The sequence below is a fragment of the Lotus japonicus genome, chromosome 3 (assembly GCF_012489685.1).
Source record: "Lotus japonicus ecotype B-129 chromosome 3, LjGifu_v1.2".
NCBI lineage: Eukaryota > Viridiplantae > Streptophyta > Magnoliopsida > Fabales > Fabaceae > Lotus > Lotus japonicus.
Genome location: NC_080043.1, coordinates 23244266 through 23316354, shown reverse-complemented (window position 1 = coordinate 23316354; position 72089 = coordinate 23244266). Strand labels below are relative to the sequence as shown.

The 72089-nt window shown below is 34.7% G+C and overlaps 2 protein-coding genes and 1 long non-coding RNA gene across 5 annotated transcripts; 2 read left to right on the top strand and 1 right to left on the bottom strand.

Annotated features, from left to right (window-relative positions):
- Positions 1-14366: 14366 nt before the first annotated feature.
- LOC130747579 (uncharacterized) lies at positions 14367-19209 on the top strand. 3 transcript variants are annotated; one of them, XR_009022428.1, is made up of 5 exons: positions 14367-14580; positions 14663-14808; positions 15693-15811; positions 16403-17028; positions 17479-19209. It is a non-coding gene; the product is annotated as an uncharacterized LOC130747579 (long non-coding RNA). The 3 variants fall into 3 exon arrangements; XR_009022427.1 differs by having other exon boundaries at positions 14378-14580; positions 16403-16612; positions 16983-19209; XR_009022426.1 differs by having other exon boundaries at positions 14380-14580; positions 16403-19209.
- A 23239-nt stretch (positions 19210-42448) lies between these two features.
- On the top strand, positions 42449-49016 carry LOC130742622 (uncharacterized). Its single transcript, XM_057594723.1, has 9 exons — positions 42449-42863; positions 43010-43196; positions 43439-43572; positions 43685-43797; positions 43889-44132; positions 44798-44950; positions 45053-45132; positions 45243-45292; positions 48103-49016. Exons 1-9 carry the CDS (start codon positions 42468-42470, stop codon positions 48231-48233), a joined length of 1488 nt encoding a protein of 495 aa, XP_057450706.1. The 5' UTR covers positions 42449-42467; the 3' UTR covers positions 48234-49016.
- Positions 49017-56229: 7213 nt separating this feature from the next.
- Positions 56230-67199, bottom strand: LOC130747575 (vacuolar protein sorting-associated protein 41 homolog). The gene is made up of 19 exons (XM_057600546.1): positions 66751-67199; positions 66092-66361; positions 65809-65988; positions 65368-65628; positions 63491-63623; positions 63297-63387; positions 62501-62603; positions 61813-61916; positions 61627-61720; positions 61369-61524; positions 61229-61291; positions 60873-60938; positions 59890-60090; positions 59389-59466; positions 59174-59293; positions 58985-59065; positions 57387-57472; positions 57022-57103; positions 56230-56925 (listed from the first exon to the last, which is right to left on the bottom strand). The coding sequence occupies exons 1-19, from the start codon at positions 67012-67014 to the stop codon at positions 56497-56499; spliced, it is 2862 nt and encodes a 953-aa protein (XP_057456529.1). The 5' UTR covers positions 67015-67199; the 3' UTR covers positions 56230-56496.
- Positions 67200-72089: the final 4890 nt, after the last annotated feature.

Below are 72089 nucleotides of genomic sequence, written 5' to 3'. Positions count from 1 at the left end.
ATCAATGATAGGTACATAAGCCACTTGACAGCCGCACCCTTATTATATCTCTTTTTTCATGTCAAATGAGATATACTAGGTAGTATCCCGTGCTATGCACGGACACGGTCTAAAGATTTAATGTATTTCTTTAATCATGTTACTTTAATAAATAAAATTGCTGCAACTTCAGTTCTTGGCGGTCCAACCCCAACTTTGCATGAACCGTGAAGATGCTTGGATTTGGAAGGATGGCAGTTATGGGTGTTACTCTGTACGTGATGCTTATGAGTGGATTAATGACTTAGCTCACAATCCTATTGAGGACCGCAAGTTAAACTGGACCTGTAAGCTCTGTGTGCCGGAAAAAATTCGTATGTTCACTTGGCAGGTCTTGCATAATGCTATCCCTGTGAATGAACTCCGGGTCCGTTGTCACCTAGCCTCGGATGCAACTTGCGGGAGGTGTAGGAATGCACTCGAAGACGGGCTCCACTGTCTCCGAGACTGCTCTTTCTCTTGGGACCTTTGGCGCCGAATGGGTGCTACTAATTGGAGGAATTTTCGCAGTAACAATATTATTTCTTGGTTCTCTTCCATGGCCCGAGGGGCTCATGGGATTCAATTTTTGGCAGGGGTTTGGGGCGCCTGGAAGTGGCGTTGTAATTGGATTTTGGATCCGCAGTGTTGGACTCTTGAGGTGGCATGGAGGAGGATTGCTCATGATCACGATGACTGGGCTCGTTGTGCCCCAAAATTGCAATTTTTGAACGTAATTCAAATAAGAATTAAATGTGTGACTCTTCAAATAATTTGGAGAATAAAAGGAATATAAAGTCAGTGATTAAATCATCAATATCCGATATAAAAACAAACTATTATTTCGTTGCTATAATATTCGTTCATTTGTAAAAATAAATTTTATGAAGAATATGTGATTTATACTTAAAAATTGTTGTACCAGGACAAATCACTTAAAAATGTTCGATAGCATGGACGTGATTAGGTTTGGCCAATGTTTTTTTTTTCTATGAGTGGATTATATCATATAGAAAACACTTGGTTTTATGGAAAGAAAATTATAAAGTGGTTTGAAAGAGTAAAAACAAAATGTAATTTATAACATTAAAGTACTAATTGCATTTCTTTTTCACTATATGTCAGCTAAACTATATTATTTTTTATTTTCTCGATGAATCTAATGCTGAGTTTGGATGTAAAGTGAAAATAAGAGAAATTAATAAAAGAGGAAAGAAGATGAAAGGAGGAAAAACGAAGAGCAAATGATTTTTTTTAGTTGTTTGGTTCAGTAGAAAATAAGACAAAAATAGAATGGAATATGAGAGAAAAATTTAATTATATGTTATTACTATTTTATTAATTTATTACGTAATTAAAAGAGTTTAAATATTATGTCTTGATACTATAAATAATTTACATAGTAATTCAATTAGAGTTCATCAATTTTTTATATCACAACTACATTTAAAATTCATTTCAAAAAAAAACTACGTTTAAAATTAAAAATATTTATATAACATTTTTGACTGATGATTTATGCATATGCATAAATTTTTACACTACAATGCATATAATACATTATAGCACATGGGCATGTCCAGGAACCATTGAAATTCTTGATGAATGAGGAGAGTATCTAATTCTAACAATACTATTCAATAATACATAACCATATTTATATGAGAAAGTGAGAAACTATTAGTTGTATCATCAATCTTCCATACACCATATATATTGTGATTATCCAAGCCAGGAGCTGCAAAAACAAAAATATTTCTACCTCGGTTTTTAATTTTGCATATAACAAAAAGTTTATCTTACAATCTTCATTTGTAGAAAATCATATATGAAACACAATGTAAAAGAGAGAAATTACACAGCAGTATTCAAAGTAACAGAAGAAACTCACATTATCAAGCATATCGTTAAAACCCCTTTAGTTTAACTTGCACTATATGAGGTACATCTCCCAAAACTAATGCTCATGCACAAAAATGAAATTTCCTAGAAATAATGAGCAAAAGGAATTAGTTCTTCAAAACCTGGTACACTATAACTGCATCAAACAAATTCCACCAAATGATTCAAAAGTAAGCACAATAATGCTACCTATACATCAGGCATGTAGACTCAAATAATATATTTTTAGGAAGACATCAAATAAATAATGTACTATGACTAACGATAGCACGTGATAATCCAAGGCTAATATAATATGCATATAATTTTTTTTCCTGATATAGCATTCAAGGTAAGAAAAAGGGCATAAGGCAGATGTTGAAGGATATCACCTTGATAAATAGAAATAAAACGACATATATATATATATATATATATAAGGCATATGAAACACCCATGCAACCTTGTTAAACAGAGATACACACTTTTAATGGACCTTGCAGCAATGGCAGGTATCCCTGGCGCGTCTTTAATTTCCGGGAGAAAGATCTTAATGATAAATATATAAACACATAACGTATCATTTTTCTGCATAGCTTTCTCAAAGAACCATTAACCATATACTCTGTTAATGTTTCCACAGAGCCTCGTGGGCCATCCAGCATAACACCATAGAAAGCTACCATATTTGGATGGTGCAAGTCTGTCAGCTTGATTGCCTCATTCCAAAAGTCATCCCTCATCTTGATGCATAGACCAAAAACAACGTAATAGATTCCTAATTACCAAAGAAAGTAGGGGATTATAGAAATCAAAACAAATCAATAATAATGAGATACATACCAAGTGGTCCTGCTCTTAGGCTTTACAGCAAAACACCTATCATTAATTTGCTCAATTTCTACATTAGTACCTTTCCATTTTCCGTGATATGCAGTCCCAAAGGTCCAATAACCCAATTCTATCAGTTCTTTAAGGCCAACATTCTTCATAACCTAACCACATTCCCACAGCAAGGTTTGAGCTTAGTTGAGCTAGCAATATTTTCATAGAAGAGAAAACATACATGATAAACATGAACCAGCCTAAGTATGAATAAATAAAAAGCTTCCTTTCGAAGGACCAAACATTAAAGTATGTGTTTTCTTTGTTTGTCTGCATCAAATTAACAAAAATGTATGGTGATGAAATTAAGAAACTCATTGTTTCAAAATGATAAGAAAAGAAGAAAAAAACAATATGGACGGTAACAAATATGAAATTTCGTAAGCTTTAAACAAAGGTGTTACAAAATATTTTTGCTAGCTAGAAAATCAAAGCGTTAAATGAGCTACAAGAATAGCTCCTAGAAACAAAATCACAATAAAACAATATTCTAAAAATAAGGAGTATAGGACACCCATATTATATCATATACCCAATTCAAAAACAACTCCAACGGAAAAAGAAAGCAGTAACAGTTAAAACTGAAATAAGCATAACCTTTTCATTTGGCACTAACCTTCAAAACTCTTTCATTTTATTCATGAAGCCTCTTGCTTCATATGGGGTCCTTCCAAAGAAAGAGCATTCTAATTGTTTCTCCATAATAGTACTGCAAAACCAACGGTTGACACTTCTCTGAGCAGGATTATAGTTATACCTCTTAGTTTTCTTCATTATCTTCTTGTATCTAGGGGTCCAAAAAGAAATTAAATTAATCATTCATGATGGATACATGTATTAATAGAAGTTAACTGATAACAAAAACCAACAATATAGAAAGCTACAAGTCAAATGTTATCTTACAAAGCAGTTTGAGGGGTTGATGAAAACGTGGATCCAAGAAATTTTCAATATCACAAAAAGTGAAGCAAGTTGAGGCAACTTCGAAGTAGCATTCATTTCTGCCACTGTTTACATGTAAAATAAGAAGGTAGACTGTTAGTTTATCTTTAAAAGACCCACAAATGAAATCAGATTTGGAACAAAAAAAATTAAGCAAAAGAACATGATCAATTCTTCCATCGAATTGATCACTTGTAAGAGATAATTCCCATATAGTGTGAGCTCCACAACCTAGGTACTCAGTTATTATTCTTTATCAGTTGTAACATAACACTTCCATTGATTTTCCAATGTCAAGTGCCTATGATTGACAAAAAAGACTGATGCTATCATCCACTAAAACACTAACAACTGTGCACTATTTGAAGAAATCAGAACCACAAGTAAGACCAAGGGACAAGCAAGTATTACCCAGTCAAGTCTTTTTAAGAATAAAAATATTCACAAGCTAACATAACTATTCAATGAATATGAATCCAATCTTTTGTCTAAAATGCAAGATAAGGATAATAACATATTTGCAACTTGGCCTATTCCATATTATATAACTTTAACTATATATAATATTTGCTGACTATTTCATTATCTCACTTAAAAAGACCTCAAGTCCTACCAAGTAACAACTAATTAATAGATACTATGAATCTTTCTGGTGCGTGAAACCCTGCCAAACCTGATTATGAAAATAAAGGAAACGGTGGCAAGAACATTTTGACAAGTTTCAAAACAGCCCCTTTATGGCAAGCCCAATATCAAGTGACAACAATTTTCAAAAGCCATATGCACCTTTCACAAGTTACAAACAATTTTCATTCATGTCATTGGTTCCAACAACTCCAGTTGCATCAATTTTACTAAAAAGAATCCAAAACCATCATTTATGTTATCCACCAAGCACATGGGGTGCAAGACTTGGTTCCTCAATTGCAGTTTCCTATTTGCAAAATGAGAAACGTCAAAACACACAATATCACAGAAAGCCCAAAGAAAATACATATAGGAAATTTCTTTGGAATAGTTGAGTCCACTAACTTATACACAACCCCAATAGATTCCTCGGTTGCAGTTTCCTATTTGCAAAGTGAGAAACTTGAGAAATCATCACATGTTCAACACTAAAGTATATGCAGCCAAAGAGGAAAATGTTTCATACACATAGATAAAAGAGTCATAAAAATAAGATTAGAATAGGAAAATAAGTGAACTTTACCTGAGGTAGAAGTGGATAGAGTTTGCTGCACTGAAATTCTGATACAACAACACAACAAAGAAGATGTAGAAACTCTATCACTCTTTATATAATTTAAAAAAGAACTAAAGAAAATTTCAAGGGTATTAGTATCACCACTTACAAAAGTGGTAGCATCTTCAACAAACTATGGCTTGGCTGCATAATGCATTCAAAAATTAATCCAAATAACAAAATTTAATTTTAGTAGCATCAAAATTGCAGCAACTCTCAGTTTAAACTGCATAACAGACTTCACAAAATTGTGGCATCAAGAGCACACAAGAGGTGTGTTGCTTCAGAACAGAATTAGGCTCTTGAAGGAATCTCCGGTCCCAATGACATCCTCAACAACTACTCACCAGTCCCAGCAACACAATCATCAATGAAATCTTCTGAGTTAAGAACTTGAAACCTTGTACAGAAAAAACCAAAATGATGATGTCTCTCATGTCTCCCATATAGTTCTTGTGTAGAAACCTTGTATAGAAAAACCAAAATGATGATGGTCCTTATGACACCTGCTCCGGCCTCATGACTTGCCAAATTTGAAGTTTGCAGCAAAATCTAAGGCCAATTTTGATAGCAGATCTCTTATTGAGGTTGAGATTCAAAAGGGTTAGTCTAATCTATCGGACCAAAAATGCTTCATTCCTTGGTAGAGACACAATCAGTTCGTAAACCAATCCAAATCCATGCTTCACTGGAATATGAAGAGAATTAGCATACATGTTGATCTAGTAAAATCAACTCCATTGAAGCAGGTCTGTTTTCCCTAGCAAACCCATCAGCAATCCATAGTCGAACAACTCTCACTTTGATCCTCCAATTGTAATCTGGAGGGTACAAAGTCACAACAGGATCAATTGCAACAAAGGACGCCATCAAAATTCAGAAACGCTTCAGATATTCAACCCACAAATTTTGGTTCTCAAAAATAAATTTCAGCTTCTTTCTGATATGAATCCAAATCAACTCCCTTTAAATATCGATATCAAAGGGCAGACCAAGCCCGTAAAGGTTTTTTATAACGAAACATGTAAAAAGGTCTCCAAAAAGTATACTGCCAACAAAAAGCTAATTCCCATCAACTTCCTAAAAAAGGTTCCCCAAAAGGTATTAAATATAACCAGGGCAAAATAACCTATGAATCAGTTTTCTTAATGAAAAAAACCTTTTTGGCCCATTCATGAGAGAGTCCAAAATAAAAAACCTAAGTAATAAAAACAGGGTTCAACCATTTTACGAATTTAAATTTTAAACCACTATTTTCCAAATAAATTTAGTTCAAGTAATTCATCAACCAATCCCCAGAGTTTATTTAAATATCAAATAGTTTCAAAATTTAACAAATTAATTCATATATACTATCACAAATACAAAATTCAAACATGATTAACTCAAACTAATTTAACAATATACTAATTTCAAACAAAATAGTTTCAAAAAAAAAAAAATAAAATAATTTCAAACAAATAGTAATCTTCTTTATTACAAAATAAATCCAATTAAAAATAAGGGATTTTCCGAAATATTAATCCATATCATATATCTAATTATTATTAATCCTAATATTTAATTTCAAATTTCTATTTCTAATATTTTCGCCTACAATTATCTATACTACCAATATAAATATCCACATAATAAATATTAACGAATATCTACTATTGAAACAATAATTAAAGGAGCTATAAATATATATAATATATATTTTCTGTCAAAAAAAAATATATAATATATATTTATTTCCAACAAACTCAGCAAAAGAAAATAACATAGATAAATTACTACCATGTCCTTAACTATTTAATTCTTTAAGTGAAACCAAATAGAAAAACCAAAAAGTAAAAAGCAAAGTTCCTTATGGTGCACCTCCACCACATTGAATACAAACCCTTATGTGAATAGTAGCAAAATGCTATCCCTTTGTAGTAGTTATAGATGTGACGTCTTTCATTTTTAAACCTTATATCTCTTTCATTCGCATATGAGGTGGTGTTATAAGTAAATTTCTCCTAAGTTGTAGATGTTAACTTGGTAAAAATGAACCTCATGTTATTGAATGATAATACTAAGGCTTATCTTGCTATTATGATTCCTCTCCATGACTAACTACATGAAACCGTTAACATAATTCATTACTACTAACAGATCTATCAATCTAACTAAAAAACTAACAAAATATATACATCACTTCTTGTTATGGACCTAGGACTGACTAGGACCAGAGAAGAATTAAAAAACCCTAGCAGAGCATAAATAAGAAAATATGATTATTTCTCTTGCAGTGGCGGAACTAGAAAAAATAATATGAGGGGCCAAAATAATATTTTAAACATAAACTTAACTTTTTAATTAACAATAAATTCATATATACACATAAAATAATGATTATATTAATTTATATACTCATTAAAATTTTATTATAAGATATATCAATGATGTTTAATTTTTTTTTTCATTTTTTAAAATTTTTATGGTCGGGTTATTGATTACATTATTTACATTTAATTAGTTTTTTAATATTTATCATTCTCAAACGTTTTTCTGTTGAAAAAAAAAAGAAAATGTTCTTTTACTCTCAATTATTAGTTTTTGCCTTTTCTACACTTATATATAAATAAAGTATTATCTACTAAAAAAAACCTTCAACCTTTAAAACTTAAAAGTTATAAAAAAGAGGGCTGAGCACACACGGTACAAATGCATTTATTTTTTTTCAACAAAAATAGAACTTTTGTGAAAGTGGGCAGGGATCGAATCCGTACCATGCCAGCAATGACAATGAGACTCAACCACTGGCCTAACAAATTTTATTTGATGGAATGTGAACTATTATGTATATACAATCTCCATAGAACCTTTGGGAGGGCCTGCCCCAACGTAGTTCCGCCCCTGCTCTCTTGTGCAATCCCTTCACTGTAGGTATTATATTCTATCTCTATGTTCTTGGATGGAACAATCATCGATCATGCTGAAATTCAGAAACTACAATAAGTATGTTTGATTTCTCATAGGGAAATTTCATAATTAATTTTGGATGAAAAATTTAATTTTTACAAGTCATTTTAAAGAATTGATTTTAAAAGTGATTTTTAATCCAAAATCAATTTTGAAGAAGCTAGAGATGGTAGTTTTTGCACTGAACCTGATCAATTGTAATATTACACAACAAAACTCACTTTTTCATGAAAAAACATAAATCATTCACTCAACACGCATAGAGGAAGCTTCTCCCAAAAATTGATTCTGATTTAAAATTAGTAAAAAGATCACACAGTGAGCTTATGTTACACTTTTACCTCGATATATATTTACAATAAAAAAATTAAATAGAGAAGCTTTATCCCTGAGAAATCCAATATTGTATATATCTTTATCCAACGGTGATTCAGCACCAAGGAATGCAAAAGCTGGTGAACTTGATTTAGCTTCACCCCAATACTTGAAATCCATCACATACCTTTATTGGAAAGTGGTGTAGCTGTCAAGCCTGTAATTGAAGCGATCAAGTCTTTGGGTGTAATATAATATTTTGAGGTCTACAGGCAATAGATCAATTGATCAGAGGAAGACATGGTTTGTGGTTTGCGCTCTTTGGTTCATCGCAGAGTTCCTAACCTTGGAATGTTGAAAGCAGAGGGACAAACTGAGGTTATTAGAAACAAAAGAGAAATACTTTGAAGTGAGTTCAAAATGGAACCCATGGTTGAATTAAGTTTAGAGCATGTGTGTCTCCTACAGGCAAGGGCGTATCTAGGTGGGGGCAGGCAGGGGCTATCGCCCCCCAAGAATTTTGAAATGTTCATCGACTTTAACTATTTTTATATAAAAGATGTTATAACATTTTGTGATACTCATCAAGTTGAAGTTCCTGACATGAAAGCCTCTTATTTTATGGGTAATGATCTTCATAAAAACAAGATGGAGATATATGGAACATCATTATATGATATATGTATTTTATTCTGCAATTGATTTGCAACTATATGAATTAAATAGAAGATTTAATGTAGAGGTTGTGGAACTTCTCATACTTAGTTCAGCTTTAGTTCCTAAGAAAAATTTTAAATCATTTGGCAATGAGAAAATTTGTAAGCTTGTTGAGAAGTTTTATGCAAATGATTTTTCCGAGCTAGAAAAGAGAAATTTTTCGTTCCAACTAAGACATTATCATTCAGATGTTTACCGAGATCCTAATTTAGGAAATATTTCCATTTTATCCGAGTTTTACCAGAAGTTAGTTGAAACTGGAAAAACAACAATATTTCCACTTGTTGTTAGATTGTTACGTCTTGTTTTGACATTCTCTCTTTCAACAGCATTTAGAGAGCAATCTGTTTATGCAATGAAAGTTGACAAGACTTCGGCTTTGCAACAAAATTGAAGATGATCTTCTCAGAAATTTATTAGTTATATAGATCGAGAGAGAAATTGCTGAAGAAATTTATATTGATACAATAATAGGTCAATTTAGTACTATAAAACAATGAAGAGTTGTATTTAAATAATATTTTATAATTTAAAGTTTATATAATATTCAATGAAGATATTTTTAGTCTTATATTTCGCCCCCCAACAAGAAAATCCTGGATACGCCTTAGGGCCCGTTTGGTGGTCAGGATAGGATATGATATGATATGATATGTGAACAGGATATCAACAGGATAGGATAAGAGCAGGATAGACTCTTATCATATCCTGTGTTTAAGGTGCACATGATAAGGACAGGATATGATAAGGAAAAATGTATCAGATTTATATTTGAATAAAAAATACATTTAAAATTGATCATTCTATTAAATTTAATTTCTATACATTTTCATGAATGAGTCTATATTTTAAAATAATTTAAATTAATTTAAATTTTATTAATTAGCCTATTTTATTGTTTTGAAGATACATATGTTTTAAATAAAATTATGCAGTTAACCGATTGGTTTTCACTTAGTTGTGACACGTGATAATTAACAATAAAAGTTAACTAAATTAAGAATATTATTATTTCAAAAGTAATTTATATTTGAATTATAAATTATTATATAAGTAGATAAGTAGTTTTAAATAATAGGAGATGAAAATAAAAAATTAATCTATTACTATTAAAAAATCAATATTTGTAATCAATGTTTTTCACTTAGTTGTGACACGTGATAACCAATAAAAATTAACTAAATTAAAAATATTATTATTTCAAAAATACTTTATATTTAAATTATTATATAAGTAGATAAATAATTTTTAAATAATAGGAGATGAAAATATTAAATTAGTCTATTATTATTAATAAATCAATATTTGTAAAAGAGTAGTCTATTTTACTATTTATGAATAATAATTTTATTTATTTTTTATTTTAGTTAAATTAATATTTTTATATTTATTAATTAATATTATTGTAAATTATAAATTATATAATATTGAAATAAATTAATTTAGAGTTAGGATACTGAAAGAAAATATATAACTGGTATCATATCCTGCTCTATCCTAGCTCCCCCCACAAGATAACTTTTACACATGATTGACAGGATAGGATAGGAGACAGGATAGTGTTATCATATCCTGCTGGTGCAACAAACAACAGATGACAACAGGATATGATTATTATCCTGTCCTATCCTATCCTGTCCTGGTCACCAAACGGGCCCTAAACTTCTAATATATATAAGCACATGTATATACAAATCAAATAGACACTTAACCTAAGCCTTGTATGTGTTGGGCCATACATGGCCCCAATGGGATGCAAATACATTGAATAGAGTCATAGACAATCTAAATGCTTTTCAAATCAATTACTCTCTAGTGGAGGCTTATATGCTGTTAAAAGTTCAACTTATAGTAAACGAATTATATTTGGTAACTGACTTTTTCCATTTCATTAAGAACACGAATCAATCACATTTGATGCTTTTTTTTTTCTTTATTGAAATGATGCAACACATTTTGGGTAGTAATTCATTGAAACAAGTGGGCTGAACAGCCAAGGCCCAATGGGCAAAACAAACTGGCAAAAATGCCTAGAGAGATGGTGCAACAGTTCCACCGAGAATCATGCACATACAAAAATGGAAGGGGACAATGTTTAATAATGCAGGTGCACATTGATTCCCTATCACTGCACCTCCACTAGGGGTGGAAATAGGCCAGGCGGCTCGTCAGGGGTCAGGGGTCTATGGTCTAACCAAAGGTCGGGCCTAGGTCAGGCTTATTTACTAAAAAATTTAGGCTTATTTGCTAAAAATATCAGGCTTAGGCTTTTTAAAAAGTTTGATAAGCTAAAAATGTTAGACCTAGGCTGACAAAAAAGCTTATTAGGCCTGATCGGCCGGCCTATTTACATAATTGTTTTTATAATTTAATAAATATATTATACTAATATATTAATAAATTTATTTGTAACAAAAAACATATTAATAAATTTAATATATCATGTCTAAAAAGTACAAAAATACAAAAAAAAATAAAAGAGAAGAAATAATAAGATGAAAACCTAAACTAAAAAACGTTCTCTCCTAAGAAGAAATCCTTTGGTATTGTTGAGGATGAGTTTTTTAATTGGATTCTCCAATATTCAAAATAGAAATTCAATGATAGTTGTGAAGGCTTATAAGTCTGTTGACTTATTACCTCGCGACGTAGTAGTCTCAAGGTCTAATGGCCTCTTTAAGAGGTTATTTTTAGGTAAGTAGGCTTTCGAACAGGCTCGTAGACCAGGCCAGGCCTCCTAGAAGGCCAGACCGAGCCTTAAAATTTGGCCTATAAAAGACCACATGTCAAGGCTTGGGCTGCGAGTTTCAAATGTAGGCCAAGCCTAAGCCTCGCAAAGCCTAGCCCAGCCCAGCCCAGCTCATTTCCACCCCTAACCTCCACCATCACCAATAAAGACAAGGCGTGGGCTACTAGCTAAGGTAGTTTTTGAATTTACCCAAGACAGACTTGCTTCCTCTCTCTGCACTGCATCTTCATCTTCTCAAGACCCTTGATGAAACATGCGATTCCCATGTAAGCTGTGATCATGGCCACGGCGGACCCATGGTCTATCCAAAAAGCCTTGGAGACGATTTCAAAATGATCAAGTATAGTGGATGGTGACATTCATTTGGAAAAGTAGCCCAAAGAATAATGTATGAATCCCCACAAGAATTTTTCTTCTCATATCCACCATACATTTTGAAATGTGAAACAAATTAAAATTAAAATTTTGATCATTATAACAAATTAAAATTTTATAAAATATATATGTGGGACGAGCCGGGTGGCCAAAGTGTCAACCCGAACACAACCCGAAGCCGGATAACTCAATATTCAACCCGAACCCGATATCTTTTAATGATCGGGTTGGGTTCAACCCGACCTTAAAGGCTTGGGCCGGGACGGGTTGGCGGGTAGGGCGGGGTCTTGTACACCCCTAAGTACAATTGACTTGAAGTATGCACTAATAACAATATTAATAGTTATTCACTTCTATTTATATTATTTATTACTTTTATGATGTTAAATATATTGAATTATATTAATGAATTTTAAATTTTTTATATATAAATAATATTGACTTCAATTATGCATTAATAACCTGCGAATTTTGTTACCAATTTATTTCACCAATATTTTCCTCCGAATTTCTTTTCAAGTTTGAGTAGAATTATATTTGTAGGTAATTCCACAAATAATTAGTGAAATTTTCTCCAATTTTTCCTTTTCTTCTTTTAATCTTTCCTTTTTCTCTCTTTTAAAATGATCTTTTAAATAAAAATTCAAGTGTTTTAAGAATTGAAGTTTAGTTTGCTTTAGATTAGTTTTGTGAAGACTAAAAATTATAAATTGCTATGATTCCGAATTGATTTTATTGTGTTATTCTCAAAATGTTTCTACTTTGTTTCAATGAATTTGAATGACTAATTTTAATTTAAAGGCGCGAGGATTCGTTCAAGTTGCCAACTTAAAAATCTAAGCAATCAATAATTCGGCCACCTTGAAAATGAGTTACAACTACTAAACCATTAAAATGAGAAGTTAAGTAAATATCATGCATTCGTTGATTGAAAAACATAATTATCTAACTTATTTATCATAGGTGGCTTCACATAAAGTTTTTTTAAGGATCATGTTAAAAGAATATAAGAAGAAGGAAAGACTAAAAAAAATAGAAGCAAAAAATGGAATTGCACTAATTATTTGTGGAATTACTTGCAGGTATAGTTTTGCAAAAACATTTACTCAAATTTGAAGAAAAATTCGCAAGAAAATATTGGTGAAATGAATTGGTAAATAAATTTGCAGGTAGTTAATAGTGGGTGAGGTGGAGTGTAATATTTAAGTAAGTTTGGAGTTTAGTGTCATATAAGGAAACCTCAAGATAGTGGAGTGTAATTTACTCTAATTTTTTTTTGAGAGCTACAATGAGTTTTATTGATAAAAAGCAAAGGAACGAAATACAAAGAAATCGATCCAAAAAAACCTCAAACTGAAAAGACTTGAAAACCAACCCAACAACATAACCCAGCTACCCAAAACCCATACCAAAGAGGTCAAAAAGCCTAAACAACCAGCAACAAAGGCCGAAAAGAGAACCAGCAATCACTGACAACCAAAACGGATCCAACCCAACAGTCGTATCCCCTTGCACAATCCCCAAAATTCTTTACATATGCATGATTAAAATCATCTTCAGAACAATGAGAAACCACCCCAGCTCTTTGCCCCACGATTGAAGCTCTCCTTGCTCTTGTCATAATGCCCTCAGAATCATTAGCCTCAGGTAAAATCAAAGGATTAACCCTTAACGACGTAATCTCCATTGGCTTCCACGGGCCTGAATCTTCAAATATCACAACGGAGAGGTCCTTCTTCTTCCTACCACTCCTAGAAACCTTTCGCGGACGACCACGCTTTCAAGGGAAACAAAACCCATAATCATGGACTCCTACAGTATATGGTGCATCCACTTGCTCCACTTCACCCCCAATACCAGAAAACTCCCTCCTTAGATGAACCTGATCACATGCAACAACAGCTCACCGCTCTTCAAAACCCGAACGATGCAGCCAAGCAAGAGAGGAAGGAATCCTAGGTCCATCGACACCTTCCTTATTTGAAGCAAATAAGCGTGAATTCAAAAAAGGACGTGCCACCTTGAAAAGAACAGCCAATCAGGAGCATATCAAGGAAAGTAGAATTCAAATTCAAAAAATCTTTGCATTTAAAACAGTATATACATTCAGGAAAAGATCTCAGCCCAATCATCGCCTGCGTGGCACCTCCTGATTGGTTAATATATGAAAAAATCCTACCTGGCATGCATTCCTTCATTCCTATTATCCTACACATTTCTTCTTAACCTACACCCACCTCTCTTTAATGCCAATTATTATCAAAAACGCGTTTCTCCCTCTCTCATTTCTTTTCCTTCTCTACGTTTCAATTCTTAATCCACCTCTTCCAGTTTTTCCTCACTGACCCCCTCCCTTCCCTTCCGCGATCGTCTTTCTCTCAACCCACCGTCCCTGACTGCCATCGCCGCTTCTCCATTTCGTGAGTGACCTCCTTTCAGTCTGCGCCCCTGGAAGATCAAAGGCTACGGGTTTCTTTTTTGCCGATACCACTCCATCCATGCTCTGGTGAGATGAACACGTTCTCTCTTTACGAGTTTATTTTTTCTCTGTTAATAATCTATTTGAACTCCTCCCCGTTTTCTCTTAGTGGCTACCGATGTCGATAGCATCGCTGATTTGAACGCCTCCAAGGAGGATTTCTAACAGCAGGTTCAGTTCTCTCGGAAGCGTTACTTCGTCATCGACGACCACCTCCTCAGCAGCTCCAAATCCGTTCCTGGTTCTGGCGACCAGGTTCATTTCCTTCTTCCTTTTTTCTATTTTATTGACTGTTCTCTCAACCTTTTTTATTGTTACAAATTACTATGTTTGTGAATTCAAATTACATAGATTTGGTGACTGGTGAAAGATGGAAATGAATATTTGCTACATTAGGCGTTGGGTTTCCCCTATTATTACGTTTTGCTCTTGATCAAGTTTAAAGGATGTGATTTTTCTCTGAAGTGTTATTGGGAGGGTTGACTAGAAATCCTTACCTTTGATTTCTCCCCGATCAAGCTTCTACTTAGTGTAATTATTGTCATCTCAAAGATATTATGTTCAAAATTATACCCTCGCACATTTATTCCTCACTTAAAAATTAGTGTTTTTGAATTTGAATTTTTGCTTGACCATAAATTACTCTCCCTATCAAGCTTCAAAATTATACACCCTTAAATAACCTCATGGTAAGTCCTGGTTAGTGTTTTTGAATTCAAATTTTTGCTAGACCTTCAATTACTTCCCCTATCAAGCTTCAAAATTATACTCCCTAAATAACCTCCTGGCCTTAGTAATTAGTGTTTTTGAATTCAAATTTGTGCTTGACCTTAAATTACTCCCCCTATCAAGATTTAAATTATTGACTAATAATTTTGTTTCCTTTCCTCTATTGAATTTCGAACCTTAATTATCGGAATCAATTAATACTAATTGATGTTAACTTTATTTTTCAAATTTATTTAATAATAATTCTCTCACTTCTTTTAATATTTAGTTTTTTAGTCCCTCCAAATTGTTCTCCTAAATCCCTAAGTTTCATATGCAATTTAAGGAAATGAATGTGTGATTTTCTCTCACCTTGATTTGGTATTTTGTAATTTTGATTGATGAAAACTATGGTTTTTTGCTTCATTAAGGTTTTACAATGACTAGAAGAAGAAGGAGTAAGATGCAGCACATGAGAGACATTGTGAATGCCGTCGACACCATATTCTTCAATCTAGCTGATGCTTCTTCCAGTATTTATTAAATTCAGGTTTCCTCATATTTCTTCTCCTCTTTCTTCTCAATTGTTTTCTTTATTCTTGAAATTATATGAAGAGTGATTCATTTTGTCATCTCTTTTTGGTTATGATTTTTAAAATTTCATTTTGAAAGGACATACTCTTACATTTTCAATAATGATACTTGGCAGAAAGCTAAGGTAATCCGGTGGTTATAACTTATAATCATACTTGCCAAGAAGCTAATGATGCAAGCTAAATACGTTCAGATTTTAAATGCATGAACATATGTAATCAGCTAAAGTAATGTATGTTATATGTAATGAAATTCAAGTTGCATCTTCATGTTATACTTTCTGTCTGATATTTCAGTTAGAGTTTGTTATAGGCTATATGAAGGGAGAGTATCCCATGGTCTACAAAAAGAAATAACTTTTTTTTGATTTTAAAGTAGTATCATATCTATAATCAAGGTACTTACCTGTTTCATTAATTATTATTTTTGTTTTTGAAGCTTTAGCTTTCAAGATGCATGATTTCATTTCATATAATCACGCTACACTGAGATTATGAGCCTCTAAGTTTCATGTTATTCAGTCTCACTGTGTGATAATATGTTGCAGCAAGAGAGGTTGGGGAAGGAAGCCGATTTCTGAAGCGTGTGTTCTCTCGCCTGCAATATTTCACACATATACCAGGAACCATTTTTGTTTTCATGGTGCAGCCTCAGATTACAACAACTGCTATGAAGTTCACATCCAACCCTACTATTGCTTATTGCAGGACCTTGCCTAAAGTTCATTTGCTATGAATTCTCGAACTATAATATTGAGGTGAGTTATGAAGAACTATATCTAGAACTAAATCCTATTCTGTTCTTGTGCCAATTTTTAAGTACTTTTGACCTGTGATGTTTTTTCTCTATTTAATTCTCTGTTTGTTTGCTGATCAAAATCTAACTCTCAATGTTTGTCAATAATGCATGCTTAGTCTATCATAACATCATATCTGATGCTACAGATAGAGTTTTGCACGAGATTTCAAAGAGCTTTTGATAAGATGTATTTGTTGTCTCTCCAGATAATTTATCCTAATAATTGTTTTTAAGTATGAGTAGTTAAAGTGAATCAGTAGAGATTCTTTTTTCCTAAGATTGATATTTGTGATGGAAACTACCTTTATTCTCATAGTTGATTGTATCAGTTTGAGGTCCTTGGGAGGAGACGATAGTTGTTGCAGGTTCATCAAGGTTCATGCTTTCCCTGTTAACTTTCTTACCCTTTTGCAATCCTTTTCATCTCACTTTATTTCTGCATTGGTTCTTTTTAGTTCTAAATCAATATAAGTCTTTGAGAATGTCAACGAGAGATTGAAGTGAGCGAATATTTGACATGTCACATTTTGGTTCTATTCTACAATCACTATGCCAGCGGAGTAAGAAAACTATAGGGAATGTTGTTTGGAATCTGTTTTGGGTGGTTTAAAGGGCACTGAGCCAATACTTATTGTGATTGCTTTTAACATTGAACAAGCAACTATCCCTTAACTTTTCATTTACCTAAAGAAATTTAAATAATCTCTTCAGTTTGCGATATAGTGAGAGAAAGCATTACCCTTCTCAAAAACTAATTTATAAACCACCAAAATTCAAAATGAGCAAAACTCATCTCTTAATGCTCCTACCTTGTGTACATTTCAGATTAGCTTCCTCTGGAAAATCAATCAAAATTCAAATGCTTCAAGCTTCTGAAGCTTGCTACCAAACTATGTCCATAAGTAACTATGGTACAAAATCTACATCATGTTATCCTTGCTAAATATAGGACTTTAGCGGTCACAACATCAACCAAATTGATCGTAGAAACTCTGTATACGATATAATGTTGAATTGTATCCAAACTCACAGAAGGTTTTCCAGTAGAAGTCACTTGAATGTAACACGCTCAACCTAATAATTTACAATACCTTGGTAATGGAAATTGGTAATCTTCTGTATAATGAAGACATTCTCTTTGCCATTACGCTTAACGACATTCTTTTTTCTTTTTCATATGCCAGTTGTTTATAACTTCTCTCCACATTTCTATTGATGGTATCTCATATATTGCATTCAGTGTGTGTGTTGATAGTCGTTTTGAGGAACTTGGGTGGCATGTCTTTGGGCAATAAATGGTTACACTAGCTATGATGATAGTCATGCTACCATTAAGGAGCAAAAGCTGTCAGAGACAAACCCACACCATTTAATTTTTGGCATCCAATCAGAACTAGCAGAATCTGTCATTCTTGTGGCACTGATGTGTTTAGAGACTCTTCTTTCCTTCAAAAACTAAAATTTGATCTTTTAAACATCAAGATGCATCTTCCTAAATTTATAGAATGCAGCTTTGTGAGATGAATAAGGTCTGAGGAATGAGGGATTGGGATTGAGCAGGCTTCTAAGTGGAAGTGTGCTATTTTTTATCAGCATGTAAGTAATTAAAAAAGAAATTAAGAAACCCAAAGACTACTAAACTATCAAGTGATGGCTCAATGGTCTCACCTGGTGTATTAAAGTTGTTCAATTTTATCTTTAATTCAATGCTATGATGAGTTCTAATTGTTTTGAAGCTCTTGACCATTGATTCAATGAATAATGGATTAGTGACCTTTTTCAATGTACATGCTCAGTTGCTCTATGACTGTACTCTGTAGAAGAAAATTGATTGTTGTCATGAGGGTCCAAATTAACATTAAGTTTATTTAAGTTTCTCACAGCCATTTTTTCAACCACTGTGCCACAAGAAAGAAGACACACTTCTCTATTTTTTTACTTTTATTTTGCTTCACATAATTGCTAAAGGGGATCCATCAGATTCTATTTATATGGAAGTAGAGCTGGAAAGGTTGTCATATAATAACCAAACTTTCTCACAATGCAATGAGTCTGGAAGGTGGACAAACCTTGACCCCTGAGTCTAGGGAACATCTCATATATATTGAGGTTTTATGATTAAACTTTCTATTTATACTCATTGTTATGAATAAAATTTACATTTGTTTGTTGAAAACATGAGATAGCTTAAAAGAGAGGCAGATATTGAGCACACAAATGCAGAAGAGGAAATCGAAATCTGGTAGAATGAACCTATATTCGAGATGGTGCCTTCCTTTGAGCTTGAAGCAAAGGAGTTTACAACTCAACTGGCTCATCGCCTATGGACTGACATAGAGGACATGGAACACTTTACAAAGAGTGGAACTTTTAAGGAGATATTTGGACTCAACTTTGCCCTACAATTTTCAAGTAGGAAATCATTTTGTTGACAGCCAGCGCGTGGCATCTTTTATGAGTTTTAATGTAGTTTGATATGGCCATGTAAAAATTTCCCAGCTCTATGTATAACATAGTGAATTCTTTTTTCTGAAACTATAGAAACAATTTGATTTATGTTGTATGTTTTTTACTCTTATTGTTAGAGATTTGTTTATCTGTTGTAGATTTCGTCTAAGTTGAACATCATGAATGGTTTTATACAAACATAGCAACTTGGATCTTGGTAACATGAACCCGTCAGATGAAAATTCATTAAGGGTTATCATGGTTGTATGAAAATAAATTATAGAAACTCATATTGAATTTTCATTAAACGTGGTTTAAAGTATAGTGTAGTTTAACTATGACTTACAAAATGTCTTCTTCAGCAGCATTACCAATGGCCCAGTTTGGAAGAGCTTATTTGAGCTTATCTGACAGCATAAGCTCTTATGCCAGTGTTTGGAAGAGCTTATGCAAACAGCTTATGACCTGTCATAAGCTATTTTCAGCGTATTTTCATAAGCTACTCAGGATAGCTTATGAAAAACAGCTTATGCTTATATACAGCTTATTTTTAATTTATTTCAATAAATTTTCAAAAATAGCTTATGAATAAGCGCTTATGTCATAAGCGCTTATGATCATAAGTGCTTAATTAAGCTGTTTTTCCAAACGGGGTCATTGTGCATTATATTCTTCCTATAAACAACCAATGCTAATAACATGGATTTGGCTCCTCTGAGAAGGTAAAAGAAGCATCATAATTATTATGAATAATGCTAGAAACATTAATGCAGCGTCCACTAAAAACGTGGGTCATTTTTTCAAATTAATGGGACTCACATTTGTAAGTTAATAAGCATGGTTATAATAACACGGGAGTGAACATTAATTTTTTTTTTTTGAAAAGCGGGAGTGAACATTATAATGAAAATGCTTTCATATATAAGCTAATAAAACATTTATGTTTATAGAACTAAAGTGCTCATTTATATTTTTTAATAATTTTAGGAGTTGATATGTTTATCTATTTCAATGAAATTCTATCGTTGATTAGTTTATTGAGTTATTATTTTTTAAACATAAAATATAATTATTTATATATATCATACTTCCCCGTATCAGAATTCACAAGGGTATAAATTTTGATAGTGAATGTCATTGGATTAGAAAATCAGGATAGATATCATCACATTTATTCATGTTATAGCTACATTGTAAAATGTTCACACAGGATGAAAATCATTCATTAAAATATTTTTATGTTTAGAATAAATAAATAAATAACTTTTAAAATAATTTAAGTAATTTTTTCATAATGTTTAAGAAAGTTAGAAGTTCCAGGTATAATAAAATGCAACTTTGATGCTTCTTTTCATGAGAATGGTATTGCTGGCTTAGGGATGATAGCACGGGATAGTCAAGGTAAAGTTATGGTCGCGGCGTGCTCCTTTCCTCATCCTATTATCTCCCCTCTCTTGGCGGAGGCAATGAGCATGAGATGGACTTTGCATTTGGCCAAGGATTTAGGCTTCCGTCGGATTTGCTTGGAAACAGATTGCTTACAACTCTTCAAAGCTTGGAAGGCAAAGGAGGATGGGAGATCTTATTTGAGCTCTATTATTAAGGATTGTTGTTTAATAGTTTTTGCTTTTGATTATGTGACTCTTTCTTTTGTTAGGCGCACAAGTAATACTGTTGCGGACTTTTGGACAAGGAACGCCGAAACCTATGCCAATTCGGTATGGGTTGAGGAGGTTCCTGATGCCCGCTATTCCTTTGGTTATTTCTGATGTAATGACTTTATTTCCGGTTGGCATTTAACGGATTTGTGGTTTACTTTCAAAAAAAGAAAATTAGAAGTAAGTATATATATGAAAAAAATTGATTATGAAAATTACGAGAATTAAAAAATATTCGTGTAAAAAATATAATTTCCATTTATTTATATTTAAATTGCAGGAAAAGAAATGGGGGAGGGACATCTCACATGAAATTTCTCTTTATCTTTCAAAAAAAAAAAGAAATGGGGGAGGAACATCTCACATGAAATAGTTTCATGTTAAAACTAATAGAAAAATAAATTTTAACATAACTAAACACCATTTACATAACTTTTAAAATAATTCTAGACATATAATATGAAAGTTTAAAAGTAAAAATATCTCTATGAGAATTAGAATACATATATATACAAAATATGACATATGAGAATTACAATACATTATTATATGTAGTTATAATCATTTATGTTAAAATTACATGGTATAAAAATTAAAAATATATATTGTACAATATAAAAATTAAAGATTAAAACTAATTTAAAAATAATTACTTATATAATTTCAATATTTTTTTCATATATTTTCAGAATAATTTTAGAATTATATATATATATATATATATATATATATATATGTGTGTGTGTGTGTGTGTAAAAGTATATATTGTAGTTAGGGATTAATATGTGACGGGAAGATTAGAGTCTAATCATTAATACATATGTAGTATATATTTATTTATCTTTAAATTAGAGGATTGAAACCTCTCACGAAGGGGAGCATTTTTTTTGGTACACTGAAAAGATAAATTACATCCTCCAGGATTTGATCCCTCGACCTTCTTACACAACTCATATATCTCTTTGCTCTTATCACTTGAGCTATCATTCGGGGACATGGAAGGAGCATTTAACATGGAAATACTTGCATGTTAAAAATGAATTTTTAAATAATTTAAAAATATGAGAAAAAAACTACTTACTTATGATAAATAACAACAATACATATGTAGTATGTTTAAATTATAGGATAAAAATGAGAGAGGAAAAAAAATTAAAAAAATTATAGGGTAAAAATCTCCCATGGGGAGGAACATTTCACATAAAATAATTTTGGCTTAAAATAATATTTGAGTTTAATGGATATGCACTGTCAGTGTAAAATAATTTTACACAGTCATCAAATCAATGTTTGCCACGTAGGAGAAAGAGTTACATTAATTTTTAATTTTAATTAAAACAAAATCATATTTGCTTATTTGACGGAATTCAATTGGATGTCAGTGTAAAACTATTTTACACTGACAGTGCATATCCATTAAATTCATAATATTTTACTTTAGAAAAATAAATTATTCAATTTTATACCAAAATAAAAAACCAAGAACTTATATTGAAACTTAAAATATTTTAAAACAGTAGAGAAATTCTAGGAAATTAAAATGAATTATTTTAGATCAAATAAAAAAGAAACAACTTATCTTAAAACTTAGAAAGTATTTTCAAACAGTAGTATAGTTCTAGGAATTTAAAACGAATTAAATTTAAATTATGTGATACATTAATTTAGGGTTCAAATTAAAAAAAAAAAAAAAATTCTAGCTCCCTTTGAATTTTAAATAATTTAGCGTGACATGAGACTTTTTGAATGATTCATTATTTTCTTTCAAAAAAAAAGATTCATTATTTCAAAATATCCATTATAATTCTTCTTGCTTAGTTATTCAATATTTTTTTTGAAAGTAAAATATATTGATAGATAGTGTTGAGAAATATCCCCTCTCAACATGGGTAAAGTAAACTAAACAACAAAGCAAGCCGGCAAAAAATCCCAACCAGACATGAAAAACCCAAAAACATCTCGACTACAAACCCACAAGCATTACCACATGCTTTAACACCTAACATTATAGACAGAAACAACCCCTAAGGGTGACAAATCGATCAAATTAGGAATCATCATTCATCTTCAAAGACACGAACCACGGTGACAGGAGTAGCTAAAAATCCAAGAGAAGAAATATCAACCAAAGAGTAGCTTCAAAAAGCGTAGAAGCAAGAGAGGCAGAAAAGAGTGGTATCGAATCAAAACAAGCAAGAAGCACATCGATCAAGAGAGAACACCGAAGAGAGATAAAGACTCAATTATTTATTCAATCTATAAAACACATATTCTATTGTTTACACAAGAACTTAATATGACACCACCGACAAATTGATCTTAAAACGTCGTGCTTTGCAACATCGACTACGCCTAACAAAAAAAATAGTTTACACAAGAACTTAATATGACACCGCCGACAAATTAACCTTAAAACGCTGTGCTTTGAAACATCAACTACGCCTAACAAAAAAAATTATATTTTAAGATTTAAACTACCATATTAAGATTATTCATTGCAACCAAAACGAAATAAACACAAATGTGCCATAATACATAAAATTTCCACTACGTTAACAAAATAAAATTAACAATTTTTTATAAAAATTTGAAACTTACATATAATTTTTAATTCCCCGTGCAAGGCACGGGTCATATACTAGTAGTTATACATTAGAAACAAATCCCCATCCCTAAAAAATAGCCTCCTAGAAAGCATCCCCCGTTATTACCCATAAATGCATTTAAAATTCTAATTTTAATGTATTTAAAATTCTTACCAATTTAAATTTGATATGAATTGTTTGTCAATGAAGGCATGACCAAAATTAAATTAGGAAAAATAGAAAATATTATTTATTTAAATTCTTAATTATTTCATTTATTAGTGCATTTATATGTTCTCTTATTAAGAATTATTTTCTTACATGTTGCGAAATAAATAGTATAAAATGAAATAATGTTCATCACTAGTTTCACAAAACAAAATAGAGTTCAACCTTGAAATTCTCACAAAATGTCTTTTCAAACTCGTCAACATTTTCTCCTCGGGATTTTATTCATTGTTTTAGTTCTATCTCCAGGTAAGAAGAATAAAGTATTTTTCATATCGTAAGTTCTATTTAAAATATATAATCAAGAAGTGAATTGAAGAATGAAATTTATAATCTTACTTCAAAGTTAATCCATGAGTTTTATGTAAGTGATATTTGAAACAATTTTTAAGAATTCGCAATACTATATTTTTATTTTTTCATAGTATCTTGATAGTTACTCCCTCCGTTCTTTTTTAAGTGTCGTTTTAGCATAAAGCTCTCCAACCAAGATAGTAGATTATTAGAGTTGTTTTTCCCATTCTACCCTCTCACATCTCAATCATAAAGTTATAAAGCTCTCCAACCAAGATAGTGGATTGTTAGTTTTTTTTTTCACTCTCTCATATCATTAAACCATCTACCACTCTCACCCAATCATAAAGTCATAAAGGACTTCATAGTTATTAAGAAAGAAGAATTTTATGAAAAATGTGAAGTAGAGTTATTGAAAAAGTAAGGGTATAATTGACAAAATAGAACCTAAAACATCAAAACGACAGTTAAATAAGAACAAAAAAATTATTCTAAAACGACACTTAAAAAGGAACGGAGGGAGTACTATGGAAATTCACCATATTATAACTAACTTTAAATTTAACGTATAAAATTAGGAAATCATGTGCAGATTATTGTGATATTTGTTTTTTTGTTGTAGGTCCCGTAACAAAAGCAGAACAGAAAACTTGCTTGGACGCTTGCACATACCCCGCAGAATGCAACAAAAATTGTATTTCTAAAGGATATATTCACGGCGATTGTGTTTTTTCTGTACCATCGCTACCACCGCCATGTTGTTGTGTTAAATGATAATTCAAAGTGTTGATAGAAATGATTAATAAAATTATATGAATAAAGTTTTGGTTATAATCGAGTTTATAAGATTTTTAATTTTTTTATTTAAGGGTTAATTGTCAAATATTGTTATCTATTTATAAGTTGGTTTAATTTCCGTTCATTGTCGAAAAACTATTTAATTATTATCGAGTTTAAGGAAATGTTGGAAAATTAGAACTCACTTGAGGATGGAGCTCTGGAAATGTTACCTGATGGTAGACCAAGGATGACGTGGCACACCACAATGTTGCCTGATTAGGGAGCAAAGTTAATTAATAATTAAACCCTTTTGCCCATGATAAAACTTTGATTGAATAATTAGACAATATGATGATAAAGTTATATACGATGTACGCATTAACTAAGGGGATTCTATCATACATCCTTAAAATGGATAAAGATATTCTAATATTCTATCACCATTTGGTGTCCCTCTTCAGTCCCCCAGAACACAAATTTCTAATCTCTAATCTTCATCCTTTAATCCCTCATCTGAAATCTCTTTCTCATTCTTTCTGTAACGAAGAAAACATGCAGATATCAAAACCTAATTAGCTCTGTCACCTAAAGAACCTCACCCAAGCGTGATTATAATAACTTTTCAATAATTCATAAATTTGAAACTTATAAAAGTGGGGAAAGTAGATAGTGTTTCCTTGTTCCTATTGGTTGTTGGTTCAACTTCAACTTCAAATCTCAATCTAATTTAAACAGTGCAAATTTCAAATCGGAAGCTAGCCTACATCTGGATACACAATTCTCGATCCCAATTTCAAAATTAGGGTTTTCTTGAGTTGATTTTTTATTATAAATTAAAATTGATGGTTTGATGTTGGGGGAATTTGTGGACGAGTACAACGTTTGTGTTGATGTCTTTGCAATGCCACAGAGTGCACCGGTGTTGAAGCAGTCAATCATGTCTTCCAAACTATTATGCTTGACATGCTCAAACAAAAGGTATTTCACATGAGGAATTAAACGGTAAAGATTAGAGATTAGAAAAATTTCATAATTTATTTTTAAATTAAAAAATAGTTATTTTCTGGGTAAGATGATGGAGATGATAATGAAGATGTTTGAAGGCATGAATATGGTGAACGATTCTGAGTTTTTGGTTTTTTTTTATAAATTTTTTAATTGTTCTTTTTAATTTTATTAAGGTCCCTGACCTTTTAACTATTTTGTCCAAAAATCCCTTTGCATTTTTCAGTAAAACACAAAAATTATAACTTAAATTGCCACGTGTCAATATTCTTTTGGGTCTCCTACTCCAGGCATCACACCCAAAAATGGCTTAATAGAACATTTGGTCCCCACGAATGCGATATGTGCAAACATGGTCCCTAAACTTTAAAAATAGCATTCTTAGTCCCCGACGTTAATCTACGTTAACATTTTTGGTCCCTTTTCCCTTTTCCGCTAAAAGACTAACGTTTTCTGGAAAACTCAGTCACCACCTTCTTCTTCATTCTCTCCATTCTTCAACCACACAAACCAAATCAGATCCGTCCTCACTCAGCCACCACCACGACCAGAGGAACATATCTTTTGGGTTACGCCTACGAAACAGAGGAAAATAGTAGAAGCTTGCGAAATAGAGGAAGCCATGAAGCCAGTGAATCAGAGAAAGCCAACACAGATCTTTTGTGGTAAGCATAGACATGGGAGGTATCGATACATCTTCATCATCATTTGCAATTTCTATTTCACTCCTCACTTCCTCACAATTTCTCTGGTTCTTCAAATCAGGAAATTTCAACCTTTGAAGCTCTATCCTCATCTTCCCCAAGAATACCCTAGCTTTATCTTTCGATCTACTTTGTTCTCGGTGAAAGGTGTGAGGAGGGAGTAGGGTGAAAGTGATATGCTTTAATTGGTGAAAGGGGTGAAAGAAATGAAGAGGGAAGGTGGGGGTGAAAAGGATTGTTTTGGCGTGAGTTCATGCTAGAAAAATTATTTGTATAAAAAAAGCGGTTGTATCAAAATAAAGTGATTCGTACTTTTTTATGTATTGATTTCGGTTTAGATATGCCTTATTCTGGTTATTACACATATTTAATGCAAAGATTTGTAATAAGGCTTAATTGCACTTTTGGTCCCCCAAATTTGGTCTTCCTGCGAAAATCGTCCCCAAACTTCAAAATTAGCAAAGAACGACCCTGAAGTTTACACCCGGATGCAAAATTAGTCTTCCGTTAAATTCCGTCTAAAATCCTACAGAATATTCCGTCTAATTTTAAAGTTTGGGACGATTTTGCAGGAAGGCCAAAGTTGGGGACCAAAAGTGCAATTAAGCCTTTTTTAATTCATTTTTTAACAGAATATTCTGTTAGATTTTAGACGAAATTTAACGGAAGAACAATTTTGCAACCGGGTGTAAACTTCAGGGTCGTTTTTTGCTAATTTTGAAGTTTGGGAATGATTTTCGCAAGAAGACCAAAGTTGGAGGACCAAAAGTACAATTAGTTCTTGCAATAATTATTGTAATTAAATGATTATAATTAATGCAGTAAATGTAATTTGTATCATGATTTTTAACAAATCAGTTAACGATATTAATGCATATCATTTTCGGTTATATTTTTAAAAGTTATATATATGATAATTGTTTTTCCTTTGACCGCATTATAATTACTTTAATGCATTAATTACATTCATATTTAAAATTATTTGAAAACAGTTCTCTTTTTTAAAAAAGGAAATTAAATACAACAGTTACTAATCCATAAATCAAAATTTTCACCGGTCATAACATTGTTTTGAATTAGGAATGGAATATAGGATTTAATGCTTAATTACATTTATGTTTAAACTTATTTGAAAACGGTTTTCTTTTTTAAAAATGGAAATTAAATACGACAACTACTGATACATAAATCAAAATTTTCTCCATAGAAAAATTTCTTTAAATGCATTGACCACCATCATGGATAATTCGAATATGTTGTACTAAAGCCTATATCATTTAGGTAAGGAATATAGCATTTAATGCATTATTTACATTCAATAAGAACATAAGATTAAATATTTTCATAAACAACCTTAATATCAATAATCTTATTTTCTATTATTTCAAAACTAAAACAAACTATGTGAGGTGCTTGAATTTTCATGTCGGTGCCGAATTTTCGCCACCTAGATCCTACACGCGCCTCAGATGATTTTGAAGACAATACAATACATCAACTGTCAATTGATATGAAAAGTTCCATTAAAAAAACACCTTTAGTTGTCAATTCATCAACTGCAATTGAAAAAGGCAAAACCTAAGTATTAGTTAACGGAAAAAATTTAGATGTAACAGGTCAATTGAATAGAAAGTGGGAAAAAATCCTTTTGATATGAGAAAGTTGATTGATAAAAATTTGCAGAATAAGGATGGTAAAAGATCGATTGATATGAAAAGGTCGATGAAAAAAATATTTTTTGTTGGTAATCATCAACTACAGTTGAAAAAACCAAGAACTCAGTACTAGTTAAAGGAAAAAATTCAGATCTAACATGTCAATTGAATGGAAAGTGAGAAAAAACATATTAAATTCAGATCTAACAGGTCAATTGAATAGAAAGTCGGAAAAAATACATTTTGAAATGAGAAGGTTGAAACTAAAAACTTTCAAAATAAGGATGGTAAAAGATCGATTGATATGAAAAGGTCGATAGAAAATTACCTTTTGTAGGTAATCATCAACTGCAATGGAAAAAGCCAAGAACTCAAAATTTGTTAGCGGAAAAAATTCAGATCTAACATGTCAATTGAATAGAAAGTCGGAAAAAATACCCTTTGATATGAGAAGGTTGATTGATATAAGAAGGTTGATTCAAATGGTTAGAATTCTTGGTTAGAATTCAAATGGGAAAAAAACATTTTGAATATATGAGAAGATTGATTGATATATGAAGGTTGATAAAAAGGAACATAATCATTTATAGTAAATGATTTTGTAAATTTAATTAATGGGGGGCAACAAAACCAAATTATAGGACAAATCATTGCTATTAATAAATTTCTTTAAATTGCTGTGGGTGTGATACTTGTCAGCTAATGAGGAGGGTGGGAGGAGAATGAACCTTAGAATGTCATGTGTCTAATACTTTATAATAAGGTTGTTCTTTTATAAAGTATATAGATATAGATTTTCAAAGTGATTTTAAATCCAAAATCAATTTTGAAGATGCTAGAGAGATGATAGTTTTTGCATTGAACATGATAAATTGTAATATTACACAACACTCACTTTTTCATGAAAAAAACATAAAACACTCACTCTAAACACGCTCAGAAGAAGCTTCTCCCAAAAAAATGATTTTTATTTTAAAATTAGTATAAAGATTTCCAATCACACAGTGAACTTATCTTACACTGTTACCATATACAATAAAAGCATTAAATAGGGGGAGCTTTATCCCTGAGAAATCTAACATTGTATATATCTTCATCCAACGGTGATTCAGCACCGAGGAATGCAAAAGTTGGTGAACTTGATTTAGCTCCACCCCAATACTTGAAATTCATCACATACCATTGTTGGAAAGTGGTGTAGCTGTCAGACCCGTAATTGAAATGATCAAGTCTTTGGGTGTAATAGAATGTTTGGAGCTCTTAAGGCAATTGATCAGAGGAAGACATGGTTTGTGGTTTGCGTTCTTTGATTCTTCGCAAAGTTCTAAGTTATTTATGTTTTAATCTTTTCTATCTAGATATCATTATCTTGTGTTTTCGAAAACAATATTATTTAACAATGTAGTATATTATAGTATTTTATATTATATTATATTTTAATATGTTATGATATAATATATTATATAGTATTCTAACTTATTATAAAATATACTATATTATAACATATCATAGTATATTATAATATACTATATTATAACATATCATAGTATATTATAATATAATATATTATAACATATTATAGTATATTATAATATAATATAATATTTTATAACATAATATAATATCTAATAATATATTATACTATTTAATAATATATTATATTATATAATAGCGTTATTATGTATTATAAATTAAAATTGTTAATTATTTCATTTATTAGTGATATTTTCGCTTATTTAGAACTACTTTCTTATATTTTTTGAAATGAATACTATATAATGAGATAATGTTCCCCTTTGGTTTCACAAAATAAAATATAGTTTAAAAGTGAAATCTCACAAAATGTCTTTTCAAGCCCATCAACAATTTATCCTCGGAATTTTATTCATTGTTTTAGTTCTATCTTCATGTAAGAAGAATAAAGTGCTTTTCATATCATACGTTCTATTTTAAATATATCATCAACATGTAAATTGAAGAATGAAATTTATAATTCTACTTTATAGTTAATCCATGAGTTTTATGTAAGTGAGATTTGTGTCAACTATTAAGAATTCACAATACTATATTTTTTATTTTTTCATAGTATCTTGGTAGTTACTATGGAAATTCACCATATTATAATTAACTTTAAATTTTACGTACATAATTATTAAATCATGAGCATATAATTGTAAAATATTTTTTGTTGTAGGTCCTGTAACAGAAGCAGAAGAGGGTGTTTGCATAGGCCTTTGCTATTTCCCCGCGGACTGCCAAATATCCTGTATTTCTAAAGGATTTACTCAAAGCGTTTGTGGTGGTCAAACTATACATATAATACCAAACTTACCACCTCCATGTTGTTGTTTTAAATGATAACTCAAAGTAGTTGTTAGAGCTGATTAATGAAAATATTTGAATAAAGTTTTGGTTATGATCGAATTGATAAGGTTTTTTTGTTATTGTTTGTTATTGGTTAAATGTCAAATTGGTATGCTTTTGTAAGTTGGTTTAATTTTTGTTTGTTATCGAAAAAAGTTTATTTATTGTTCCTATGTTTAAGCAAGTGTTGGAATTAGTCTTCAATTGAGGATGGAGCTTTGACAATGTTTGCTTGATGGTAAATCGTAGATAACATGGCACGCCACATGTTATTTTTTAATGAATTTTTATTTTACCCGTGTATAATTGTTAATTAAATTAAAATGACTAGTGAAAAATAAAATTATAAAAAAACATTTAATAAGCTAAACTCATGAGTGTTCTTCATCTTTGTGAATGTAGTTCACCTTCATGAGTGTTCTTCATATCTTTCTAAATCAAACCAAGCACCCTAACCCAAAAACTCAACACCCAAGATGTAACATTTTTTTCTCATAAACTCATAATATTGACCTATACCCTTCTGATTTTGAAACTAAAACAAAGCAGAGCTAAAAGAAATCATATCCACATCTTTCCAATGATAAATCAGAAAACGGAAAACCCATGGCAATGCATCTTATTATTTTATGATCAATTGACTGTGATCTACTTCATTTTCTGAGTGTGTTTGAGAGAGAGAGAGAGAGAGAGAGAGAGAGAGAGAGAGAGAGAGAGAGAGAGAGAGAGAGAGAGAGAGAGAGAGAGAGAGAGAGAGAGAGAGAGAGAGAGAGAGAGAGAGAGAGAGAGAGAGAGAGAGAGAGAGAGAGAGAGAGGACGACCAAGGTTTTGTGAGGTTGGTTGCGATGAAGGTTGGGTTAATGGAGGTGGATGAACTCCAAATTACAACAGTTCTGTCACGGGTTAAGGGTTACACCAAAATTCATGTTGGTTTAGACAAGGAGAATAATATTTTAGATCATCTCGTGATAAAGGAGGAGATGTGTAAGGCTCTTTAGATCCATGGAATCAGGTCACAATTCCTAGTTTAGATGGCTTCCAACCTTTCTTTTCCAAGGAATATTGGGATCTAGTTGGATAGGGTCTTCGAAAAGTTTGTGCGACGCGTTTTCTTTGGGGATATTGGATATAAGCTAGTGGGAAACCTTCATGTTCCTATTCCAAAGGTGCACAATCCCTCCTCTATTAATAAATTTCGACCGATAAACTTGTCAAGTTAACTCATTATTCCCCACATTAAAAGATACTAATTAATAAAAACTCATAATAATTAGAGGGTTGTTCTCATGAAACTTTTCTTATTAATAATATTCCTTTTGTTGTAAAAAAAAACTCATAATAGTTAGAGGAAATTATAATAAGAAATCATAATAGTCAATCCTTCAGACTTCGAGTTCAATGGTTCCATCCGCCAACTTGCCCGCTCGATGGTTCCGTCAACCATCTGAATTGTCTGGTGGTTCTGTCCACCACTGTGGTTAATCGATGGTTCCCTCCACCTCCATCCACCAATCTTGTTTTTCTGATGGTTCCATCCACCATCTTTATCTAACTGATGGTTCCAAGATTGATCTTATTGCTATACCTCTCTTCTTGCCGGCTAAGCTTAGTAAGAATTCTATTAAAAACCAATTTTCAAGAAGACATGAGCTCTAGGGGTAAAATTTTCTAAAATATTATATATAATTGATAATTATATGCTTTTCGTGGTAGTGTTTGTTAAAATATTATACAAGAAATAGAAAAACTACACTCTGCTCCAGTTCAGAAAATTTTAGGAGTTTAATCTCACATTTATAAAGGCTTAATTACATTCTTATCCTCTCTACAATAGGTGATGTGTGATTTTGGACCTATTAGATTTTTGGCTTAATTTTTGAAGTCTCTGACTTTGTAAGACTTCTAACTTTTGGTTTAATGTGTCTTTATTTATGTTGAATTTGAGAAATGACCGAATTTTTTTAATAGATAAAATTGACATATTCGTCAGTAAATTACACAAGTCTAATGTAACAAAAAAAATTAATATAAGTTTCGGTTTCTATATGACATTGAATAATCTTGTTTCAAAAGAAAAAAGAAGAATAATGATCCTCATTAGTTATTTCAGATAAATCGATAACCAGTAATTTTCCAAAAACAAAAACATAATCATGTATTTAGTCCATCAAGAATAGGGTTCTTCTATCATGATAAGAAACACCCATTTCTCACGTGCGTTAAGAAAAGAGATAAAATGGCTTCTCTCACATCACCATCTCTTGTTTTTAGGGCAGTCTCAACCAATATTGAGGCCTAAAATGAACTCTAAGAATGAGGCATTTATAAAATTATTCTTTATATAAATAATTTAAATGATTTTTTTTTCGGGCTTTTTGAGATGCAAAATCGTTAATGAAATTATCATAATTGATTTCTTTTATAAAAAATTCAATAGATAATAAAACCAACCCATTTAATCTTTGTTGAGACATTTTTTATCTTATATATGATTTTATTAATTTTAATTTTGAAAAATTATGTTCCGCAGAAGAAACACTTACAAGAATTGTTAACATTATTCTATAAGCAATATATGCATTTGAGAAAGAATCAATTCTTTTTACATAATTAAGTAGTCAATTAGTGTATCATTTCTACATGTATAATTTCTTTTAAGATGTTTAATTCTGTAAATAAATCCAATCCATCAATATCTGAGTTTTCATTATGTTTTAATGAAAGATCAAGATTAAGACAATATTCTTTTAACTTTTAATTATCAAATGACCTTATTTTCGAGTTCATAAAAAAAAAGACCTTATTTTCTCAATGTTGAAAAGAAATCCAAAAATATCATTATACAAGAGGTAGAGGAAGAATTGGAGAGAGTAGAAGAAGAAGAATTCAAAGAGATCAAATGAAAAGTCACACTCCTCCTTTGCTTTTTATCAATTCAAAATATACAATAAATTGAATTTCATTAAAAATAAATGTTGCACTTAATAGATCCATTCTTTTAGGCACTCCATATGCTATTTAATTGGTCTATTCTTGGATAATTTCCTTTGAAATATATACTAGTTTTTTAATAAAAAAATTGAGGCCTAAAAAATATTGGGGCCTAAAGCAAGGGCTTTACTGGCCTAAGGGTTGAGACGACCCTGCTTGTTTTCTATCTACAATGTAATTAAATGGCAAAGTTAGCAGAAATGTTATGTTACAACAAGAGAAAAGTTATTTTGTGAACTAGCGACAAAAATTACGTCACTAGTTTGATTTGGAGAGGGTGTCTAAATGACGTTGCTAAAGACACAAAAACCTCTCATTCACCAGAAGTTGTAAGCCTAACTATTAGAATTAGAGAGACCTAACTCAACCCAAACGAGCCTTGTATCTCTCAATAGAGCCATCTTGCTCATGCTTGATCTTATAAACCCATTTGCAGCCAATGGGGATCTACCTCATTTGTTTTGCATAATGTGTTGTTCTTGTTTAGTTTCTAATTCAATTCAGTTTTTCAGTTTCAATTGCTCTCTTCTTCTTCTACCTTCCGCATCAATATTTGTTATGGTATCAGAGCTTTCTTAGAGAGCTCTGCTGCGCACTCCCGTGGCGGTTCCAACCCCAACCCCTTACCCTTTCACCATGCAAGATGAACAGGTAGCATCACATGCTCTCTACATTCACCCCAACGAAAGCCCTTCAACTGTTCTCATTTCTCCACCATTATCAGAGGGGAACTATCACAACTGGGCTCGTGCAATGAAGATGAGTTTGATGACCAAGAACAAGCTAGGGTTCGTCGATGGCTCAATCGGAGAACCACCGCAAGATCACCCTGTTCTTCCCTTCTGGCAGCGATGCAATATAATGGTGTTATTGTTCCTGCCACTGTCAAAGGAACCATCAAAATCACACCCTCATTTGTTTTGCATAATGTGCTGTTCTTGCCTAGTTTCTAATTCAATTCAGTTTTCAGTTTCAATATGCTGGGCATAAAAAAAAAAGGGCAGTTTGGATTGAAACAAAAGAGATCTAGCAGTGTTCACAATATGCTGGTGTTTACAACACCATTATGTTGTGGTGTTTCAGGACAGGACAGCAGCTGATGAATGATACCCTTAGAAGCATAAAATGAAGGCATGGAAAACTCAAGCCCATTGTCAGATCATACCACTTTAAGGACCTTATGATAGTGTTTGAGCAAGTGAAATGAAGGCCATAAGATGGTTTTTGCTTCTGAATTAGTTTTCATTAATTTGATCCAAGTAAAACGAGACATATATCATCTACTATAGTAAGAATACCTAAAGCCTTGCAAGGAATGGGGTAGAATATGGCCCCGATATGTCAACGTGAACTAGTTCAAAGGGAGATGCAGAAATTGTTTTACCAGAAGTAAATGACAACCATGTTTAGAGCATATCTCTAATGCTAGTTCTTAACACTATTTATGTAGGCATGTACGACCACATATGCTTTAAGCAACTCTCAAGCAACTTTTACATATTTCGATCCAATTACAAGTGAACTCTGAGTTTTTAGCACTATTTATCTGGTCCCACCACACCACATTATTTATACATTTTATTTTCATAAAGTAAAAAAACAAAACTCATATAGTAATAAAACAATTTGAATGAGAGAAAAAAATATTTCTTAATGATAATAACTCATAAAGCAAAGTTGCTTATAAGAACTGTTTTTTTATAAGATTTAAGAATTCCACGTCAGTCATCTCCAATGCTTAGAAATCTGGTTCTTAGTTTAAGAACTAACCTCTAAGAACTAGCATTAGAGATGCTCTTAGAGAGATGACCTACATCACAAGCATTTGTTTGGGTGAGAGGTAAAAATGGAAAAAAAGTTCTTAGTTCTTACCCTCTAAAAACAATGAGATGAAAGATTGCCTAACCTATAATACCACAAGTCAATTGATGAGGGTACATTGGAAGTAAAAACAGAACTATTTACCGACTTTATGCTTGGAAGTGGTTGGATAGTGTGCAAGGGTTGTAACTTGTAACACCATGAAATAGCCCATTTTGCACCATAGTTTTGAAAATCATCTTCTTGGAGGAAAGATCATGTATAATACAAAAATCTGTATGCGAACTTACTTGACAATTAAGAGACAATTTTGGTGACAAAGATTAAGTAGAATTATTTTCAAAAAAACAAAGATTAGTAGAATTAAAAAAAGGCAAATTGATCAGTTAGGTAAATTGATCCAGAATAAATGGCGCCACCGCCTAGCATCCCTTCCCTTTTTGCTTGACCAGCCGCCGCCTCCTCTTCTCTTCTACTCACAGAACTGGTCCCTCACGCTGCCTGTCTTCTGTTTGTTACTCCTCAACCCGCGAGCATCCAGCCGTCACGCTCGCCACCACTTGACCGCCCAGCCGCACTCTTACGTGCCGTGCTCGCCGTCAACGCCGCCGTGACCAGCATCACCTTGCACAATCAAAACAGTACCTTCTCTCTTTGTTACGTGACTCTTGCATCATGTCTTCCCAAGGCACCCCTCCCGGATCTCCTACTCCTAAGGTGGATAACCCGCCGCCCGAATCCTCTTCAGCGAGACCAGATTTTCATCCCGCCCTCGCTGTTACCAACATCAAAAGTAGAATTCCCTTTAAGCTGGAGATGGAGAAGGACAACTACACTATGTGGGCTGAACTTTTTGAGGTTCATGCTCGTGCCACCGGGGTTTTTCACCACATCATTCCTCAATGTGGAAAAGAGCGCCCTGCTCCAACCGATCCTGATCATGAGATGTGGACAATTCTTGATTCGACTGTTCTTCTGTGGATCTATTCCACTATCTCTTTTGACATTCTCCAAACTATTATGGAGAAAGGGTCTACCGCTATGGCCGCTTGGAATCGTATTGCTGACATTTTTGAGGATAATCAGAACTCCTGTGGTGTAGCTCTTGAGCATAACTTCTCATCCACTCGCATTGAGAATTTTCCTAAGGCATCTGCCTATTCTACTATCTCTTTTGACATTCTCCAAACTATTGTGGAGAAAGAGTCTACTACTATGGCGGCTTGGAACCGTATTGCTGACAATTTTGAGGATAATCAGAAATCACGTGTTGTTGCTCTGGAGCAGAACTTTTCATCCACTCGCATGGAGAATTTTCCTAATGCATCTGCCTATTGCCAACGTCTCAAACAACTTTCTGATCAGTTGAAGAATGTTGGTGCTCCGGTCAGCAATCATTGCTTGGTCCTTCAACTTGTATCTGGTCTGTCAGAGCCTTATCGAGGTGTTGCTACTTTGATTCGTCATAGCAACCCTTTGCCTTCCTTCTCCCAGGCTCGCTCCATGCTCACCTTGGAGGAATCCGGCTTGGCAAAAACGCATAGCACTGCCTCTCACGCTGCTTTGCACACTGCTTCTTCGTGGGAACCCGATGACTCCTCTCAGTAGCGCTCCATCCGTTGCTCCAACAACAATTCTGGATCTGGCCGCAATCTCATCAACCAGGCACGAGTTGGAGGGCGTGGACAGCGCAGTGGCTCTCGCTCAAATGGTTCTTCTAGAACCTCAGCACTGGCCTCCCCTCAGCCATGGCAGCCACCGCCTCAGTATCTGTCTTGGAATCCTTGGGGTTGGATGCCTCCTCCTTGGGGTATGCCACCTTGTCCTCATCTCACATCTCAGTGGACTTGTCCTCTTGGTCCTGCGAGGCAAGCTGGCATCCTAGGTCAGCGTCCTCAGGCTACACTGCCACTTCTTCACCAGCACCCATTGATATTGCTGCTGCTATGCATACTATGTCTCTTACTCATCCCGACAGCATTTGGTACATGGACACATGAGCCTTGTCCCACGCAGCGACATCTCAATGTAATCTCTTGTCTTATTCTAATTTGAGTCATTTAAATCAGAAACTAATTGTTGGCAGTGGACAAGATATTCCAATTCAGGGTTCAGGCCACTCAACCCTACCCACATCCCACAAACATAAAACCTTAAACCTAAACAATGTTCTGAACACACCGCAAATAATTAAGAATTTAATTTTTGTGCGACAAATCACTACTGACAATAACGTTTTTATTTCCTTTAATCCTTTTGGCTTCTCGGTCGCTGACTTCTAGACAGGGATCCTCTAATGAGATGTGACAGTCATGGATATCTGTACCTAGTCACCTCTCCCTAACCTTTTGCGGGCCTCACTTCCGGTCTCTGGGATAGTCGGCTTGGTCATCCCAATAATTCGGCTTTGCAAGCTCTTAATAAAAGCAAGTTCATTACATGTGAATATTAGAATTCTAGGACTTTTTGTGATTCTTGTGTTGTTAGCAAACATGTTCAGTTGCCTTTTGATTCATCTAAAAATGTTAATTTGATGCACTTTGATATTTTACACAGTGATCTTTGAACATCACCTGTTTTGAGTACTTCAGGTCATCGTTACTATGTTCTTTTTTTTTTATGATTATTATGATTTTCTATGGACGTTTCCGTTTAAATCTCAAGTTTTTGTAATGTGCACTTCTCTTACAAATCAAATATGAACACAATTTTCATAAAATGTTAAATGTTTTCAATGTGATAATGAGCGTGAATATGATAATGCAGCTTTTCATTGATTCTGTGATAATGGTCTCATTTTGCATTTCACTTGCCCACATACATCTTCCCAAAATGGCAAAGTGGAACGCAAAATCGGCACTATTATCAACATGATTCGCATCCTTCTTGCTCATTCGTCTGTTCCTCCTATTTTTGGCATCATGCGCTTCAAATGGGTACTTATCTCCTTAACATCCTTCATCGGAAGGCGTTGTCAAATAAATCTCCCACGCAGCTTTTGCACAATCATTATCCCATTTACGCACAACTTCGTGTGTTTGATTGTCTTTGTTATCCTTTGTTTCCTTCCACTACCATTAACAAACTCCAACCATGTTCGACTCTGTGTGTCTTCTTAGGGTATCCCCTGAATCACAGAGGTTATAACTGTTTTAATTAGTCACATAGAAAAATAATAATATCGCGACATGTCATCTTTGATAAGATTCAGTTTCCCTTTGCTCATCAGCGTGCCTCCCCTACCTCTGACTATGACTGTTTCGCTGATACCTTACCCCCATCCCTTGTCCATCAGTGGACTACCTCCAGGCCCATTGTTGCACCTACGCCTCCAACACGCTCACCTCCCTGACCACCATCCACGCCTTCAAATTATCTTACAGAAATTATGTGCTTTGTGGCACTTGAGTCCAAGATCCACGATTTTTCATTACCAGTGAAGGAGGTGAAGAAGAAATATTGTGTGTACTGACTAGATTCAATGACTCAGAAGTAGGAGTGGGATTTTCTGAAGGAAGAGCTATCAAACCTTGAATTTGTTCTTGAGTGAGGCCAAGCATGGATTCACCAGAAGAAGAATGAGCACCATATATCTCTGTAGCTACATGATTAACCACCTTCTTGGACTTGAATCCAGGTAGGAATCCATGTTTGAGAAAACATGTGTCAAAGAATGGCTTTTACTTATACTTTTCTCGACCAAAAGTGCTTGATTTAACCTGGGTTGCTGAAACTGTAGCTTCAGGAAAGATTCCAATCTGCAATTGGCGCTTTTGTTGTATAATCATGGGAAAAACCTTACTATATAAGGTAGAGGATCCAACAACAAAATCTAGGATCGAACGGTTGTTTAATTGTCATTCAATCCTTGCATAAAAAACACAGAACATGATCATTTTCTCAGTACTTCTTGATGGTTTTAGCTACTTTGCAACAATCAGAAGAACAACTAGGAAGAGGATGAAAATCATACAACTCCCACCCAAATAATCTTTAACTTGATGAAATATATAGTAACAGCCAAGTTAGATTGCTTCAAAGAATAGAACTCTTAATGAAGCTGTGAAATTCGAACAAAATCACCTTGAGAGAAAGAGATCTTGCCATACATCTGAAGCAGAATCGACCCAGACAATGCTAGTAGCAATGTCAGGAGAAACTGAATGGTTGATCCAAGACAAAACCAGAGTATTACAACGTTTCCAGATAAAATAAAGAGAATCTTGCACAGCTGAAGATGGTGTAGAACCATTTACAAAATCAAATTTGTTCTTCATTTGCAGTATTGTCGCCGTAGAAGCTGGTGAAGTCGCCATGAGTGGACTCCCAAGTTAGCACATGCACGGACAATGTAAAGATTTTTGGTGGTTTCTATGATACCCACAATGTATCATACATGAAGGATGTGATTGGTTCACAACAAAAATAATTTATATTTTCATTTTTTTCTTTTTAAATACGGAGGATGTGATTGGTCCACAACCTTTTCGTGTATCATACCCACACAAGTGTTGTGGTATCGTAGCCTGCACCAAGATTTTTATACTGTCTACTAATTTGATTTTGATTTTCAAGAAGTAGGAAAAGCATTTTATTTAATTTAATTTATTGGCATGACACATCTTTAAAGTTATTAAGGCTAAATTTTATGAAAGAGTACTTTAAATTTAAAGTCTGTCAACTCTTATGAACAAGATTATAATTTCTTTCGAGTTGGACTCAATCTAGAACAAAATTAGGGGTAAGAGGTGTTGAACAGTGAAAGCTTTCTGTGTTAACTGCATTTTCATATATTCATTATTTGCTAAGTTAACACATTCTTTTTACACACTTTCCAACCTTTGTAACTCTGCTTTTTTAACCACGTGTTAGTTTTTATGCACCTGAATTATTCTACTGAATTCTTTTAAGGAAGTGGTCAATATTCTGATTTTGATTAACAAGTGTAGCATTACCTTAAAATTGATTTTGAAGTTGATGGTTTTGATTTTGGTTCAACTAAGTATCATCAACTAGTTAACTTCACTCCCTCTAACTATTTTGATTTTTATTAATTAGCACCTTTTTAAGACGGAGTTAATTAGTTAAAGTAAGTGAGTTGAAATATAGATTTTGAATAAGAATGAGACTGCTAGTTATTTTCACAAACGGCCTTGAGAGTTGAGTATATATTTCCTTTCTCTTTCTCCCTTCTTCACCGCAAGCTAAGAACTTCGTCCAACAAACACTGAAGCTGCCTTGTTCTCGCCCTTGATTTTCCTCCATCAGTGTGAGCTTCTTCCTCTGATTATTCAAAGGTCAAATTCAGAAAATGCATCTCATTAGCACATTGTTATTCTTTTATCACAATAAACTTTTATAGCCGGCACTTTGCCAGAGCTGTTTAGTAGTGACTACACTGGTGAAATTATGACAAGTTCTTTTTGGGCTTAAATCTATTTGAAGTCCCTATATAATATGGATCCTTTGCTTTTGCTCCCTACATTTCTAACTTTTTAGTTCCTAATTGCAAAGTAATAAGGTGATTTTAGACCATGTTGTTAACTCTCATTACAGAAAACGGAGCCCCATATAAGCATTCTACATGGACATATGTGATGATGTAGCAGCAGATTCGGATGTCTTGGAAAAATTTCAGCTAATACATTGATGTAGGCATTCTATTTTCTTTTGTTATTGCTTCTATCTAACAAACAATGAGAGTATACTTTAGAAACATTTAATCACTAGAAGCATTTAGAAAACCTTCATGAGAAGCAATAGCTGAAATTTTTATTGACATGTGTAACCATAAAAAATTTAGCAATTTCATCTCATAGGTTTTTTAAATGCTTCTAGTGATTAATGTTGGTTAGATGGAAGCTATAAGAAAAGAAAATAGAATGCCTACATCAATGTCTTGGATCTTCATAGTTTTCATCATTCCCTTCAATCCTTGTTAGCATACTTCAAAGCTCACATCTGAATCATGAGCCATTTTGCATTTTGAAAATCAGGATAGACTTATTCAGGGCCACAAATCTTGGAGAGAGCACAAAAAAAAAATCCAAGCTAGCCACCACTAGTTTTCACTTTTCATTATTTGATCGAATATAGAGTGATCATAAAACCCAACGCCCTAGAATTTTAGGTTTCCACTATCCACCTGAAATTACAAGCTAGCCAACCTACTTTTGAAGCAGACATGAGGAAAAGGTGATCAGGGGTCATATTAACAGATTCTTCATTGGAGAAACTTTATAAATGTTAAAAAAATTGAAGACAATATGTGACTCTTATATGCTGAGTTCTGCTTTCTTGTTTTCTTGTTCTTCTAATTTTGTTCTAACGATTTGCATAATATTAACTTGCCTAATTGATAAGTTATGAAGCTAGCAGTAGATATAAAATTGTCACAAGATTCAAATGATTTAACAACAATACTCAGAAAATTTTCAATGAAAACACAAACCAGCTCAAAGGATAATTAAAGGAATCAAGCAGGGAATTACCAACCCAGCCTCTTAAATGGCTCATTCAAGGAACCAGACAACATTGCTACGGAACCGTTGCCTCTCAAATTTGAGGTGGAACCTTCCCTCTCAATTTAGCAACGGAAACTATCCTCTCAAACTGGCAATGGAGCTTTCATCGCAAATCTTAGCGACAGAAACTTCCATCGCAAATCTCAAGCTAGCGACGTTTAATTTCTACCGCTAGTTCATAAAATAACTTTCCTCTTATTACAACGGAACAATTCCGCTAACTTTGCCATTTGATTAAATTGTTTTTTTTAGTGTAAATACGTGATATATTGAACTCTGATGACTCATTCACCCTTTACTCTTTCAACCTTTCATAACTCTTACTACTTGAGCTAACCTTTGAGGACCCTATTTGATTAAATTGTTAATAGAAAACAGTTAAGAGATGGTGATATGAGAGAAGCCATTTGTTGGGTGTATTATCATCTCTTTTCTTAACTAATAAGGTTTATTATTCATTTTCAAAAAAAAAGATCATAATTCTTTTTTTTTAAACAGGATCATTATTCAATGTGATATAGAAACTGAAACTTATTTTAATAATTTTTGTTACATTAGACTTGTACAATTTATTGGCGGATATGTCAATTTTATCGATCTATAAAAATAAAGTCGGCTATTTCTCAAATTCGATATAAACAAAGACAATATTGAACACGCAAACTTTGCTCTATGGGATCACACGCCATATATATGACGAAGTCATTGCATGTGTAATAGAAAGAAAGAAACCTCAACTATTATTCTCCTTTTAGCAATGAAACACCACGCTTTGTCATTTCTTTTTATCTTTGTCACATTCTCATCTTATCTCACTGCAGCACATATATTGAAGATTCCAAGGTTGAGCCCAATTGCTGAATGGGAAACAACCTTACGCGACCCTATTGCAATTGCAAATGATGATACACAAGAAGATGTCAAAACATTTTACTACAATCAGGTTCTGGATCACTTCAACTATAAGCCTGAGAGCTACCAAACATTTCAACAAAGATATTTGATCAATTTCAAGTACTGGGGTGGTGCAAATTCTAGTGCCCCAATACTTGCCTACCTCGGTGCAGAATCATCAATAGATAATTCCTCTACAAACATAGGATTTCTTGTTGATAACGCACCTTCTTTGAACGCTCTCTTGGTATACATAGAGGTAACCAAAAAATTTCAGTGATCAGATTCAAGGATTTGAGCTTGAGACTCACAGAGATGTGAATATATTCTCGGCTCAAACTTGATTGACTACCGTAAACAATTTGAGTTTGACATTTTTTTACCCTTGCTTTTTCTCATAATTAGCACCGGTATTATGGGAAATCAATACCATTTGGATCAAGGGAAGAAGCATTCAAGGATGCCAACACTCTTGGGTATTTTAACTCTGCTCAAGCAATTGCAGATTATGCTGCAGTGCTCATACACATCAAGAAGACATTACATGCCCCTAATTCCCCTGTGATTGTAGTTGGAGGATCATATGGTGGAAGTTAGTTCCTTAGATTGACAATTCCATAGTGTTATGTTCAACTTATGTACCCTAGTGCAGAGTTTTAAATTGCGATTATAGTTGCTCCTGCATCGCGGAATTATTCGTTGATGCATTGCTATGGACTTTAAAACACTTTACGCTACAGACCACGCGCAATTTAAAATTATGTTCTAATGTTACTGCCATTTGTTCATATGTATGCAAATTGTTCATAATATAAATGTTTGTTATATATGCAGTGCTTGCTACATGGTTTAGGCTCAAATATCCCCACCTGGCCATTGGTGCCCTGGCCTCATCAGCTCCAATACTCTACTTCGATAATATGACGCCACAAAATGCTTACTACTCTGTTGTTAAAAGGGATTTCCGAGTAATTTACCATAATTTGGTTTCCTATTTTTATTTTATCAAATGCATTAATTTTTTTTATATATATATATATATATATAAGGGGAGTTGATGAGGAATTGATATCCATGTAGGAAGCCAGTGGAACATGCTACGAAACAATAGTAAACTCAAAGTCTGAAATCAAAAGAGTAGCTTCTCAGCCAAATGGTCTTTCCATTCTGAGCCAGAAATTCAACACTTGCAAGTACTAATTATTTTTTCTTTAGACTAGTTAGCCTTGAGATATGTTATTTTTCATACTTTCTGACTGGTATTCAAACGAGCTCGTGTTGCAGTCCCTTGAACTCGTCTTTTGAGTTGCAGAACTACCTAGAGTCCATGTACATTCGTGCGGCTCAATACAATCATCCTCCAAGATATCCAGTGAATGTAATTTGTGGTGGCATCGATGGAGCTTCTTTAGGGAGTGACATCCTCAGTAAGATATATGCAGGCGTTGTGGCTTACATCGGAAACACCACTTGCAAATTTAATGGCCCTACTAATGTATCAGAGACACGTGTGGGTTGGAGATGGCAGGTACTATTGTAATAGATGTTTTGAGTATTTATTTAATTTTTAGTTTTGATTCATTCATATCTCATTTTTTAACTTTTTTCTCTTATTTTTTCTCTTATTTTCTCATTATATCACTTATCAAAATTTTCTCCCTGCGGCGGAGCACATCATGATGCACAATAGGTGGAGTACCTACAAAAGCATTTTGGCAATCGGGCATAACATTTCGAACATAGTTCTAATAATTTAACTAGCGTAGTTAAGTGAGATTTTTTATAAAAAAAAGGTGAGATTGTTAGATTAATAGTTTTGTTGGTCTAAAACTTTGTTACGTTGTTGCATTTCGGGCTTAATCCTCTCGGGTTGGCTTGATGGCTTTAAGTGAGATCATCGGATTTTAACCTGAAACAAATAACATATTTTGTGTATTATTTAATTTTCAATAATGTTTATTGAACATGCGGTGAGTCCCGACTACTAATCGGCACACACGGCACATTTTTCTGGCGGTTTAGGATGCTGAACATCTTTTTTTACTTTTCTTGTTTAGCAGCAATTGAAAATCGTCACTAAACTCGTATAAGGTAGATATGTCGCAATGCGGGGGTCTTATTATTACTCTTTAATTTTATGCAAGATTATTTTTTATCTAAAAATAATACATGATTTGCTTTGTACTAATTCAGACATGTAGTGAAATGGTGATGCCCATCGGCATAGGAAACGATAGTATGTTCCAACCTGCTCCTTTCAACTTCACAACATTTGCCGAACAGTGTCACACAAAATATGGTGTCTCACCTCGTGCGCATTGGGTCACTACTTACTATGGTGGTCATGTAAGTATTTGTTTGTTTTCTTCTCACAATAACATTCATATAAGGTTATATAACGGGATGATGCTTCATTGTACGTGTTATGTGACAATTGACAAATGGCAGAATATAAAATTGGTCCTTCAAAAGTTTGGTAGCAACATCATTTTCTCAAATGGACTGAGAGATCCATACAGTAGTGGCGGGTAAGTACGTAAAATACAAAAAGATATATTTATGTTAATTGTTTTATTTTGAGTATTTAATTTGTTTTAGAAATAATACTTTTAAATAGCTTAATTTGCATGATGTCCAGGGTTCTGAAGAACATTTCAGAGAGTCTTGTTGCCGTCCATACAATCAATGGTATGCCACTATGCCTTTGATACTTTGTCCATATATAATTTGCCGCAGTTTTAAACACCGTTAATTTATATGTTGGTGCCGATTGAGACCGTACTTTTACTTTTTTTTTTTTTTACTAAATTATGGTGGGCTAAGAATAAAATTATTCTATATAAATTTACATAGTCAGTAATGAAATTAATTTTTTTAAGGTCTTGGCCCTATGCCCCCCTTTTTTTTTTAATTTCAATGCCACATATATTAATCAGATAGTGCAGCATCTACAAATAAAGCTTGCTCAATTTCAGTTGGGGTATTTTCCAACCAGATCCTAGATTGGTACTTGCAAGCAACTGAAGCTAATATATGGGCTGGTACATTGGCTTTGCGCCTTACATGAGAGAAAATAATAGAGGGAAAGGTTCTAGCTAGTGCCTTACTGCCCTATGCCCCCTTTAGATACGTTGAGAATTGGTACATCACATTGTTGAGTTAAGAGTAAATATTGTAGGTGAATGATGGTTCCAACCCTGAAGAGAGATATTTTTTACCAAATAATTATATTAAATACGGGGCATATATAATGGGTGCCTCAAACTACAAAAAAATATGAAAGATGAAGAGGGAAGTGTTAGAAGTCTCACATTGGCTAGAGGTATGGTCAATCAAGTATTTATAAAGGGTAGAGCAGCCCTCAACTCTTGAGATAACTTTTGGATTGAGTTAGGCCTTCTAATTCTAATAGGAAGCAAGAGGAAAACCCAAAGGCTGAAACAGAAAAGCGGTGAAAACATATCAGCAAAAAACGGGAACAAAGAGGTAGGCCAACAAGTTTCCTGCTACTGCATAACCTGCTTCATAGCAAAGCCAGCAAGGAGCAGCTCGCCCTTTAGGAAGCGCGAAAATCAACATCAGCCAGCCCAATCACAGCAGTACACACCACTACCACCCCTCGACTCCAATAGAAACTGCATAAGCAATATACCTCAGGCCTTTCACGCCCAAGAAGAAACTCAAGCCTTAGAAGGAGCTCCAAATACTTATACCAATCAAAACCCTCCCCCAAACAGATAGATGGATTGCACTCCCAGTCATAGATATTGTTAGTAAAATCCTTCTTTTTACATCTTAGCCACTTCCATGATCTGAATTCAATTAAATCCAGAGTCTTCTAAACACAAGCCAAGCCTAAATTGGACATGACATCATTCCTTTGGAGCCAAATGGACCAAATTATTGCAACCCAAACTGCTCACCAACCCTGTTTTGATCCATAAGACAAGTTATGCACATGTTGAGCAAAGTGAGATTTTGCTTCCTATTGAAAAACTGACCTCACCCCTAGCCAATTATAAACCTAGACCCATACACCCCTAGAAAACTTATAAGAAAAGAAAAGGTGGTTCATGATTTCCTCTTGATCCTCACAAAAGACATAAATACATTGTAACCCCGGTTGGATGATGTTCATTTTCCTGAGATTTTCCCTAGTCGGGATTCTGTCTGGCATAACCCTCCAAGAAAAAGAGACAACATTCGGAGGTGTTGGTATAGACCATAGCTACACTTCGCATTCTTCCAGTGATACTATCTCACTCTGAATCTCATAAGTGGATTTGACACTAAAATCTCCATCTGAGGAAGCTTCCCAAAACCAGGAATCCTTCGCCCCCCTTGTTTTAGTTGTACAACGCTAAGGTCTTGCATCCACTTCTCCAGTAATTGGTTCTCCCAAACAAAAAGATATCTCCTCCAAATGAACTTCCACTTCCAAAATCCTTCCTCCCAAACACCCATTTCTTTGATTGAGCAAGCCAATGAAAAGTCTCCTAAACTTTGACTTCAAATTAGACTCCCCCATCATCCACCTATCTTCCCAAAACAGAGTTGAGCTCATATCTCCAAGTTTCCTCTTCACATTATCCTCTTCTCCTCCTTCTCCTCTACAGATAGTCCTTAAGTCCCTCCACCACACATAGCCCATTCACCTCACTAACCCGGTTTGCCACCACATACTTAACATGCAACACCTTAGACCACAAGCAGTACGTGTTGATCTTTTAGAAATCTCCATCTCCATTTTACCAACAGAGCTTTATTGAAGGCCTCCAGATCCTTTATACCTAGCCTCCCTTCCGCCTTCGGGCGGCAAACTGTGTCCCCTTAACCCAAGATATCTTTCTCACCCCCTCACCACTTCCTACAGAAATTGTTTTTGAATCTTTTTGCACAAAAAGGAGATACATTTGGGCTTCTTAAAGAAGGATAGATAAAAGAGTGGGATAGATGAAAGCACACTTCTCGTTAAATACATTCCCTCCCAAAGAAAGCGATTTGTGCTTCCAAGATAATTTGTACTAATTTACTAATAACTAACATTTGCCTATAAAAAAAAATGATACGCCACGAACAACATGATAATTATATATTTAGTTTTTTCTTGTATCTCGTTCTCCATTGGAAAATAGTTGTTGTTTTAGTTATTCTCTTATTTATTTATTTTTAAAAAATTGTTTTAGAAATTTAAGACTGTTTATTATATATGTTTTCATCCATGATCTCATTTAATATTATATGTCTCATCTATCATTTCATATTTTCACTTATCACAATTCTCACCAATGACTTATTCAATAACCATATTTCGCTCAAATTAGTTCAAACCAACTTTAAATAAAGATATATTTTAGTTAAATTATATATAAGTTAATAAACTCTTTAAGTTGTCTGCATAACCTTCTACAACAACTTTTTTAAAATGGAGGGAATACTATGAATTTTATAATCCAATCAAATAATATATGTGTGATGAACTTAATTCAATTTTTCAGGATCTCATGGCCTTGATATTTTGGCTGCAAATCAAAGCGATCCAGAATGGTTGGTCGAACAGAGGAAGATAGAGATTAAGATTATCAAAGACTGGATCACCCAATATCATGCTGATCTTGATTCAAACTAAATTAAAGGAATGCTAAATTCCTGAACAGATGATCGGATGAAAAATAAGTTAAAAGTATCCCTTTTACACATACGTAGGAAAAGTTTAAATACACCACCAATACACGTCAGTAATAATGATGTCAGGTAGCCAATGGATTGGTGAATTATTGATGATGATGTTGTATAATTTCAAAAAAAAAAAAACTCTTCTTCTTTTGGAATAACAAATTTTTTTATTAAAAAGCTTGAGAACAAATCTCTTAAGTGAGTAACTTTTTTTAAGAGGAATATATTAATAGATAATGTTGAGAAACAAACCTTCTCAATATATAAGTATAGTTACTAAACCAATAAAGGTTAGCATAAACGTAGGCACTGCAATAACTCCCTCCAATGACTTCTAAAGACCCCATAAGTAATGTCAAACCAAACATAAGTAGGAGAGGTCTCTATTGAAGTTGGAAACAGCGGTAGGCTCAACTGAAGGATCTACCAATCGCACTGCAAGATAGAGATTCAACCCAAATGTAACTTTGGCTTTGAGATTTCACCGCTCGGGTCCATAATGGTCAATAGCTTTGACAACCAACTTACTCAAGACAAAGAAGAACGATCTATAATCATTCATAACTTCTGGGAAATGGACAACGACCCTCTTTGAAAAAAGTTCCCGCAAACTCAATGGGTGAAAGAAATTTCAGCCAAACAGAGGCCCTCGGGACATTAAAATTACGATGCAATCCTTCCCCATACCAGGCAATTCAATCCAAGAAGCAAGGATAACTTTATCCCTGAAGCAATGAGAATGACCCAGGATCTTAATCACAAACCCTGGCATATTTTAGTCTTAACAGCTTACTTTTCTATCAATGGTTCTCCTCGATCACATTTATTTTTTTAAATGTACAATTTAGTTTAGAGTAATTAAATAAATACCTATGTGGGGAGGTTTGTTCTTTGTTTTTGTCATTGGGACCTTTTGGTGTTTATTATTGCTCTTTGCTTTTGTCCTCTATTCCTTACTTGAGAGATGTTTGTTGAACTTGTTATTTTTTATTCAATTCTATTTTCTAGAAAAAAAAATATATATATATATATATATATATATATTTGGGAAAAGACTGAAATAAAAATCAAGAAGCCACAACATAGTTTGTAGATAGTTGGTAACATGGAGCATTTTATCAATCGTTCGATTCTTGAGCGGTATATATGAATAATGACTTGTTAGGAAAGATATATTCATTTAATATGTGAAAGAATAATTCCAATCAAAATTCAAAACATATGTTGTAATGCCATATGAATATGATCATTAATTAGTAGGATCAATCTGTTGGAAAGGCAATGTTAATTGGTTATGCGTTATATGTGCGTTTTATTGTAACAATTTGCTTCAATGGGTCTTAAAATCACACCTTTTATATTATTTCCTTCTATGCAGATGGATACCACCATTTCACTGCATTTTTGTATGTACACGACAATAACAATAATAATAATAATAATAATAATAATAATAATAATAATAATAATAATAATAATAATAATTATTATTATTATTATTATTATTATTATTTAAAGAACAAGTATATAGCATAGAGAGATAAGAAAATTTAGACAAAGTTTAAGGGGACATTTACTAAATCATTTGGAATACAAGAAAACAAGAAGAAGAGAAAACACACAATTTATTGTGTATAAGCTTTACTGCCTTGTAAAAGCTTTTTAACTTGGTATATAAGCATTCCTAGTGGTAGTGGCGGCATTGTTTTTTTTTATTATATAACTTTCATACTTGTATGAATCAAGAGATAGAAACCTCATTTCCAGTCCAAAAAGAAGCTTCTTGGCGAAGCAAGAGAGATGTACGAGGAGGATCAAGTCCTTCCCATACATGATCTCGGTAATCAAACGCTAACTTAGCAATGTGGTCAGCCACAACATTTACAGTCATACTACAATTAAGCAAAAGACAATAATTGAAAGAAGATGAGATGGTTTTACAATCTTGCACTATGGAGGCCAAGTAGTTGTTATGAGGGGACGATCTTTTCCAGACTTGGAAGAGACTGAGGCAATCAGTTTCCACCTCAAGATCATTGAACCCGAGGTCTCTTGCCATTGTGAGGCTCCAACGGAAAGCCATTGTTTCTGCAATTTCTGGCTCGTAAGCAAATGGGAAGAAACGTGTGCCTGTTGCTATTGGTTTCTCGTTATGGCCTCTGAAAACAACTCCCATGCCTGTTCCCAAGCTTTCCCGGACTGAGGCATCAATATTTTCTTTGATTCTGTCCCTCATTGGAGGCTTCCACAGAGGCGGGTCTACAGCTTGGACCTGGCCCCTCTGGTTCTTTGGTTCTTATTCCAGGATGAGCATAAGTGAGGCTTGGGTAATTACTTGCTCGTGAGTCAGCTTCTTCTCATCAAACAACCATGAATTTCGCATCTTCCAGATAGCCCAAGCTAGAGTGAACACCCATTGTAGTACCTCATCTGGTAGAGAGTCGAAGAGATTTTCAAGCCAAACCTTGAAATTGTGGTCCACCGACCCATCAAAACAGAGGCCCAGGGGTGAGAGAAACCAAATTGCTCTAACCTCAGGACAAATTATAAGAGTGTGGCCAGCTGATTCAACTTATTCACCACACATTGCATAAATTTGGTCCACTGTTATGCCTCTTATGAACGGACCTTGTCTAACTGGGATGGCATTGTGTTCAGCGAGCCAGATGAGTTCCTTGCATCCGGATTGGGCCTTGACCTCCCATAAATCAGTCCAAAGAGTGCTAGGACCCGAGGTGGAAGGGAAAACTTCATTGGATTCCATTTAGATGAGATGGTGGCCGAATTTCACAGAGTATTTGCCATTTTTGGCAAGCTTCCACATCAATTTATCTTGTTTGTCATGGATGGGGAGAGGAATTTGCAGGATCTGATCCGCTTCAAAGCAAGACAAATTGGCCTGAATTAGGGGTGCATTCCACGTATTTGTAGTTGTGACAATAAGGTCAGAAACCATAACCAGATTTGTGTTATAATTCTCCCTTACAGCTAGTTCATTGGGTAACTAGCTATCATGCCATATTCTCATTTGGCTTCCATCGCCTATCTTCCATCTTGCACCCTTTTCTATGATGTTCTTTGCTCCCAAGATGCTTCTCCATGTGTAGCTAGGGCGGAAGCCAAGGTGAGCTTCATTCACATTGCTGGAGGGGTGGTATTTTGCTTTTAAGATCCTAGCCAGAAGAGAGTTTTGGTTAGTTCTTAGTCTCCACCACTGTTTCGCCAGTAACACTTTGTTAAAATTCTTGATACCCCTGAAACCGAGGTCCCCTGTTATCTTCCTCTTCATGATCTTTTCCCAGATCAACCAATGCGTTTTCCTTTTTTCAGTGTCGCCTCCCTAGTAAAATCTGCTGATGAGGCTCTCTATGTGATGGCATAAGGACTCCGGAAGGGCAAAGCATCTCATTATGTAAGTGGGAATAGCTTGAGGCACTGATTTGACGAGAACTTCACGACCAGCCCTCGAAAGAGTGCGTTCCTTCCAACCCTTTAACTTTTTCCAGACTTTATCCCACACAAGGGAAAAAACCTGAGACTTTGAGCGTCCTACAATTGTAGGAAGACCCAAGTATATATGGTGACTCTCAACCGCCTTCATTCCCAAAAGCTGCTTGAGCTCTTCAACATGGGTACTAGGCACACCTCGACTCCATGAGAGTTCAGATGTGTCTAGGTTGATCTTTTGGCCAAAAATAGCCTCGTAAGTTTGTAGGATCTGAAGACTAACTACTGCCCCTTGCACTAATGCCCTTGCAAACACCACACTATCGTCCGCAAAGAGGAGGTGTGAGAGAGTAAGAGCCCTCGGGGCAATCCGAATTCCGGAGAGGGACTTTGACACTACTGCTTGGTGTATCATTGCAGAGAAGACCTCAACATACTGAATAAAAAGGAATGGTGAAAGAGTCCTTGCTTGAGGCCCCTTTGAGGGGAGAAGCATTTATCTGGACTCCCATTGATCATCATTGAAAAGGTCACCGTCGATACACAGCTCATCACAACCCGAATCCATGCTTGAGGGAAGCCAAAGTCAGTCAGTGTGAGCTCCAAGAAATGTCACTCAACACGGTCATAAGCCTTTGACATGTCGATTTTTAGTGGTATGTTACCCGAGTTGCTCCTATTACACTTCATGTGGTGGAAACACTCGAAAGCCACTAGAGCATTGTCCGTTATGAGGCGGTGGGGCACAAAGGCGCTTTGGTTTTCAGAAACAATGTCAGGGAGGATTAATTTCAACTAGTTTTCTAAGACCTTTGTGACAAGCTTGAATAGGACGTTGCATAGACTTGTGGGACGGTAGTGGCTAGTGTGGGCTGGCTTCTTGATTTTTGGGATCAACATAATGAGGGTATGTTTGATTTCTTTTGGACTTCTATGTCCATTTAGAATCTGGAGCACCAAGTCTGTTACTTCATCTCCCATGATATTCCAGAATTTCTTATAGAAGAGAGCATGGGTACCATCACTTCTTGGAACTTTTGTCGGGTGCATACAGTTGAGGGCCTCAACAACTTCCTCTTGGCTGTATGGGTTGTTTAAAATAAGCTCGTGGACTGCTTTGAATCTCCCACTCACAAGGGTTGCAGGATCAGTGGTAAGAGGAGGGGGTAGTTGCTTGGAAGAGATTTTCAAAGTAACCATTGATTACCTCAGCTATGTCTTCTTCCTCCACAAACCTGTTGCCCGGATCGTCCTCTATGGCATCAATGATGTCTCTGGATTTTTGCTACGAGGCTTTCATGAGAAAAAAGTTGTGTTTCTATCTCCAATGGCAGCACTGTTAGATTCATCTTTATTGCACAAAACCTAGGGATCTCTTCCTGATTTTCTTTTATTCAATGATAGGATGAACCCTAGGAAAGTGGTGTAGTTGTCACACTTGTAGTTGAAGTGATCAAGTCTTTGGGTGTATTAGAATGTTTTGAGGTGTTTAGGCGCAATTGATAAGAGGAAGACATGGTTTGTGGTTCTCGTTCTTTGGTTCTCCGGAAATTTCCTAACCTTGGAATGTTAAAGGCAGAGGCACAAACTGAGATAATTATAAACAATAGAGAAAGACATTGAAATGACGGAATAATAGATCACATTGCTTAGTTTAGTTGAGAGAACGTGTATGTCTTATAGGATGCAATGTTTCTAGGTTCTAATATAATCACATATGTGTGTGCGTGCTGCGTGCGTACTCAGGTTATCTTTTTCCCTTGTGTTCACAGGTTGAGGAGCCAACTCCACCTTAGTTTTTCTCCTACTCTTTTTCCTTGCAGGTAAGGATGTGGATATATAACTTGTTTGGAATCTCATTTGTTTTACCTGAAAATTGGGTATGAATGTGGATATATAACATATTTATGCCAAAAAAAAATGTGTCTTAGTTCCCTCGGTGTGGTCACTACTATACAATTTTGACCAAGTGCGGGTTATAAATGTTTATTGTGATCAATGAATTACAATGCGCTAATGATTAGCATTTTATGAATTTTTTTTCCCCTTGAATTATTAAAGGAAGAAGCTTACACCAATGGACGACAATCAATGGTGAGAACAGAGCGACTTCAGTTTCGATTGGACAAAGTTCTTGGCTTTTGGTAAAGAAGGGAGAGAGAATGGTAAGTACACTCAACTCTTCAGGTTTGTGAAAAGGTCTCATTCTTTTTCAAAATCTATATTTCAGTCTCCTCCCTCTAACTAGTTAACCCATCTTAAAAGATGCTAATTAACAAAAATAAAAATAGTTAGAGGAAGTGAGATTAACTAGTTGATGATATTTGGTTGAACTAAAATCAAAACCAACAACCTCAAAATCAGTCTTAAGGAAATGTTACACTTGTTAATTAAAATCAAAATATTGGTCACTCGCTTGAAAGAACTCATGAGAATAATTCAGGAGCATAAGAAGTACACATGTAGTCAAAAAGGCCTGAAATAGACAGGGATTAAATGTAGGATATTAAATGAATCTTATCAAGTTTCAACATTTGTTAGATGTAGTATCAAAAACCTAGTTACAAGGGGTTCGAAAGTGCGTATAGTCATCAAGTTTGTTGTTGAAAGAGGGGAATTAATACTACATCCACTCTTGGCATTGTTGTTGATGAATCAATAGGTTTTCACCTGATTTTGAGAGCACCAAGATCAACATAATATTGCGTTATCCACTCTTTGATAATCTTGACCTCTTTCTTTCGTTGTAAGACTAGCCAATCTGGGTCACTTTGATGCATGATAAAAATTGAGGTCCTAAAAAATCGTTGTTAGTCACTAACATATTACTATATGAAAACGTTTAATAAAAATATGTAGTAGAGGCAATTTTTTAATTTAATTATTTTATAAACTCAAATCACCATAACCAATCTTTAAATTTGTAACGTAAAGATCTAATACAAATTAAAAATATTAAACGAGAATACCAAAGACATACCATTGACAATATAGATGGCAATCAGACTATCTGATATGTTGTGTTCAAAGCATGAATTTGTGTTGTGTTCATAGAATGAATCCGTGCGAACTATGTTCATGACATAAATCCGTGCAAGGTGCGTGCATTGAATGAATTTGTGCGAGTTGAATTCATATGTCTAATCCATGAAAAAACTAAGGAATTTGGATAATAGTCAATAATGTAATAAATTCATTGTCCCTTCCAATTATCGAATGTGGGATTTAGTTTTAACAATACTTGTAAATGTCATTACCTACCAACTCCAACTATCATCAGTTGTCTCATAAACAGTAGTACAAGTGGCATTTCCGTTGAAAGCCACCATACCTGCATATATTTTACTAAGGATGTCACTTCCAAAAGAAACTCCATCAATGTCACCGCATATCACGCTAGTCGGAGGATAATTGTATTGAGCCGCATAAGCATTGTTGATGGTATTCTAGAGGTGAAAAGGATCTAACACACACTAAGTTCTATTGCATAACATAGCAGAAAATTTAGAGTGAGAAAGAGTGTTTAGAGGCTGAAATTTCTTGTATTTCTCTTGATTAATTTCTTCATCTCATACACATGTATATATAGCATGTGAGAGTGATTGTTACAAACACCAAGAGTCGCCACTAACAGTTGAGCACCCCACTTAGCACTAAGTGCTTCCACTAACATAATAACAATTAACACATGACTCTTCACAACATATAACTAATTCTCACTATCATAATCTTACTCCACTAGGAATTAAATCAACACATTACTTAACAAGCATAAATCAAAATTAGGTTACAACTCAAGAGACTGTTTTAAGGGAGTCCGAGAAATGAGTAAATGCAATTTTAATTAAGCTCAACTCCAAATTCCAAATTAAAGAAACAAGTTAGAGAGAAGTAATCAAAATTAGTCTATATGATGGCAAGAGTTTAATCTCTTTTGCTCATAATGGAAAGACCCTTTAGCTGTGGAGCTACTTCGTCAATTTCGTACCAGGATTTTATTATTGTTTCATAGCATGTCTCACTGGCTTCCTACATGTATGTATATCAATCTCTTGAAAACTCACCTTAATTTTATATATGCATTTGAATTTGATTTGATAAACAAAATACGTGTAAATAATCATGGTGTAAAATTACATGAAAATCCCTTGTAACGACATAGTAGTAAGGACTTAGTGCCAGTAGTATGATATTACCAAATAGAGTATAAGAGCTGATGAGGCCAAGACACCAATGGCTAGGTGGGGTGAGGATATATAATTTGAGCAATAACTTACTCTTACATATTTCTTAGAATGATTAAGTTAGTCTTGTGCTTTCTATGTTACATATCCACACTCTTCTTTGGGTATGTCTTTATAGATCACATGAAATGAAGTAAGTCTTTTCCTTTCCTTAAAATCTCCAGCTTCGACAAAATCCAAAGGCTATAGATTCACTCCAAAGGATTCCTGCATCAGTTCTATCCGCAAATTGTAGTCTAAGATATGTAGCCGTCGATGTCATGGCCACTAACCAGCAACTCATTTTTCAATCATTTATGATATTCAAGGACAATTTGATTCTAAAGAATGTAATACAGGCCATGAAGACGATGTATAAAATAAAATATGAATACATTGATAAAAATGAATTGAAAAAATCAAAAATTGAAGAACCAAGATTAGGGGGAAGAACACAAGCATCATGTGGTGCATGCAACCATGAACAAAAATATTATCCACGCTAGCACAAGCAGTAGACACAGACATGCAATCACACAATTCAGTTCAACTAGCAGCAGTAGTACACAATATACAACGCATTCGACTGCCACCTGTCTCCGTCTCTTCCTCTTCATCACTACTATCATCAACAAAACCATTGTAAGCATCATATGTTTCTGTCTCTCGGGAAGTGGCTCCATTATCTTTCTTGCTACTACTAGTGTAGGAAGAATCCATAAGACAAGTTGTGTGATAAGCATGACAGCAAAAGAAAACAATGACTGATACATTCTGTATAGAAAAGGGGTCAAAACATATACAACATCTTCCCCCACCCCTAGTCTTTGATTTCACTTCCATGGTTCTCAGACTCGGGGATTTCTCAAACATCTGAGAAGCTCTTTTAGCTCGCGGCTCGTCTTCTTCATTACTTAAATATATTCCTTGCTTTGCCTCTTTGTAATACTTAATTAATAAGTTGACACAGTCTGCCTGTTTTAATGAGAGCAAAGGGTATCTTATGTCATCAAATTAATAAGATAAAAAAACGTTTCCCTTGTACTAAGAAAGGAGTGGTGGAGAAAGTACCTTAAGGATATCATTGCACCCATGCCTAAGTGATGTTTCAGTCCTATAATCAGTGATAATTTTTACCAGCCGATCCCTGAGCCTGTAGAAAAGCAGATATAGAAAATACTCTTACAGTGAATAACGCAATGCTACTAATTACAAAATGTAGCTGGAATTGGGAAGCAAGAACGATCAAACTATCCGAGCAAATAGTTAAAATGAAAGAAATGGTGAACAACAACATGCATATGCATAAACATAATTATAAACAGGCATGTCCTACTAAATACAATCTACAATCCAAATGTGATTAACTTTATTCGTCCGATATGCTTTATGATTAGATGAATGTAATTGCTGTTTAAGTCATATCTATTGCTTACCGAGGTATTTCCATCCCATTGGGAACCTTATTTACAATGTAGAGGGGATCAAGGTTTCCAACTGTGTGCTCCAATAGTATGCCCACCTGTCAATTACAGGAATCCATCTCAGAACCAAGTTAAGAAAGAGCTGGTATACGAAATAGGTAAAGACTGGGTGGGTATATCTGTTTCTGTCACAGCTTTTTTGTTTTTAAAACTCATGTAAATTCTATCACTGTAAACAAAGTTTTGTAATATATTAAGATTTTAGGAACAACTTTGAAAATAAAAACAATTAAAAATCTTTTTGGAAAATTTGCTCTTGATAAGACACATTTTTTTCCCTCAAAATAATGACTTGTCCAGAGACTTTCCATCTAAAAAAGCACAGACAACATTAAAAGCCTTTTACACACTAAGTGCTCGAGTTGGTTAAGCTTAGCTGTTAGCATACAGTTACACCATGTTAGTTAGAGTCTGTTAGCACTCAATGTATGTATATATAACTATTCGTTGATACAGTTATTTCTCTTAAATCTTTTAGTTCAGTTTATGTTTTCTCTTCTATCAAAAAGGAGGGAATCTCAAAAGGCAGAGTGACCAAAAATATTTCACTGTAGATGCTCAATGTGACCATCTTTAAGCGTGACCATGCTTTATCTGGAAGCATCTTCAAAATTAAAAGAGGCGGGGGGTGGGGGGGTGGGGGTGGGGGGGCCAGCATAGGAAAAGGGTGAGACAAGAGACGGTGTGCTGTCATGTGATAGTCGTCACAATAGCATGCATTGTGATGCAGAAGAAGCAATCCTTGACTTGACAAAGGTAGCACACACGTGTCAGCTAATTAGAGGTTTATTACGAAAGCATATAAAAAGAGAAATAAGGATGAGTCTAGAGATATAGTAATTAGGAGAGAATAATTCCAAAACAGAATTACTGGAAGTAATTTTTTTTAACGTAATTACTGGAAGTAGATATTGTTAAATTTTTAAATTTAGTTATTAAAAGAGAATCATTTGAGAGTTATTAGAAGTATATATTATTAAATATAGTAAGTTAGTAATAGTAACTATAAAAGCATTGTTTTATAGTGAATTTAGGATTATTAAGAATATGATAAAATAGGAGAACTTGGAAAAGATAGTATGTTATAAATAATAGAAGCAAAGAGAGTGAAACCATCAACGAATTTGTGTGAGAATTGAGGTCTTCGGGCAGGTAGGTGCCAACCCTCAAAGATCTATACTGTAGTAACCAGGGGAGATTTTTCCTATTCTTTTTATTAAAATACCAGCTTCCTTAAAAAATTTAAGTGCCCTAGCAAAGAGACTTGAAATGAAGGTAAAACACACAGTAAGAGAATAGGTTGCTCAAAATGAATGAGATGTTTATAAAAATTGCAACAGCATTTTTGAAAAAGAAAAAAAAGTCAGAACATCCAAAAGATGTTCCTGGTTTTGGTTTTCAAAATAGTTGATGTGTTCCGAATCTTTAAAATATGGAATAGGAACCAACTCCCAAACAGTTTTCGTTATTCAAAAACATAAACCTATCTTGAAAACAAATAATCAAACTGGCCTGAATTCATAAATATACAATAAGTTATCAAGATATACCATTTCAGGTTTGTGAAGGCATTGCTTGATCAGTTCTTCCCAAAGTTCATCATCATGCTGCATGGTCACAAACTCTACAGCCTGCACAAAATTAAGATCACTTCAACTCAACATTAGATCCATTTAAGTTTTGATTCATGATTACAAGACGGTTGAAACCAAAAACCATAAAAGAAAAAGATGAAATACCTCCTCTATGTCCCCTAATTTATTTATAATAACAGCTAGGGCTTGTTTTGAGTTTCCCATCCTTCCAAGGATGAAGACTTGCTCTCTCATTAGGTCTCTCCTAACGCAAATTTCATAAGCCTGAAAAACATTTTGGACACTTTGGTTCATAGTTGGTTCATAGGTATGCCATATGCAAATATATAAATACTAAGGTCATTTGGTTGATCACAAACCTTCTCAAGGGTATAGTGTTGACTGCCTCGAAGAAAAGGTAGCAGCATCTTTGGATCATAGTCTGCATAGAGTTCTACCTATGTAGTAGACAACAGGTTGATATTAGCTGAGAAAAAACCATTTAATCAGAGGTCGCACATGAAAAGAAAACTCTCAAACGGAAGAATATGAAAATATCATTCACTAATATTTCTGATACACACAAGTTAGATTTATACAAAGCACTTTGCCTTCACATTAAACAAAATAAACTAATGTCAAATCCCATGATTCATTAGGATTTCCCTTTCAACCTTTTTACGTTGTTGTGTTAGAATATAGAAAAAAGTCAGCTGTTCCTTGCCTAGGACTGTCTCTCGCTCATATTCAATAAAAGAAATAAAGGCAGCAATTACTTTGGATTGAACTCATTATGATAAACACATGGCTTTCATCGATTCTAAATACATACATACATACATATATACATATATATATTGCATTGAGTGTGGATTTACAACCTGCAAATCATGAAAATCCTTCCCAGCATGTGGATTTACTTCAAATAATGAATGGAGATATAAATGTAGGAAATATCTGCAGTCACACTTAATATCAGCATCTAGTAGCTGCTTCACAACTTCAGGGGGACTTATTAAGTCCTTATTTTGAATTAATAGAGGAACAGCACGCTTGCAGTCAAGCATCATCACTTGGACAACCTGAAGGCACAGGTTAGACAAATAATATTCAAATGGTCATAAAATCATATTTGAGGATACAGTATGCTTCTAACAGTAACAGAAGTACTTTTGATATCAAACTATTATTTACTCATTAAGCCAACAAAGCAAAGTTTATAAGTGTTATTTCATAGTGATTGGAGGACACAAGCGATCTAAGGACAGAAGCAACAACGGTAATTATAAGATGTTGGTCACAATGATGAAGGGGGGTGCTGGTGATGACAGTGATTGGAGGATGCTGTCAGCACTGGCACTTGGCCAGCACTGGAAAATAAAGGTAGCTAGAGCATTCCATCAGCAATGGTTGCTAAGGTATGCAGCGACAGATAAAAAACACTCAATGAAATAGTTTTAAGTTTTAACCTTTGAAATTGGAACTGTAACACAACTAGGCTAAGAATAGACAATACTCAAAATAGTATCAATTCCATTGATTTGGCCTTTCTGTGCTAAAGTAAAAGCCGAACAAGATAAATAGAATTGGTCGGTCCAACTCAATGTGCCAAATAGCACCTAAGAGATGTGTCAACATAAATAACTTGATCATAATATACTACACTGGTACTTGTAATAAGATTCTTTAGATGCACTAATGCTTAAAACCAAATAGCAATAATGACACAAAATAACTTCTTAAAATCAAATGCCAACTGTGACACAGTATGTTTTGGGGCTTGGGCATCAACTTACGCTACAAACTACAAAGAAAAGATTGGAGAATTCCAAGATAAATTATGCTTCAAGAATTACTATCATACCTTTTCACGAATTGCATCATGTAGATTATATTTATCAATGAAGTCAAATACTTCTGGTTTCATGAGCTGAAATTTCAACAGGAAAAGAGGGAGGAAGTAAGACTACTATCAAAGCAATGTATACAACACACTCTTTTAAAACACTATCACACAACTCCTATGGTTGATCTTTTTTTTTAAAGTCCAGGTCTACTTTTTTTTTAAATTGTGTTAGACCTTTCAAAAAATAAACCAAGCACATGGAGCGTGTTGAAGAGTGTGATTGGAAGAGTGTGTCGCTAGCATTTCCCTTGTACAACATTCAATCAATACAATTGTGAGCACAACAAAAATTAGTTAAGATTACGACCACCTACATCAGCATACAACGAGAAGGCCTTCTCATGTTGCCCATGAATTACATACAGCTCTGCTAATGCCTGACATAGAAAATGAACATGTTAATATAAACAGTGTGTTAGAGATTCATAATGCAAATATATATAGTCAAACTAACCTCCTTGAGTGGATCTGTCATGGATGAAGTATTCAGCTGAGGTTCGATAGCCGAAATAACAGGCATTACAGAATAAATTACAGGAGGCCAGGATTTAACAGTGGACAAGAGATCCTTATGAAAAGAAGGATTTGTAGCCAATGCAACTAGAGCAACCTGTAGGAAAAAAAAAAGATTAAGGTCCAAGTCCGAAGATTAAAGATACAACAGGGAAACATTAGTTATCAGTGACTGCTTTGTTTAAAGGCTTCGGCTAACCTCATAAGCAGTATCACGCAATCTAGGATTTTCTGTAGGCATGTAAGGAACCAAAACAGGGAGTTGGCGGAGGTGTGCAAAGTGGAAAACCCATCTGTTGAAAGCAATACATTGACATTCAATTACCAAACAACTGACTCAAGAACTGTACAACAGACTACAACTGCGCATATGTGGTACTGGTACCTCTCCCATGCTGAGGCTGATCCTCGAAGCAACTTTGGACATAAAGAAGCTGCTTCAGCATATTTTCTTTCCACGATCAAATGATCAAGGTATCTAGAACCCACCTGCAAAGATAAAATGCACTTGCACTCAGATGGACAAATTCACCAAGAACAATTCATAGGTACATTCGTACATATATAATATGCCATGTAGAGTGATTATGATTCAAGAAATATTAGCGTTAGCATGATAATAAAATGTCAATTAAGAAACTACAGAAAAAAAATGGTCAATCAAGCTTCAAAACTGATTGAATCAATTTAATTTTCTCCAATCTCCATAGATAAAGGTACAGACGATTAACAAAATGAAACCAAATTTTACCAAGTATATAAAATTGTAGGTTTCATTTCATTTCCTTTTGAGCTTGCATCTTGGGTCAACTATTATACATTGTTGTAGATAGAAAATAATCGATGACATTATTTGGAAAACTATATAGTTCAGGAAACTTCACATACACGCAATCCTATACTTTGCATACACAGAATTGAGTGCCTCAATGAGCACACATGCAGAACCTTATTACACTGTTATGTGCTAAACGCTCACCTTTTTTTTTTAATTTACAAGCATACATCTAACTATAATAATAATAATAAAACTAATGATAATAATAATAATAAAGTGGAATTAAGATAAATACCTCATCAACTAGTTCGCTCCGCCCCTGACCAGATTCAACCACAGCCAAAGCTTTTTCATGCCACCCATGTTGAAGAAGCCAAGCGATATGATCTTCAACGTCCCTGATTATTAAAATGCATTAAATTCTACCCATATTTTTTATTCACTTTTTTCTAATTTGTATACTAACTTATAAAAATAGCATATAAGAAACTTAAGATAAATTGCAGCCTTCTTTTAGTTTTGATTTGACTTTCCTAGTCCCTTCAGGACAACATAGATTGATTTCCTATCAAAAGGAATATAACAAATAAAGAAGGATCACTGGCATAGGGAAAAACATGGCACTTTCTCTACAGCCACTTTAAGGCATCTGAATTTTCTTGATTAAAATGAGTAACAAATACCGACTTCTTCAATTATCATTCTATGACATTAAACGAAATAAACAGAAATATCACAAACACTGATAAACTGAATAACGTTGAACATCGAAACCTATCGCAGCATCTTAAATACTAACATTTTCCATGCCAAGCAGTCAGCTGGCAAGAGTAACTAATGAAATATATACAATTCTAAATACAATATCTATCACAATAGGTGGATGATATGAAGTATTGAGGTTTAAAACCATTTTCCCCTCAATCACCTACCCAGAGCAGAAAAAAGCATTTCAAGACAGTAGAATGAAGTCAATTGAGAACATAGCATCCTTCTTTTCTTATTAATATTGTTTGTGATAAGTCAACACAAATGCATCAATCACTTAGAACAATACAATAGGATCAAGAAGTTGTGGTGTTGACATCAACCTTGGCTTTGCAATAACTACATCCTTTGGGGATACAATATAATAAACTGGTTCATCACCTGCAGCCCATTGACCACCAGCATAACTGCTACCTACATTCGAATGAACAAGCAACTATAGTCTATAATCATGCAGAACCATTGCATACATAAAACATAGATCATAAAGAGAAAAAAAAGCTAAACAGGAGTTTACCCGAAAAGGGAGAATGAGCAAGAGAATAGTCCTTTGCCTTGTAATGCTCAAAGCCATGTAATGGTAGAGCATCTGTTGAAAGTTCATCATTGTTCCGTGTTGCTATCCGTACTTCTGGTCTTTGTGCATTACCCTGTTTAAAATTACACTTATCTTGAGAACAAATCAATTTTCAATATAATATGAAGAGGACAATGCAAGTATTGCTTTACTTTTCTTTTCCTTTTATGATTCATATATTAATTAAGTACAAAATTGTTTCCACATCTAAGTGCCATTGACACATAAAGTTAGCGCTAAACATTCTCTAAAGTTTTATCCATCTAATGTGATGACCCGGGTTTATATGATGTTTTTAGGGTTTTCCTTGTGGGTTTTGAGTCATTTTCTTGTGTCTCATGTAGTGTTTCATGCATTCTCATGCATTTTTATCTTTTCTTGAGTCTTTGTTTTGTTTTGGTAATTTTGTAGTTTTATAGGGAGTTTTTTTGCATTTTAAGTTAAGTTTAGGACTTGCATGATTTTCTTTTGTTTTATGAAGGACCTCTTGTGCTAATGAGCTCTTGGAGCTTCTAGAATCTTCCTTGACTTGTTGGTTAGGTTTGGAGAGCAGAAACTGAAGGAGAAAGAAGGCCAAGAAGCATGGAATTGATGGAGAACTTAAAGAGGATTGAAAAGAGGAGTTTCAGAAGCCAAAAAGTCCTTTTTCAGGCGAGCTTAAGCGCCTAGGCGCTGGGAATGGGCGCCTAGGCGCCAATTAGGTCCAGAGGCATGTTTTTCAACATGCAATTGGCGCTCAGGCGCTCTGAATTGGCGCCTGAGCGCCCAGAACAGCTCAGCCTCGTTTATTTTGCCTATAAATAGGATTTTAGTCATTTTCTTTTGTAATCTTTGATACCTTTCCATACTTTGTAAAATTCAGAGGTAGAGGATCATCTAGGAGAGTGAGAGAAGGCTTCCAAGCTTGTGTTCAAGGTTCTTAGCCAAGCATGGTTCTTGCCATGCTTGGCTAATCTCTCTTCTTTTACTTTGGTTTTCTTGTAAGACTTTTCCTTTTGAGTTATAATCTTAAGTTCTATCCCACATGTTCTTCTTCTTTCCTTGAATCTCATATCCATGCTTTATGTTTCAAGTTAGAACATGTGCTAGCTTTATACTTTTCTATAATCAGAACGGAAGTTTGTTATAGATTAGGGAACTGATTTGGGATTGTCCCTTCTATACTTGCTACTAGGAATAGAGGAAGGGTTGGGGTTTGTTGGCCTGAACTTTATAATCTTTATGCTTCAAACAAATGTTTAAGTACACAAGGAATTGGGCTTATCTTTTGGTTTGAAAGAATTATCTATGCGAGGCATCGATAGGTAGTTGCTTAGGCTATAACATCAAGGAGAGATTCATGAGAACATGTGCTTAGAATGATGTGCTTGAATTGATTAGTTGAGCAAGAACCCAAAGTAAATCACTCTTTCTTTTCATTTTCTGTTTCATTTATGTATTTATATTTTCTTTTTCCTTATTACTACTTTAACATATGTTTGCCTCAATAAAACCAACCTTCAAACTCAAAGCTTAAACTGAATTTAGTCACTCACAATCCCTGTGGTTCGATATTTAAAACCGGGTGGATTCGTACACTTGCGGATTTACCAACATAATGATAGCAATAGCATTATCAAGAAAATGCAAAGATGACATAACACATTCATGAGACATACCGGACTAAATAATGTAATAACATTAGAATGTATAAGAAAGAATGAATGAAGAAAAGTAGTTGTAGCTTAGGAAATAGTAAAAGTGGGGGTAGAGTATTACAGGTGCCGTGCAATGTCAGTGTGAGAAGTTAAATAATTTCATTTGATAATATCATATACCTGCCGTGAAGGAGCAGAGCTACTAAAATCCGTTTCTCCATCTTCTTCTCCAGGAATATATGCTAGAACAACCAAAGCATCACCAAAGGGGGCAATTCCTGAGATGAAATAGCTAGTTTGAAAAGATGCCACAATATCCACCTGGGTCATTCCAGACAAAGGAACTTGCCTGTACGTCCCATTGACGGCTTGATGACGGTTTGTCCTTATCGAAGCAATTTTTACAGATGTTCCCCAGCCTATTACCAAAAGGGTGTCATCCTGTAAAATATGAAAGGAGCTTAAACTAAAGCAGTCCAATCAAGAAATGACACGAGGACAAATAAAATGTAACCACAGCAGTATAGAGCATCAAAAAAGCCTTCAATTTAATCATAGTAGTGGACACTGCTTCTGGTATTTCATAACCAAAAAGCAAGCCTGCATATATATTTCACTAACCTGCCAAACCAAGTGAGGAACCAAAATCTCAGGTCGAGGGCTACTTCGTGGCCTTTCAATAAATGTTACACGTTGGTCATTGGCAGTATCATAAACCTTCACTCCTGCATCATTTGCCCAAGCAACAAGACTTGTTCTCCACTTCACTGCATGTATTGGACCTTCTCCAGAGTGCAAAACCTTTTTTGTTTTCAGAGAACGAGATATTTTTATAGCCAATAATTCACAGCGCTAGTGGAATACCGAGAGTTTATCAATAAAACGCAAGAAGAATCTGACAAACCTGGTCACGATATCCTAACCATCTCTTTGAATTTAAATATAAATTCCCTGCTAAACCACCAGCAACAAATCTCCTAGCCGTGTTTCTAGCATAATCCGGGTCCAGAGCAATCGCCTTCATAGGGCGATGATACTCTAACTTCATCTTCTCATCAGAAAAGAGGCTGCTTATTACAACCGATCCATCATCCGAACAGCTTCCAATATATTCACCATCTTTATCAAAGCTGAGGTCATTCACAACCGCAACATGAGCAGCGAATTCTTTCACCTGGAATTAGATGACTCATTATAACAAGTTTCTCAAAAATCATATCAATTAAACACCGCCACGCCGATTATAACCTAACCCGTAACACATCAACACCTAAAACCAATCACCTACAACAAGTCTTCTCTAACGTGAGAAACTAATATTGTATTTATATTAGAATTTGGGCGGTCTAACTCAACAGTTTACTGTTGCTCTATCCTATATAAAGGTTATATATGTCTTATCTCTAGCCAATGTGCGACTTCTAACAATGCTTCTACAAAGTAAACTAAATCTATAATTGATTTAGAAGCTGGATTTTCACGGAAACATTGATTCGCGAAAATTGATGCATAATAAGAGTGGCTATAAAATTAGGTGACGAATGAGAGAGAACGGTAGCTAACCTGATTCCCGAGGAAATCAAGGATGTGAACGACGCCGTCGTGAGTACCGAGAGCGATCATCCGTTCGGCGACGGCGATGCAAGACGCTCCATCACTGGCTAGAAGCGAAGGTACGCTTCCTCCCATTCTCTGGTACTTGAGCCGTGGCTCTTCCTCTTCTTCATCTACGCCTTCATCGTCTTCTTCTTCATCTTCTTCTTCGTCCTCTTCTTCTTCTCTCTCATCGTCGCCTTCGACGCCGTTCTCGGAGGGAATCGGAGCCATTCGTGCGAATTCGAACGGAGATCTGTTCGTTACGGAGAATTAATATATCGTTCGTTTTTTTCTTCTTATTTTCTTTTTCGGTCTTTTTTTGAAATTTTGGATTGTTGTTCAGGTACGGTGGACGGGAATGAAGAGGGATCGGAAAGTGCGAGTTCAAGGGGATGAGGGACTTTTTAGTTTTAAAACAGTTTGCTGGTTAAAATTAATGTAACTAATGAGGTAGACGACAATAACAGCAACAGAGCGTGGAAAGTGATTGGGGACACGTGTCACTTGCATTTGGACTTTTGCTATGGAATATGACACTCTTTAGTCACTTATTTATATGGTTAAACTAGAGATTGAGAGTGTTTAGTGTTGGTTTATGGTGCTTTAAAACAATTGAAGCTCGTTGTTTGTAAGACCCAAGTTTTTAAGTTTAGAATAAATGAATAAAATTCTTATTCGCGATTAGGTTTGATGTATCGTGAAGGGAAACCTGAACAAGAGTTTACTAAATGAAATAAATTTATGAAGGAGAAAGTTCAGGAAAAGTCTAAAGGATTGCATCAATGTCGATAAAAGTTATAGCACGATCGATATACGCTTAAACCTAGGGCAAAAACCCTAGTAAATAGCTAATTTACGCTTATAGAGACGATGGAAACTAATTCCAAAAATCTTCAGAGAAATGTTAGAACTTCTCTTAATCCATATATAACAAGCGTTTCAAGGCAAAACCCTGGAATGTACGAACGTCCGATTCCAATCATCGGAAGTTTGCCGAAACTAAAACCCTGATAGTCCAAGAAACCTAAAATCAATCGACGATGAAGACTTTTTCTATTCGGAGCTTCAAATGAAGATTCCACACGCGTACACCCATTTCTCTTGATGTTTTCAATCTTTCTTCAGAAGGAAGTTTTCTCTTCCGACATCCACTGCAAAAAGTAACTTATCGGGTAAAATAGATTTACACCGACTTTGCATTATTCACCAAAAATCCAAGAAACCTCTTTTTAGTTTTGGGAATTCTGTCGCCAAAACCTATCTTAGAATTCACGGAGATTGAAGCCGGAAAAATCGGAATCGCGAAACTTTCATTTTCCCACGTTTTTCCATCCTCTATATATAGCCAAGAAATGAGAAAAATTGCAAAAACTACCCATTTTCTTCCCAAGAGGCCGCGAGTTTGAGAGGAGAGGAGGAGAAGAAGATTTTCGCCATTTCTTGCTTGATCGTCGATCCAACAATTGCTACTTGAAGGTATCGAGGTATAGTCGCTAATCCTTACCTCTGATCGTCTTTTCCGTAGCTTTTCACTATGTCTTTCTGTGCTCTTAGTTTTGAGGTTTTTGCAAAACTATCCAGATAACTTCATTTTTCTATCTAAACATCTTCCATACGTGCCCATGAGCGTGTTTAGCGAATAATACTATGCCGATTCTCGAAAAACTACCGTCGAGTTTCAATTCTGCTTCAAATACCCATTTTGGGACAAAGTTTCGTCCTTTGGGCTAAAAACTATCGCCTTAGCTTAGTGCTAGTAGGATTAGTCGTCATAAACGTCGTTGGTGACGTCCCCATCCAATTTGCTTTTCGAAATTCCAATTTTGAAATTCTGAGCTAAAAATATTGACCAAAATACATCTGCGACAGTTTTCGATCCGATAATTTTTCCGAGTTTAGATTAACCTTAGTTACGGCTAATGATAGCCTAGGAACCAAGTTTGATCGAAGAAAAATCGACACACGCAATTACCATGTGTGGCCATGAGCACCCTAGGAGGAGGAAGAAAATTCTTTTTTCAAAAACTTGTCCTTTCGCGCTAGTTTATCGTACCTCGGAGTATAGGCTACTTCGTGTAACCTTAGTGAGTATTGATTGCTGAGTTTCTGATAGATTTTGATGGAATTCTATGGTTTTTACTCTAAAGGTTCTTTTGAGGAATTTCCCGAGGAACAAGGAGCTGATTGTGAAGGAACGTTCGAAGAGAACCCTGGAGAATCTACAGGTGAGGGCTACTCACTGAAGTATTAGTTAATGCTTTAGGTGTCGACATATTCGACTTGATTTATTGTTTAAGCACTTGTTTGTGTTTGACTGGGAAAAATGTTTTATGAGGCTTCGGCTGACAATGATGAGTATTCATCTATTGATTGTTTTTGAGATTGATTCACATGCTATGTGCTACGTGGTTAATCTAGGATGTGTGATATTTGCCTATATGCTAAGTGCTACGTGGTTATTCTAGGATGTGTTGATACATGTGACATGTTTGTTGACTGTGCTGATTTAATTATGCCATTTCACATATATCTGTGGTACTGAGGAATGAGAATAACGGGCGAGTCATGCCGAATTTTTACGAGAGTTTTGAGAGAGTTTGACAGGACGAACGGAGATTCGGGCCTTGTATTGTTTTAAGGGATCGAGACATTCTCTAGGAGTTATTTGGGAATAGGAGATCTTGAAAACTCATAAGATTTGCAATAAGACTAAATGGAATCTATTTTGTAAGGAAAACTCATAAGACATTAAACAACCTCTAAATCTTTAAGTAATGATAATAATCTCGAAGGAAAGCTTAGGATTCAAATCTTAGTTTTGGGAAAATGAGAAGTGTCGTCGGATCCAAGTGTTGAGAAAATTAATAAGTTTTGAGTATGTTGATACTCTTGTGCTCGAGAAGCAGTTGTGTTGTTGGGCTATCTAAGAGATAAGCCGGGAAACAGGTAGTTTCCGAGTATGTTGATACTCTTTGCTCGTTGAGCAGTTTTGACCATCGGATGGAGATGAGTCGGATGATTTGGAGATCATCATGAGATATTGTGTGTTGTTGTAAAGAATTGTCTTTTGTCGCAGAATCGACTGTTACCTTAGGGTATTCTTTTTAGAGACAATAAGTTAGCTAGAACACGTGGCGACGTGTCGAGTGAGGTCGGAGACGTTGTTTGACTAATCATTTTGCATTCATGCACCATTAATGAGGTATTAACACGGGACGTACTCCGGACCTCGGTGGATTCCAAAATGGTCATAAGACCCGAATTTCCGCGTAAGAGCGCTATTAGGCGACTCTTAGTAGCAGACCGAAATGGCAGGCCTTCGAGTTTTATGCTGATCTGACTACCGTTGTTGTTGGAGTAAGAGGCACGCGGGCCGAAATGGTCCCACCGTGGCTGGTGCTAGGGCTGATCCGTTGATGTCCATCCCTTCCGGAATGCATTTGGTTAACTGGGTTAACCGGCATCTGCATTTCATGCAACATGCATACTGACTTAGTTGGTGAGTGTGTTTGATACTTGTTAATTCTATTTGATGCATGCTATTTGCTATTACTGCCGTTATGTTCATTGTGGAATATACAACCCTAGGATGCTATCTTTAACTTATAAGCCTAAGTGGCTATCTCTTATATGTACCTATTGGGATTATTATTTACATAATTCTTTGGAGTTGACCCTCGCGTCTTCTGTGTGTGTTTTGGCGGACTACGCCCATTGTCAGATGTCTTTAGCGGATTGGTTCACAATGGTCCACCCTTCGGGGGGGACTAGATATGAGATGATAGATCAGGATGACCCCGACGCGTGGGTGGTCGACCTCGCTAGCCATCGCGCGACGTACTCGGGGAGGATCATGGAGGATTGTGTAGACAGCGGAGGACACTTGATGGAGGGAGTGCTGAGGAGGAGCACTGTCAGTTTCAACTTACCGCCCGGCGTGCACTGCGGACCAGGAGTAGGAGCACCACCACCACCTTCATCTTCTGATGATGAGGACCCCTCAGAGGAGGAGCCTGTGGGAGTGACTTCTTCAGAGTCCAGCTCACCCACGGTTGCTATTATTGACGATCATGGTTCGGGCCCTAAGCCCGTGAGGTCAGCACCGGAGCGCATCGCGGTTGCGAGAGGAGGACGGATAATGTTCGTAGACTTGGTCGTCCTGGATTCAGATTCGGACGACGATCATGCTAGCACGTAGTTTTGAGTGCTGGTGTGAGCTCCTCGAGATAGGATTAGTGTAGGAGTAGAGTCTTAGCTCTGACCGTCATTTGTTTCTTTGGGGACAGGGTAGTTTCCCGCCTATAGCTTTTTGTGTGGTTCCTCTATGGGGATCACAGAGAGTTGGTTGGGCTAGGAGGTCTTGTTTTAGGCCGTTTGGGCTAACTTATTCTCATTTTTGAAGGTTTGTGTTGCAGACACTTAACCTTTCCATTTGGTTTGTACATATTGCCTACGGGCGTTACTTTTCTTACTTCCCGTCACTGGAGGTTTACTCGTGACGTGGTTTGCTACTTACAGCGGGGGCTGTAATTATTATTGTATATTAGTTCTGTTATCTTTGTTGTTGAGTTTCATTTCTTTCAGTTTCTAATTATATTATCGGAAAAAAAAAATATTCACGTTTTTCCGTTTTAAGTTTCTTTTTGGTTACTAAAGTGATGCCACCGAAATCGGGGTGTTACATTGTTGACCCCCTGTCCAGGGGATACTTGCTCTGTTTTATCAGAAGTTTTGGCTAATGATTGGAGAGGACATATTTACCTTCATTTTATCGGTCTTAAATGACGAGGTGAATCAACTGAGATTTAATGATACATTTTTATGCGTCATTTTGAAAGTTAAGAAGTTAAAGCATAGAAGCCAAAGCATACACGTGATTATAGGAAAATGTCTATTTACGATGTTTAAAACTATCACGAAAACAAAGGGTAACATATTGAAAACGGTTCTTCTACTAATTGTTAGGCCTTTTGAAAGTGCTTTTGTGCCCGAGAGGTTGATCACAAACAATTCTTGATAGCTTTTGATATATTCCACTATATGAGGAAGAAGGTGAATGGTAAGAAAGGTTATGTGGGGTTGTAGTTGGATAAGGCAAAGGCGTATGATCCTGTTGAGTGTGGTTTTCTAAAGTCAATGCTTCTTTCTATGGGTTTCCTGTGACACCCGGGGCCGATGAGGGCGGGGAATGACCGCTAGTGGTAGGGAGAGTGACCTCCTAGGCGAAGGGAAACGTAACTAAACCGATGTCGCACCCGAAAAGGAGGTATTTCAAGACTGTATAGGTATTGGACTATACAGTTGAG

Bases quoted from the DNA above. Each gene is read 5' to 3' on its own strand.
- LOC130742622 (XM_057594723.1), top strand. From the start codon at position 42,468: ATGAAACACCACGCTTTGTCATTTCTTTTTATCTTTGTCACATTCTCA. The intron at 42,864-43,009 runs GTAACCAAAAAA...TCTCATAATTAG, and splicing joins CTCTCTTGGTATACATAGAG to CACCGGTATTATGGGAAATC. The intron at 43,573-43,684 runs GTAATTTACCAT...ATATCCATGTAG, and splicing joins TTGTTAAAAGGGATTTCCGA to GAAGCCAGTGGAACATGCTA.
- LOC130747575 (XM_057600546.1), bottom strand. From the start codon at position 67,014: ATGGCTCCGATTCCCTCCGAGAACGGCGTCGAAGGCGACGATGAGAGA. The intron at 61,525-61,626 runs GTTAGCCGAAGC...TTTTTCCTACAG, and splicing joins TGCGTGATACTGCTTATGAG to GTTGCTCTAGTTGCATTGGC. The intron at 59,467-59,889 runs GTTGTAAATCCA...TCTACTACATAG, and splicing joins AGGATTTTCATGATTTGCAG to GTAGAACTCTATGCAGACTA.